Genomic DNA, 72,089 nt, shown 5'->3' with positions numbered 1-72,089 from the left:
AAAACGTGGACAGGTGCCAGTTCAGCTCTGTAACCAACTTAAATCAATTGTTTTCTTATACCAGAAGCCTCTCCAATGGTTTTTCATGCAGTAGGGGCACTTGTCTTGATCTGGTAACAATTGTAGACCCTTTTGGCATGATCTTAGAAGATTAAAACTCATATATAAGGAGCTCTAGTTGTGACCAAGTTGCTCATTCATTTTGCAAAGTTCACAAGGGTGTTTCTGGAGCTCTCTAGACAGCAAGCAACCTTCCTAGTAATCCCTAATCCTAATTAGGACTCTTGTAAGTGTCCTTAACCTTTCTAAATTCGTTTTAGCTTAGTTAATTAGCTAAAAGTCAAACCGTCGTAATTAAGGTTTGACTTCGTGATTAGTCAGTAATTACTCGGTAATATCTCGAATTAAAAATACCTATAAGTAGGTAATTATGTGGGTAACAAACCCTTAAAAGGGTATTTTCAGATTCCCACTCTAACTATGTTAATTGTCGAGTCAAAGCTTACTTTAAAAAGTCAACAGAATGCTTATTTTCAAATTAATGCATAATTAACAATGTAGGATACATGCAACCTGTTTGATCATTAAAATAACTTGGTAATTGATGTAAGAACATGTCCCAACATGTTCAACTCGACAATTTTCAGTTTAGGCTCGGTTTGGAACCGAAAGTCGCATAGTTTGACTTCTGCTTTGACTTTCAGTTCTGACCCGTTTAAGCCAAGTTTAGGATTGCCTTAGAGCTTCTTTTGGACCTCTTTACATGTTAGTATAACTCTCTGAGATTATACAACTTGGTTCATTAGAGATCCTATTCACATGCATGTTTCCGTTAAATGCTTATATGTTGACCATTATGCCCAAACGACCTTAAAATATGATTCTTGAAAATGTAAAAGGGTAGACACCTTAGCTACTGATTTATAAGCTTGCACCTAAAATTTGAGATCAGTTTGAGGTGTAGATTAAGAGTTATGCTCATTAGCGTAATTAGAAGCTTCTTTAGTAATTAAATGGCGTAAATTGCATATAGCCTATCTAAACCCAAATTTTTGTACAAAACTTTGCACCCACTATTATAAAATAATATTTTGGGATTTTTAAATATTTTTATTCAATTTTAGGCTGGGCATAACTTAGTATTCTAGGCTTAATTCGGCTAATGCCGGTTTTGCCCTTTTGGGCTATAAAATGAGTTTTATAAATCCTATTAACCCCAAACCTTTTTCTACTGATCTAATATGTTAAATAAAGTATTTTGAGCCTTCTGGAATTTTAAAAATATCAGCTTTCTATTCCAAACCCGGAAATGGCTCCAAATCGCCTTTTTAAGCGTTTTTAACGCATAAGTATGTACTAGAACCTTTTTAAGCATATGGGGTTGAAACCTACTGATGTATTCAGTAAAATTTTTATATTCTAACAGTAGGCAAATATTTTAAACTCAGAATTCCAGTTTTGGCCCTTTAGGCCTATGTGAAATTACCAAAATGCCCCTACGGAGCATAGTATGGTTATAAGTAATAAATTTCACATATATATGATACCCTCCTGTTATAACTTAGTAAATTAAGTATATTTACTGATTTAATCAGACCTGTAACTCAGGTTATTATTTAAACTCTTTACACCTTTTAAAATGACCAAAACGCCCTTATGAGGCATAGTTTGGGTTTAAAACCGTTTGGGGCATAATGGAAGGTATCTTACTGATATCGCAACATGTTTAAGGCATATTAACTTAGAAAACTTGTATATAACTCTTATGGTTACTCGTTACGCACTTTACGCGTTCGGGTCGGCTTATGTAACTAGTTTACTCATTTTAGCCGAAACGGGTCAAACCATATCATTTTTGTCTCAAAATCCAGAATGTGATTAAGTTACCCATAATAAACAAGTATGCAAGCTTGTTGGGTCAAAACCACATTCTAGAACGGCCTTCGCCTTATCGTGCGTTTAAACCGTGATCGTCATTTAAAACTAACCGGTCTAAGCTTAGGCTAAATTAAAAGACCCGTTAGGATTCTAATAGGTTAATAAAACCTTCATTCCAGATATAGGAGCCCAGTAAAAGCTATCTGTACTTGCTTATTTGATACGGCTGGGATTAAATTTTATATTTAGCTTAGGTAAATACTTTTAACTTATTTTCCCTATACGGGCTTAGGGTACGGTATATAAAATACCGCTTGGTCGGGTAATTGACCTTAACCGGTCGGTGGTTAAGTGTTGTCAAAGTAACCCGTTTGAAAATGTTGTTTTGTTTGTTTAACGCCTTTGGGGGTTTAATGACCATGTCCCGGATTTCCTTGGCATCATTCAAAGAATGGCCACGACCTTAGCACACGGGTGTAGGCGTACACCCGTAGTGCATCAAATCAATAAAGTATAACAGTCGGTACGAGAAAAAAATCTCGCGGCGGAACTATACTATGTGGTGTGTCTATTAATCTTTAAACCGGTACGACCCGGAAAACTGAACGCATAACAAACATGTAATTCTTTTACAAGATTATAAGCAAATAATGATCCCAAGTTATAAAAAGTTTTGTGCCACGGGCATTCAAATCAAGTTTTAAACCTTTTCAAAATGAGTCAGTTAAATTGTATTTACCAGTGTAAACTGACGTATTTTCCAAAAAGGCTAAGTGCAGGTACTACACGTAATAGGCTGGCCACTCCTTAGCATCAGTATAAGTCTCGCAAGCTTAGGATGCATGAAGTCTGTTGAATAAAAAGTTTCCTTTTTGTCTTGATCCGCCTGTGATCTATTTCAACTGCTGTGATACTGAATATTACAATTTTATTTGGTTGGAATAAATCTTTCTTTTGCTTCCGCTGTGCATTTATATTTTTGTATTGTTTGACTATGACGATATCAACTACGTCACGGAACCCCCACCGGGCCCACCGGTGACAAGTGGAAAATAGGGGTGTGATAAAAACACATTTTCAGTTTGTCACTTTTAGCCCCTCAACTTTCCTCAAGTTCTATGAAGTGTGTTTTAACCAAGTTTTCCTTATTACTACAAGACTTATAATTAAATAGGTTATTTATTCCTAGTTACTTTATCTTGTTCATAACCGACATTTAATTTATAATATAAAATTTATATTTTCGGGGTGTTACAAGTCCACCCCCCTTAAAAGGGTTTCGTCCGCGAAACCGGAATACGTACCAAATAATGTAGGGTAGAGACATCTCATCTCCTCTTCGGACTCCCATGTAGTATCCGAACCTTTTCTATGCTTCCATTTGACCTTCACTTGGTCAATTTCCTTGTTGCGCAAGCTCTTAACAATTCGATCCAGAATTTCAATCGGCTTCACCGCATAATTAAGAATGTTATCCACTTCGATGTCGTCGTAGTGGATATAAGTCGTTTCTTCGGCTAGACATTTTCGGAGATGTGATACATGGAACGTGCCATAGATTCTGCTCAATTCCTCTGGTAGTTCAAGGCGGTATGCTACCTTACCAACCCGTTCGATGATTTTAAACGGCCCAATAAACCTCGGGCTTAACTTTCCTCTTTTTCTGAACCGGATAATCCCCTTCCACAGAGATACTTTAAGCATAACCTTGTCACCAACCTGAAACTCGATTGGTCTTCGTCTTTTGTCAGCATACGACTTCTGTCTATCTTGAGCCGCTTTCAAATGAGCCCGAACCATATCAATTTTCTCGTTAGTGGCTCGAACTATATCTTTATGGGCGAGTTCACGTGGACCCACCTCACCCCAACACACCGGGGTTCGACACTTTCTAACGTAGAGCATATCGTACGAAGCCATACCAATACTAGTGTGGTAACTGTTGTTATATGAGAATTCTACCAAGGGTCGATAAACATCCCAACTACCTCCGAAATCAATGATACATGCCCGTAGTATGTCTTCCGATGTCTGTATTGTTCTTTCGCTCTGTCCATCCGTTTGAGGACGGTATGCGGTGCTAATGAACAATTTCGTTCCCATTTGCTCTTGGAAATCACGCCAAAAGTTTGAAGTAAACCGGGTATCCCTATCGGACACGACGGATACCGGTACTCCGTGGCGTGCCACTATCTCATTAGTATACACCTCCGACATTTTTTCTGACGTATAAGTCTCACGTATCGGAATGAAGTAAGCACTTTTCGTCAGTCTATCCACAACTACCCATATGGCATCGAATCCGCGGTTTGTCTTTGGTAGTTTGGTCAATAGGTCCATTGTGATTTGTTCCCATTTCCAAACCGGGATATCCAACGGTTGAAGTTTACCGTAGGGCTTTTGGTGCTCCGCTTTGACTTACAAACATGTCAAGAATTTCTCCATGTATTTCACTACATCCCTATTCATTCCGGGCCACCAATAGTTCTGTTTCAAGTCATTATACATCTTGGTTGCCCTCGGATGAATAGAATAACGGGATTTGTGAGCTTCATCAAGCAGAAGCTTTTTAACCCCACATGAATTAGGAACCCATGTCCTTTCGAAGCGAGTTTTCAAGCCGTTGTTATCATTTACTAAATATTTAAGTTGGCCAAGTATTCGTTCCTTCTTCCAGTTCTCCGCTTTAACTGCTTCCACTTGTGCTTCTCGGATTCATTCAAGTAAACTCGATGTCACAATGAGTTGCATCGATCGCACCCGTATAGAAGCCTAATCTTCCTTTCGGCTCAACGCATCCGCTACTACATTGGCTTTCCCAGGATGGTAATGTATTTCACAGTCATAATATTTCACTGTTTCCAACCATCGCCTCTGCCTCATGTTCAATTCCTTCTGATCGAAGAAATATTTCAGACTCGTGTGGTCGGTAAATATAGTGCACTTCACCCCATACAAATAGTGCCTCCATATCTTTAAAGCAAATACCACTTCTGCCAATTCAAGATCGTGCGTGCGGTATTTCTTTTCGTGAATCTTCAGCTGCCTTGAGGCATAGACTATAACCTTGCCTCGTTGCATTAAACGCACCCGAGTCTCGAATGTGACGCATCCGAGTAAACTACCATATCATCAACTCCGTCCGGCAACGTTAATACCGGAGTGCGGGTTAACTTTTCCTTGAGCGTTTGGAACACTTTCTCTTGTTCAAAACCCCGTACAAATCTTTCCTCTTTGTGAGTTAACTTGGTTAACGGCGGAGCAATCTTGGAGAAGTCTTGTATGAATCTCCTAAAATATCCCGCAAGCCCTAAGAAGCTTCTGATTTCCGAAGGGTTCTTCGGAGGGTTCCATTTTGACACGACTTCTATTTTCGACGGATCCACCAATACTCTGTCGGCACTAATGATGTGCCCGAGGAATTGCACCTCTCGTAACTAGAAAGCGCATTTCGAGAACTTTGCATAAAGCTTTTCTCGTCTATGTGTTTCTAATACTTCGCGTAGATGATGCGCGTGATCAACTTCATTCTTCGAATACACAAAGATGTCATCGATGAACACTATCACCGACTTATCTAGCATAGGTTTGCAAACCCGGTTCATGAGGTCCATGAAAGCCGCGGGCGCATTTTTCTGCCCGAAGGACATCACGAGGAACTCGTAATGTCCGTACTGCGTACGAAAGGCCGTCTTCGGTATATCCTCTTCCTTGACCTTTAACTGATGATATCCCGATCTAAGGTCAATTTTGGAAAACCAACTCGCACCTTGTAGTTGGTCAAATAAATCATCAATTCTCGGGAGCGGGTATCGATTTTTCACCGTGAGTTTGTTTAACTCCCGTTAATCGATACACATTTGCATACTCCCGTCCTTTTTCTTCATGAATAATACCGATGCGCCCTACGGAGACACACTCGGCCTTATGAACCCCTTGTCGAGCAAGTCTTGAATCTGAGACATCAACTCTTGTAGCTCCGATGGTGCGAGCCGATACGGCACCTTAGCTACGGGTTTTGCACCCGGAACCAATTCGATTCCGAACTCTACTTCTCGTTCTGGCGGTATTCCTGGTAATTCTTTCGAAAACACGTCTTCATAATCACGTACCACCGGTACATCTCCAATCTTTGGCGACTCTTTTTCCGGTTCGCATGCATATATCATAAACGCTTTGCATCCATGCCTTATGAGCTTATGAGCTTCTATCATTGAACACACCATGGGATTTCCCCCTTTTTCACCAAAAATAGTAGCGTGCTTTCCGCTCGGAGACGTTAGTTTTATCTACTTACGGAAGCATACGACCTTCGCGTGATGTCGAGATAACTAATCCATCCCGACAACCACTTGAAATTCTCCCATAGACATCGGGATCAAGTCTATTAAGTATTCTTCGTCATCGATACTCAACTTGCAGTTTTGGCACACATCATAGACAATAAAACTCTTGTTATCACCTATCTCGACTTCTAAGGGCATAGGTAATTTCGTCAATAAGAATGAAGAATATCGAATAAATCCATGTGAAATAAAGGATTTATTCGCACCCGTATCAAACAATACACGCGCCGGAATTGAGTTTACAGCAAATATACCTAAGACCACATCGGGTTCCATCTTTGCTTCGGCTGCGGTAATTAGGTGGAAAGATCTGGCCCTTGCTTTCTGTGCCTCTGCCTGTGTATCTTTCACATCTTTCTTCCCGACCAACTCCAGGCATTCAGATTTCTTGTGGCCCGGTTGGTAGCATTTATAACAGACTAAGACTTTTCATGGGCACAATGAAGCCGTATGCCCAGTCTTCCCACATATAGGGCATGGTTTATCTTTGAAGCGACACTCGCCCTTATGCCCCTTCCCGCATATCTTACAACTCGGCGACCCGCCCGTGGCGGAGCAAGACGAACTTTCCCTTCTCTGTCGCGGGGCGCGACGGTCACTTTTCGACAAAAAGTTTGTTTTGTTGAGCTGCAAATGCCCAGCTATGTTTTTCTAACCAAAACCAAACTTCTAACTTTAAAACCTCATAACTTTAGTTCTACAAGTCCGTTTTACGTAATTCTTTTTCCTACGTGTCCGTAATTTAAATGCGGACCCGTTTACCATCATCGTTCGCCTTAAAACCGGGTTTGTAAGCAAATAGCCTATAAATCCCTTTTTCTATTATTCGACCCATTTAGTTTCTAAGTTAACTACATATTCGTTATAAATGATTGTTTCTAAACATTTTTACCCATTCCCGGGCTTACAATTCATTAGCGTTTCGCTCCCATACCACGGTTTACGCACGCGATAATGTCATACTTGATTTCAATAAATCAAGCATGCACTTTTAGACAAATTCGACAAAATCATTTTGCTAAACATTTGTCCCATATTCAAGGGCTCTTTTACATCAGATTTTGCGTGTCCGTTTCTCGGCCCATGCATTCATAATACTTATTCGTTGCGTGACATTCAAGTCACTTCTAACATTACCATTCTAAAACTTAGATTTTGACCCGTTTGGTTGTCGAGTGAAGACCATCACTTCCATGACAAACCAAATTTATTCTAACCATTATTTTGACCCATTATTTGGTATGTCACTTCAACGACATACCAAATTCACATTTAACACTAATTCAAAATCAACAAAACTATAATCAATGTTTAAACATAATGTAACGAAACCATAGTTACGTACCTTTAGAGCTTTCCCTTCAAGCGCGTATCCGCTCTGGCTTGTTCGCTTGAGGATTCAATTCCTTTGCCTATAGAGTTCAACCAACGACTTGTTTTGAACTCTAATCATATCATATATCGCATACTTCGCCATAACATTACAAATATGCGTTTTTGTTCGAATTTTTACATTTTAGCTTTCTTTTAGGCATTTTAACAAACACCTAATGGGCATCCTTTACAAAATCCACCATCAAGTTCATCACTAACTATTTGGCCAAAATTAAACATATTTTTCAAGCTCATTACACCTAGATTCACTTCATGGAAATCAATAACACTCATTTTATAATCGAAATTCTATTGTTCATCTTCACCCAACAAAACCCATTTAACACCTAGATGGGTGATTATGATTTTCATCATTATGAACCCCAATTCATCGATGTATCGACTAGGGTTCGTTCCTAACCATGGATTCACCCTAGTTTTACCCAAACATCAAACATTCAAGTTCCAATCCCGATTTCGTATGTTCTTCAAGAATTCAAGATGTAACTAGAAGATGAAATTCGGCATACCTTGTGATCTCTTCACTCGGGTGATCACTAATTTGAGCTCGGTTTTTGATTTAAACTTGAATTGCCTTCTTGATTTGATCAATTTAGCAAACTAGGGTTAGAGCTTTGAGAGCTCTTTTTGGTTCCTGTGGATTACACGACCAGAACACACACTTTATGTGTGTGTTTTGGTGTTATGTTTTATTTAATTAAAACACATATTCAGTTTGTCACTTTTAGCCCCTCAAATTTCCTCAAGTTCTATAAAGTGTGTTTTAACCAAGTTTTCCTTATTACTACAACACTTATAATTAACTAGGTTATTTTTTCCTAGTTACTTTATCTTGTTCATAACCCACATTTAACTTATAATATAAAATATATATTTTTGGGGTGTTACATGAAACAGAACCAATCAATTGCAGGGTTCACGATCTAAAATTTATTTTTCTTAAACAGCCACTATTTATGCAATAAAATAGGATAAAGGGGCCAGCAGGAAACTAGTATCCCGAAAAACAAAAACAAAAACAAATTACAAAATGATATGATATCTCGAACGTTGAAGTCTCGCCAACTCTCTCAAACAATACATTTAAACTTTGATCTAAATTTCACCCACATGAACGAGTCCTCTTTAGTGTCCACCACTCTAGAAACTCTGAAAGGGATTTTGTCGAAGATCAACACGTTACGGGCTTTCCAAATCCGCCATAATTGGAATGAAAATTTACGGTAATGACCTTCCAGTCCCATGACCCCTTGAGCTTACATTCCATGAAGTCTTTGAACGGGAAAGGCTGGATAAAAACCGGGATCTTGATGTACTATATACATAAGTTAATCTGAGCCTTGATCTGATTGAATTTGTTCGTGTTTGTATATATGATTGGATTTGTTCCACTTTGATTGGAACCTTACCAACACTCTCTATTTGTCCATAACTCCAATTGAGTCGCCCTAACGTTACCAATCTTTGCGTATTATTATTTGTTTAATTTTCCATCTTAAGGTTGCTGTTTAAACTGAATAATTATATTTCTGTGGTTGTGAAGAAGGTCCTATGTTAGGCCGAACAACCTTTCTCTTTAGATCAAGCCCTTTTGCTTCCTTAGCCCAAGAACATAAATAAATGAGTAAAATGCATGGATCGTCCCAGTGGTTTTGTAAAATAACACCTATAGTCCCCAACTTTTGGAAATTACATCCGTGCTCCTGTGGTTTGACAGTTTATTACTTTGATAGTCCCTGGAGTGGATGTCCGTTAGTTTTCTCTGTTAAATCTATGTAAAATGACAAAATTACCCCTTGTTTTTATTAAAATATAAGAAAAACTAATTAATCATTTAAAATATCAATTGGGCCCCACAATTAATTATTATTTATTAAATACGATATATAACACTTCACCCCCACCCCACTAGGGCTGTTCACGAGCTGAACCAAACCGATCAGACCTTTGCTCGTGCTCGGTTCGTTTACAAACCGATCCGAATCGAACCATGCCTTTTTTCTAACCGAGCCAAAGTCGAGCGAGCGTCTTTCGATCCGAGCATTTTTCGAATGAACATTGAGCGAGTATCGAGCGCCGCATAACAAACAAGGAAAGTGACAATTAGGGTGCTAGTTATTAGAATAAAGTGCAGTTTTCGATGTTTCGTCCAATAGAACACAAGTAAAAATTTAACAAATAACAAGGAATACAAAAACACTCAACTAGTTTTATCGAGATTAACTTAGCGGGAAGATAACTTGTCGACCGATTGAAACATACCCTTGTTCTATCGGAAGTTTGAAATTGAATGAACCAATGGAAGCAAAACTCTGGCGAGTTGGCATCTTGGTGAGTGGCATTGGAGAAATCGAATAATGATGGTCAATGAGGGGTTTTGATTAGGGTCTTGTACTTCTGAATCGAATGGCTGGTTGAGACTTGAGTATTTGGAACTTGAACCAAACATTGTTAATGTGGCTCTCTAGTCATTTCATTAAAAATCACACACACACACACACACACACACATATATATGTATTAAAAAATAAATCGAGCCAACCAAGTAGACCTTTGCTCGTGCTCGGTTCGTTTACAAACCGAACCGAACCGATCTAAACTGAGCGTTTTTTCAATCGAGCTGAATCGAACGAGCAAATTCTTTGAGAGAGCATCAAACGAGCGCCGAGCAATTTGAACAGCCCTACACCCCACCTCCCTCTCTAAACTGTGAATCCCTCTTCAAAACCACCACTACCACCACCATGCCACCACAAAACCACCGGTCACCACCACTATACCACACCATATCTATCAAACACCACCAATGTCAACTTCACCCCCACATATGGTCATAAGTGGTTGTAATAGATATACATCTCTATCGCCACTTACGCAACTACCGTCACTTAAGGATTTGTTTATTCAAGGCTTATCTGAGGTGGAAGTTGTGGGTTTTGAGTTATTTGGTATAGTTCGCGCATTTCCTTCACTTGAAATTCTGAAAGTTTGCCCAAATGCATGGGTGGAAGAAATGGTTGGGGGTGGGGTGGTGTTGTCACACCCCAACCGATGGTGGAATCATCGGGGTGCGGCACTAGGCGAATCAGATTGCTCAAGAGAATCCATAACAACTAAATTGCGACAGTATTTAATGCGTTCATTATACCATACTAACAAACAATACATTCACATAAGTTATCACAGATTTCTCGTCCTCTCGAACAATACAAATCCGACAAAATCGATTTTAGGTGAGTTTCTAGACTTCCTAGCTTGATTTGATGTAGACCGCGACTAAACCTGCAACATACGTTAAAACGACGTCAATACAAAAGTATTGGCGAGTATACAAGTTTTGATAGAGTAGCGTAAAAAGGTTAAAAGTGCTGCGAATTACCAAATACATAGACGAGATACCTCAACATACATGCATACAAGACTGATACTACCAGCTAAGTCACTCGAGCTGCGATTGCGATTGCTATTCATCCTAACTAGACCCCGTCGGGTGCTATAGTACTATACTAGTTAAGGCGGGACCTTGCGAGTATAAGTCCTAACACATATGTAACTAGCATCACGTGTAAATATGCATAACAGTTATTCGCAAGTGATAAACAGTTTGATTGAATAATTCATTTTGATAAATTCGATTTAATAGGAACGTATGTTACACCCAAAATGTGATAAAAAGGGGTTCGAGTATACTCACATTCGGTGTTCGGCAAGCAACCACAACTTGGTTGGATTGAAGTTAGCGCGTCTGAGATTACCCTGATTACAGATCAATAGCGTGAGCGTTGAATTGTGCGTTAAATGGAGCAAGGTGTCAATGGATCGGACAGTGCTCCGATCGGATGGCAATCCGATCGAGTAGTCGGTCGATTGAATGAAAGATGTGTTTGTGTATGATGGTTTGCCTTTTGAAGTTTTCGTTGTAGCATTTGGAAGACAGAGAAGTATCTCAACCTTTCAGGTTGGGCGATCGAACGGCTGTTCGATCGGGCGATAACCGGATTGGTGGACACTTTAGTGAGAACAAGTTCACAGCAGTTTGTTACTCGATCGGAGCGTAGTCCGATCGGGTGACAATTCGTTGTATTGAATACGTTGAAAATTGTTTAAGTGTTGAAGTCTAAACACCACATTGTCGGGTGGTAGTCCGTTCAATGTTCAAACTCCAAATTTTCGAAACTAAAGTCAAGTGTGTGACCCAAGGTGCAATCCGATCGGATGACTGCCCTGTCTGTTCGGATGGCTGCCCTGTCCGTCCTGATGGCTGCCATGTCCGTCCGGATGACTGCCCTGTCCGTCCGGATGACTGCCTGTCCGATCGGATGATTGTCTGATCGGACGGCAATCCGTCCAAACGATCTAGTCGTCCTTGGCACTTGACTAGTTTTGAAGGTTTTTGGCGGTTTTGATCGAGACGGTGTTGTGACGTGCTAAACAAGAGAAATCGAATCTCGAACCAAGGGACCCGATCGGACAGGAATCACCCAAATCTGACCGGTTTACTGATTGGTGATGATCATTCTTGGTTAACCCGAAATCGGTTGTCTCTTTGTTAGAAACCAGATCTTGAACCAACACGACACTAAGAATGGGTAGAAGGTTGGTACAAGCTCTGATTCTATCGTCTTGAGTGCATTGAGGGTAAACGAGTTGAAAGAAAGTTGGAAAACCACCTTTCAATCCTTTTAACCGTGAATAGGTGTAGATTTATGCGAAAACATTGTTTAATCATGTGGAAATTCTTCAGATCTGAGTTGTTCTTGGTGGAATGAGGCCAAAGCTTGAAGTTCATAAGAACTCCATGATGACATCATCCTAGAACACTTCAAATCCATTGATTTCACGGTTAAAAGTTGAGATTCAAAAGATAGAAAGGTGAAGGAGTGCGTGTGGATCATAAAAGTACTAGATTTGAGGTAGAAACTTACAAGAATCGCGAGAAATCGAGGGGAGAGAGCCCCAAAGCGTGTTGGTCGAGTGAGAGCTCCACATCAAGGCATTTAATGTGAGAGTGGGGGTATTTATAGGCAAGAGAGGAGAGGAGGTGGTGCAGTGAGTCGGATCGAATGGTTGTCCGATCGGATGGCTGTCCGATCGGATGGCTGTCCGATCGGATGGCTGTCCAATCGGATGGCCATTCGATCGAATTGTCATTCGATCAAATGCCTCCGGCGGGTTGAGTTTTGGCGTTTCATTTCGATCGTTAAGCGCTGCGATAGCTTGGGTACACATTTTCATCCACATTTTCATATATTTATTATAATTAGTCACAAAAGGGTCGTATAAATATCCTTATTTCAGAGTCTGCGTTGCGATAATCGAGTTACGAATTTCGAATATGCGTTGCGTTACGACACATCACGGCTATCGAGGAGGGTAGAATAGGTCCTCACTCAACGTCATCGTGAGTGTTAGTATGTGAGATGTGATGTGTTATTGCGATAAAGTATGCGTAATATGCGAAAATACTGCGAAATAGCGATGTATGCGATATAGCTACATTATGATCCGAATCTCTGGTGCTAGGCGTAACGAGTATAACGAGAAGTAACAACGCACGAACGTGAGGGTTGTTCCAGTCTCCCCTGCTTTAGGAAATTTCGTCCCGAAATTAGTCCACAAGAAGGGTCGCGTGAGTTGATGCGAGTGAGGGTAGCGATTTAAAGCGTCAAATAAGCGAGCGATCGATTGAAATTCGACGAGCGAGAGTGTTGCGATGACCGGAGATAGCAGCGAGTAGGGTGATTTGTATAACAAAAGACGGTAACATACACAAAAGCGATTACACAACGTTTTAGTTTTTGAAAAGTTGATTAATTCGAAAAGGGTTGAAGATACTTGTTTATGCAAAATTCTTCCCATAGTGCGGTATTAAACTGTTTCGATGTTCACACCAACGCTATGAGTGGGATTTTATCAGGTTACTAAAAGAATTTTTTTTTTATTTAGGGTGTTTAAAACTTGTTTTGCGAAATTTTCTCTTCACGCGGCAATAACTTGAGTCGATTGTCACACCATCGTTACAAGATAATCTCGTTTTGTACAAAGGTTTTGATCAAATTCTAGAAAAAGTTTTGTAAGAAAACCTTGTTTTCACAAAGGTTTTGATAATATCAAAATTTTAATTTAAAGTCGGCCCCGCATGGTACTTTCCCACGAAAGTTCGACAATATGGCTAAAACACTTATATATAGGAAGTACCAGCGGCATATTCACCATGTTTTAGCCATATGGATTCCGTCCCGTGAGGCGGTGTCATGTATGTCGACATAGTACTGATAGATTTCGATTCCCTTGGTCCAAGCGAAAGAAGGTCGGACCAAGTGTAAGAGAAGGATTGAGCAAACTGAGCGATGAAGTCGTTTTCGAACTCAGTTTAGTGACACGAGTGAGTGCGATAAATGTTAAGCGGTACTCGATTATTGATAGCACAAAATAGACATAATAAGCGTAGACGGCGGCGACAAGCGAAAAGCGATAAGCGGTAGCGACAACCGTCGAGCGATAAGCGACGATCGATGCGTAGCAAGTGATGGGAATATGCGATTTGATTAGATTAGACAACACCACAAATTTTACTAACTTTAAGCCCCATATGGCCTTTTTCCACTAAAGTCTGCTGATATGGCTAAAACACTTATATATAGGAAGTACCAGCGGCGTATCCACCATGTTTTATCCCTATCAATTTCGTCCCGTGAAGCAAGGTCATTTGTGCTAACACAACACAGATAACATAAATGACGGTAAGCGATAGCAATGACGATAAGCGCTAAGTGATACACCATGAGCGATGGAGCAATACACAAGCGTTAGAGCGATACACACGATAAGCGATAGCGCGATACACATAATAAGCGATTGAGCGAACCCACAATAAGCGATTGAGATTGTGAAATAGATTCCAGCGATAATGCGATTGCGAGCGTGCTGACTTACGAAAAGTCTTGCGATTACACGCTTTGAGTTGCGATTGAGATTGTTACGCCTTGCGATGTAGTGTAATGTGTCGAAAATAACCATAATAGTATAATAGGTCTACGTTCCAACTCCACATGGCACTTTCTTCACAAAACGTCGGTTAGCATGGCGAAACACCGTCATGTTTCAACCATACGCCTTCGTTCCGTGAATAGGTGTCGCACTTCGTCAGACATGGTCAAGACGCTTATATATAGGAAGTACCAGCGGCGTATCCACCACGCTTAACCATGCCCTGGACGTTAAGGCATCATTGAAACTCACTACGATCTCCGTGCACTAACCAAAATAATCTCGTGTGCACCTGTGATTAATTTGATTCTTGCACGTTTATCGTATTTTATCTCAAGAACGCATAGTAGGGTAAAATACATTATATAGTACATAGTGCTAGCATATAGATTGTGTGCGGGTATAAGAGAGAAATAGAATCCACATGCGTCGAGAGATAGAATAAGCTTCCACACGTAAAAGAGATTGACGGCGATAAGTCGTATTATTACAACAACAACATTAATAAGCAAAATAATGTTGCTTTGGAGTACTTCTGCAAAGACTGCGGTTGTTGCTGAAAATCCTCAAGGTTGCGGTCCTGTGCGACAGTGTTGCGTAAGATGACCATACCAGTTGCAATTCGCGCAATAGCGACAGTTAGCTTCTAGCGGGTGATGATAAGTACATGTGTAACGCAGGGGATGAGTTCCGTTATAGGCACGTTTCAAGTGAACTGGAGCTGCTCGGAGAGGTTCAGGTTGCGACAGTCCAGTTGTTGAAGAGTCTGGGCTCATGGTCTTTCGTTTACGGCTGGGCTGAGCTTCCTGAGATGATGCAATGTCATCGGCGGATTCATCCGATGATTCGCTGGAGGCAACGTCGGAGGAATCTTCAGAAGAATCATCAGTAGAATCATTGGAAGAATCGCCGGATTAACCGATGACGATTGCTTGATGAGCTTGTTTGATAGGATTCTTGGAGAAGAATCCGTCCAAGACTCGTTTATCGTTGATTTCTGCGGCCAAGCGGTAGGTTTCTTTGATGGTAGCAGGTCTTGCAGCTTCGACAAAATCGCCCACACATTCAGGTAAGCCGCAAATGTACTTCGTGATGTCTTTTTCTGAAGTGTTGACTTGACTTGGGCAGATTATACTAAGCTGTTTAAACCTTGCAGTGTAGCCAGCATTGTCACCTTCGATTTGCTTGATTTTCCAAAATTCGTCTTCTAGCTTTTGGACTTCGTGGGGAGGGCAGTACTCTTTCTTCATGAGCTCTTTCAGCTCATCCCAAGAGAGAGCGTAAGTTGCGGAGATCCCACGTTTGTTACGTTCGGCTGTCCACCAGTCGAGTGCTCGCGATTGAAATACTCCGGTAGCGCAAGTAATACCAAAACCATCGGGACACCCACTCTGACGAAGGTTAACTTCGATAGAATTGAACCACTGGAGTAGTTAGGACACACCTCCTTCACCGGTGAACTCCATTGGGTCACAGGCTTTGAAGTGTTTGTAGAGGAATGCAGATTGCGGCGCTTCCGTCTTAGAGTCTTCCGAGGTTCGAGAGTTGCTGAGAGAGTGCAATCCTCTTCTCGGCGCTTCGTTTGGCTCTTCTCCTAGCTGTTCGTCTCGAGGTAGAATCGTTTGAAGACATCTAGACAGAGAGAGAGTTAGAGTGAGATTCGATCATAATGATTTTTGAGTTTGCGATGCGATTGAGCGCGATCAAAACTTGTTGTAGGTAATATAATAGATTTCACATAGGAGCCACATAGGAGACACGAGATTCCTAAATTCTCACACAATTGATTTGTTTTGTACATATAGTTAGTTGTAGTTTATACTTACACACATACATGTCGGTGTAGAATGCGCGAGGACGCGTTGAAGGGAGAAAGCGAAAGCGAGAAATTAGACATTAGTTTTGTTGTGAGCATTCATCTTTTGTTTTAGATTGCGATGGCTGTGCGAGTTGTGCGGTTGCAAAAGCAGGGAGCGAAACTCGATAAATCAAAAAATCAATAAAGCGTAAAGTTTTAAATCGTAAACACATAAGCGTATATAGGTTCCATAAAGCGTAAAATCGACGAGTCGTATGCTAGAAAAATAGATAGAGTTAGCCTCGGGTGTTTAGGCGTTGACTACCAATGGTAACCCAACTATATCCAACAAGTTCGTTCACGCGCGTTGCCCTTGAAGGCTTATGCTTCCACTGGGATGCAGCTCATGGCAGTCGTCTTCCTGGTCATCGCGTGGCTCGAGTTATTGTTATAGCCCTTGGTGAGAGCTTTTTGAAAACCATTTTATAGAGAGCGGAATGGTTTATTAAGATACGGGTTTCACCCCTGACTTAATAACTTCGCTCCTAGCTGTGGTTGTGCTCTTCGAATAATTCGGGAGTTCCACTAGATTTTGAAATGGAGACTGCCGTTGAGATATGGATGTCACTCCTAACTCAACGGAAAGTTCTCGTGCTAGAAAAATGCGTTGAGTGAGCGATCTTGTCAAGAGTTGTTGGTTTTCACACCTGATCTCGACTGGACCTCTCTGTCGTGTTACGCGAATATTTTTGAAAACGTGTGTATTGTGTTGGCCTTAGGAAAGGCTAAGTAATATTCCGGCCTTAGGAAAGGCTTTTCGCATGAAGTTGTAGTATGCGGTGTTCACGCAAAGTTGTAGCTTTAGCGGATGCGAACAAGAGTATCAAGTAGGCCCGTGCAAATCCTATTGGGTTCGCACGAGACGGCCCATTGGTACCTAGACTATAGACTAGGTCATTTCTAAGACATTGACCCGGACTAGGTCAAGTCTTGCCTAATTCCCTATAGTTATGGCTCTGATACCAATCTGTCACACCCCAACCGATGGCGGAATCATCGGGGCGCGGCACTAGGCGAATCAGATTGCTCAAGAGAATCCATAACAACTAAATTGCGACAGTATTTAATGCGTACATTTTCCCATACTAACAAACAATACATTCACATAAGTTATCAAAGATTTCTCATCCTCTCGAACAATACAAATCAGACAACATAGATTTTAGGTGAGTTTCTAGACTTCCTAGCTTGATTTGATGTAGACCGTGACTAAACCTGCAACATACATTAAAACGACGTCAATACAATAGTATTGGCGAGTATACAAGTTTTGATAGAGTAGCGTAAAAAGGTTAAAAGTGTTGCGAATTACCAAATACATAGACGAGATACCTCAACATACATGCATACAAGACTGATACTACCAGCTAAGTCACTCGAGCTGCGATTGCGATTGCTATTCATCCTAACTAGACCCCGTCGGGTGCTATAGTACTATACTAGTTAAGGCGGGACCTTGCGAGTATAAGTCCTAACACATATGTAACTAGCATCACGTGTAAATATGCATAACAGTTATTCGCAAGTGATAAACAGTTTGATTGAATAATTCCTTTTGATAAATTCGATTTAATAGGAACGTATGTTACACCCAAAATGCGATAAAAAGGGGTTCGAGTATACTCACAGTCGGTGTTCGGCAAGCAACCACAACTTGGTTGGATTGAAGGGAGCGCGTCTTAGATTACCCTGATTACAGATCGATAGCGTGAGCGTTGAATTGTGCGTTAAACGGAGCAAGGTGTCAATGGATCGAACAGTACTCCTGTCGGATGGCAATCCGATCGAGTAGTCGGTCGATTGGATGAAAGATGTGTTTGTGTACGATGGTTTGCCTTTTGAAGTTTTCGTTGTAGCATTTGGAAGACAGAGAAGTATCTCTACCTTTCAGGTCGGGCGATCGAACGGCTGTTCGATCGGGCGATAACCTGATTGGTGGACACTTTAGTGAGAACAGGTTCACAGCAGTTTGTCACTCGGAGCGTAGTCCGATCGGGTGACAATTCGTTGTATAGAATACGTTGAAAATTGTTTAAGTGTTGAAGTCTAAACACCACATGGTCGGGTGGTAGTCCGTTCAATGTTCAAACTCCAAATTGTTGAAATTAAAGTCAAGTGTGGGACCCAAGGTGCAATCCGATCGGATGACTGCCCTGTCTGTTCAGATGGCTGCCCTGTCCGTCCGGATGACTGCCATGTCCGTCCGGATGACTGCCTGTCCGATCGGATGATCGAGACGGTGTTGTGACGTGCTAAACAAGAGAAATCCCATCTCGAACCAAGGGACCCGATCGGACAGGAATCACCCAAATCTGACCGGTTTACTGATTGGTGATGGTCGTTCTTGGTTAACCCGAAATCGGCCGTCTCTTTGTTAGAAACCTGATCTTGAACTAACACGACACTAAGAATGGGTAGAAGGTCGGTACAAGCTCCGATTCTATCGGTCTTGAGTGCATTGAGTGTAAAAGAGTTGAAAGAAAGTTGGAAAGCCACCTTTCAATCCTTTTAACCGTGAATAGGTGTAGATTTATGCGAAAACATTGTTTAATCATGTGGAAATTCTTCAGATCTGAGTTGTTCTTGGTGGAATGAGGCCAAAGCTTGAAGTTCATAAGAACTCCATGATGACATCATCCTAGAACACCTCAAATCCATTGATTTCACGGTTAAAAGTTGAGATTCAAAAGATAGAAAGGTGAAGGAGTGCGTGTGGATCATAAAAGTACAAGATTTGAAGTAGAAACTTACAATAATCGCGAGAAATCGAGGGGAGAGAGCCCCAAAGCGTGTTGGTCGAGTGAGAGCTCCACATCAAGGCATTTGATGTGAGAGTGGGGGTATTTATAGGCAAGAGAGGAGAGGAGGTGGTGCAGTGAGTCGGATCGGATGGCAGTCCGATCGGATGGCAGTCCGATCGGATGGCAGTCCGATCGGATGGCAGTCCGATCGGATGGCCATTCGATCGAATTGTCATTCGATCATATGCCTCCGGCGGGTTGAGTTTTGGCGTTTCATTTCGATCGTTAAGCGCTGCGATAGCTTGGGTACACATTTTCGTCCACATTTTCATATATTTATTATAATTAGTCACAAAAGGGTCGTATAAATATCCTTATTTCAGAGTCTGCGTTGCGATAATCAAGTTACGCGTTTCGAATATGCGTTGCGTTACGACACATCACGGCTATCGAGAAGGGTAGAATAGGTCCTCACTTAACGTCATCGTGAGTGTATGCGAAATAGCGATGTATGCCATATAGCTACATTATGATCCGAATCTCTGGTGTTAGGCGTAACGAGTATAACGAGTAGTAACAACGCACGAACGTGCTGGTTGTTACAGGTGTTTCTATGCTTGCAGCAATTTATATAAACAATTGTCCTAATTTGGTTGAAGTCACACTTGAAGCTCTACCTTCGTTGAATGCTCTCGAAATATACAATTGTCCTAATTTGGTCGCAGTCACACTTGAAGCATTACCTTCATTGAATGCTCTCGAAATAAACAATTGTCCTAATTTGGTTGCAGTCACACTTGAAGCATTACCTCCACTGAATGCTCTGAATATGAGTAACTGTGATAATGGTGCGTTGAGAAGCTTGGTTGAAGTAGCTCCAGTAGTCACCAAGTTGTTTATCAAAATATCTCAGGTCTTAATGATGTGGTGTGGAGAAGTGTTATAGCGTATCTTGGTGCAGTTGAAAAATTAGAAATATCACACTGCAATGAAATAAGTTACCTGGTGAAAACAGATGCAGTTACAAGTAAATTTCTTGTGAAGCTAAGGAAATTGAAAATGTGGGCTTGTGATAATTTGGTGAGTTTATGAGAGAAAGAGGAGGAGGACGATTGTAATACCAACCTCCTAACATCTCTTAAGATTTTGAGAGTATGGAATTGTAACAATATGGAGCGTTGCAGTTGTCCAAATGGCATTGAGGAGTTGAGTGTCAGTTATTGTAGTTCGGTTTTAGTTGTCTTGTTTCCAAAAGGAGGACAGGAGAAACTCAGCTCACTTGAAATCTATAATTGCAGGAAAATATTGGAAAGTGGGAGGGGAGGACGAAAGATGAACAACAACAACAGAAGCAACATGCCAATGCTTGAACGTGTACATATAAGTGGTTGGCCAAATCTTAAATCAATCAATGAACTGATATGCTCGGTTCACCTCACTGAATTGACCATAGAAGGTTGTGAAAGTCTTGAGTCATTTCCTGATAATCTGACATCGTTAAAGAAGCTAGTAACAAGGAATTGTCCCAAATTGGATGTTTCCTTTCTTCGTGACAATTTGACATTGTTGGAGGAAGTAGAAATAAGAAATTGTCCAAGAATAAATCCTTCTTTTCCTGGTGGGATCTGGCCTCCCAATTTGCGTTCCTTAAAAATAGGGATGTTGAAGAAGCCTTTTTCAGAGTGGGGTTCACAGAATTTCCCAACCTCACTTGTGGATCTCCAGTTATGGGGGACTAGTTGTAGTCAAATTTCTCATCTTCTTCCTTCATCTCTTCTCTTCAAATACATAAGTTTAAGAATTTGGAATCGGTTTCAATGGGAATCCAACACCTCGCCTCCCTCCAACATCTATTTTTTTTTCAAATGCCCTGCTCTTAAGAAAGTATCGCATCCCCAACACCTCACCTCCCTCCAGTTTCTCTCTTTTGAAGATTGTACTAGCATGATGGATCTACCAGAAATGTCGTTTCCTTCACTCTTGATATTAATCATCTGGAATTGCCCAAATATGAAAGAAAGATGTAGTAAAGGAGGTAGATACTGGCTCCTTATCTCCCATATCCCCTATATTCTCATTGCATGAAGTTAATGCCAAGGTATATCTCTCTACCTTCATTTATTTAAAGTTATATAATTGATTTATTTTGCTTTTCTTTTTTATACCAAGACTCTTATATATGTAATCTCAAATATATGGTTCTCTGTTTCCCTTATGTGACAATTGTCTATTGAATTGTTCAACTACAATACGAAACTAATGTCTGTATTCACAGAGTATATTGGGGCCGTTAAAGAATCAAGCATAGAGTATTGTAATGAAACAAGATACCCGGTGAAATCTGATGCAGCTGTAAGTAAGATTCTGGTGAAGCTGATGAAACTGCAAGTGTCTGAATGTGAAAATTTGGTGAGTTTAGGAGAGAAAGAGGAGAATGATAATTGCAAGTTAGTAGTAATTGATTTAAGTTAAAAAAAAATATAAGATTATCTACCTGTATAATTCCAATTTGTAGTTTAGTAGTAATTGATTTAAGGTTGAAATTATCAGTTCAATTTGTATGATACAAGCTCAGTAGTAATTGATTTTTGAAATGACATATGAACAGAAAGAAGGCCCAAAGGAAGAGGTGGAGAGAGTGATACTGGAATCAGGAGGTGTGAAATCCTTGATAGGATGTTTTATGTTTACACGGGATCTCGGAAATTCACAAGGCAAAAAAGCAGTCACAAAACGGATCAAACGTGAATAAGATGAACTCGGAGAACACACCCGCGTTGAAGGCGGAAGAGCGTGTCTGGTGCCGGACGGACTGCCGAAGAGTCGAGAAGAGATGGAGGAAGAAGAGAAGGGGAAAATGCCGGACTCTCCGTTCACCGGATTGCTTCAGACAAAAGGAAGGTCCCTTGCTTGGTACTCCCCTGCTCCTGATCATGAAGCATAATAATTTCAAAACCGTTTAATTAGGTTTTAGGACAATATATATAGTTTTGTTTATGATTATTATGTGAGTCTTGCTTGGTGTGTATGTATATATTTTGTTGCAAGGTTTTTATGTTCATTAGTTTATGCATATAGACGGTCTTTGAAATTTAAATGAGCCTCTAAACAGTGTTGACCTCGATCTACAACATCGAAACTTCATCACATCCAACCGCGGCCTCCTTCCAAAGTTGTGAAACAGAACCAATCAATTGTAGGGTTCACGATCTAAAATTTATTTTTCTTAAGCAGCCACTATTTTATACAATAAAATAGGACAAAGGGGCCAATAGGAAACTAGGGATCCCAAAAAACAAAAAACAAATTACAAAATGATATGATATCTCCAACGTTGAAATCTCGCCAACTCTCTCAAACAATACATTTAAACTTTGATCTAAATTTCACCCACATGAACGAGTCCTCTTTAATGTCCACCACTCTAGAAACTCTGAAGGGGATTTTGTCGAAGATCAACACATTAGGGCTTTCCAAATCTGCCATAACGTGGCATGAAAATTTACGGTATGACCTTCGAGTCCCACGACCCCTTGAGCTTACCATCAAGTCTTTGAACGAGAGAGGCTGGATAAAAACCGGGATCTTGATGTACTATATACATAAGTTAATCCAAGCCTTGATCTGATTAAATTTGTTCGTGTTTGTATATATGATTGGATTTGTTCCACTTCGGTTAGAACCTTACCAACACTCTCTATTTCGCCATAACTCCAATTGAGTCGCCCTAACCTAACGTTACCAACGTTCGCATATTATTATTTGTTTAATTTTCCATCTTAACGCTGCTGTTTAAACTGAATAATTATATTTATGCGGCTGTGAAGAAGGTCCTATGTTGGGCCGAACAACCTTGCTCTTTAGATCAAGCCCCTTTGCTTCCTTAGCCCAAGAACATAAATAAACCCACAACTTCCCTGCTTTTGGGCCAAAATTGAATAAACCAAGTATAGAGATGGGCATAATAACCGGTTCCAAACCCGACCCCATAGATCCGGCCGGAAACCGGTTCCAGTTCCTACCCGCTTTATTGAAGAACCGGTTCCGGGTTCAGAAAACCCGTAGATTCTTACCCGGTTCCACATTTTATAAAAAAATCGGTTCGCACCCGGTTCCTACCCGGAACCAGTTCCTCCGTAACCAAATCCAACCCGGTGCATTAAATTCTACCATTTAATGGTTTTGTTACCGTTGGAATCGATTCCTAGCCGTTGGAATAGATTCCTATCCGTTGCAACCAACCATTTAATGCATTTGTTACCGTTGGAATCTATTCCTGATAGTATATATAGTGTACATAATTCGTTTGATTATCACACCATCTTCATCTTCTTCTTGATTCTTTTTCTACTCAATAAGCTCTTGATTCATTCGATACTATGACATCCAAGAATTCGAAAACAATTAATTCTCCATCCGTCAACAACGGTCCTCAATCCGCTCCATATGTTGTTGGGACACTAACACATAATCGCAATATGGAGGTATGGTGCAATTGGGATTTGGTGGAAATGAGTGACGGTTCTCAAAAGGCTCAATGCAAACATTGTGGAGCTTTGTTAAGCAAGGACTCGAATTCAACATTGACGAAGCATATTAATTACAAGTATTGTAAAGCTTTGAAAAAAGTGACACCCGGTCAAGTGCAATTAGAGAACAAGATTGTTGACGAAGAGGAGGAAGACGAAGTAGAGACTAATGATTCCGAAGACGATTGTACCGAATTGGCCCCTCCAAAGCGAGTCGCAAGTCAAAGGGCCGCACCCATGACAAGTAAACGATCAAAGAAATAAACCGGTTACAATGCAATATGTTTGTCTTTTTTTAATATGTAATTTTTTTATTCAAAGTATTAGTGATTGTCTTTTTTTATTATATTAAATTTTTATCAATTTAAGGTTTTTTTAAGAACCGATTCCTACAGTAACTATTTAACTATTTGTAGCGTTTTTATTGAATTACCCGATGGAATCGGTTCTTCCGAGAAACCGCTTACAACCCTACCCGGAATCGGTTGTTAGTGTCGGTTCCAGTATTAATGGTCTAAAACCGGGTAGGAACCGGAACCGGTTCCTACTTGGTTCCTATATAAGAACCGGTTCCACCACACTCATACAAGAACCGGGTCCGGTTAGGAACCAGTTCCGGAATAAAAAAAACCCGATACGCCCATCTCTAACCAAGTATAAAAACAGATTTTTAGGTTTTTTTATCTATTTTTTCATCGGTGGCTCTAAAAGTTGTGCTAATCACTTTCATGTTTAAATATAAAAAAAGGAGTTAATTACAAGTTTTGTCCTTTATGTTTACACCAAATTACAGGCATTGTCCTTTTGGCCAAAAGTTTACAGACGGTGTCCTAACGGCAGGTGGAAGTGTTGGTCCTTATTTTTGGGCGGCATTGCTAGACACCGACAGTAGTGGTTGGTTAAGCGATGATGTAAGAAATATAAATATATATTTAGTATATATTTATATATAAATATCTATCAAAACAAATATATATTATTAACTAACTTAAATATGTTTGAAAACATATTTTTGGGTGGATGATCCACATGTATCATTCGAGAGTTGCAACTGACTGTTGGTCCATTTTACCCCATATTTCCAGATGAATTTTCAACTGTATATGGACCAGACGTACAAGGGTTATTTTACTGGGGAAGTGGAACCTTTTCCACCAATAACTTCCGTTGACGAGGTACTACGAATCATTGTCTTTGATTATTAGTTACATATTTTAGTATTAAATGGGTTAAATAACTAACGAAGTACTTTTTATATATAGGTGTACGTACCATTATATATATCATCACTACACTGGTTTTTAGGCGTCTTCAACCTCGTTAACCAAACACTCACTATTTTACTATTTACGACAGGTACTACACCTATTTTATGTATTTATTCTCGAAAATATACGTTTGTAAATTTTAAAATGATTGTAAACTTTAAATTATTTTGTTTTGTAGCCTTTTAAGAATGCAACAAATGGATAAAGGAAGAATGGAAGTGCTTTGTTATATAAATTTTGTTTTTGACCACTGGTTACATATTCATGGTTACTATTCTAATAGGCCGTTACAGTTAAATTTTCCGTTCTGCACAATTTATGCAGACGATGTGACTCAGCAGTTGGGACCGTTAGGCGACTATGGGATTTGGGTTTGCATATATCTAGACAGGTTGATCAACAAAAAACCACTTTATGATGGCGAAGACACTAAGATAACGGCTTCACGAATGAGACGCCATCTTGCGATACTTTTCTACGACTCCCTTTTACCAAAAGATACAGTTGACGAAATGGAAGATGGTGAACTTGAATTTTTAAGGTGTTTTAATTTACTTTCTTTTAATATTATATTTTTTGGGTAAACAAATAAAATACTAGTTTTTTGTATATATATATATATATATATATATATATATATATATATATATATATATATATATATATATATATATATATATATATATATATATATATATATATATATATATATATATATGGCCCTATTGTGCTAATATATTGAGACACTAACAATGCCAAAGAAGAGGTGTTGCACACGCACTCCTCATTCCGTACAAAACACCATTTAGATCAATCTTGATGATCGATTTGATCATTGGTCTCCAAATGTTCTTGAGTTTTACTACGAAGGCGATACTACAACTTGCTATACGACCTACATGGGGATAACACCTCTCGGAAAAGACGGGTGGGGCGGATTACTTGGATTTTGAGGAAATGGTTTTGTTCAAGAAACGGTACCTTAAAAAAATTCCGATTTATATCTGTTTTTTAGATTGTTTTTTTTAAAGTAATCTTTTTTTCAATAACTTTACAGCATGTCAAGCATGGTGGAACAAGCTAATGTATGAACGAAAAAATGAAAGACATGCAAGGACAATGTCTTCAAACGATTATCGTTGGACAGTTCTCCAGTCTAATTTTTTTCAACATGATAATTGAACAAGATAATGAGTGTTGATACATTTTATGTGGACGCGACTCGGTTCGGTTCAACTTGGCTCGGTTCGACTCGGTTAGGTTCGGCTCAAGACCGACGTCACGACATTTCTCCGTCGTGCGCCCCAGAGATCGACACACGAAGCACGGAGCGCCGCAAACTAACATTACCATGACATCATCATGATGATGTCATGAACTTTGACCAAATACAAGTTCATGAAGAAACTGTCATATATCTCAACGTGTATATATATGTGCATGTATATTGGGCCTCCATCACCTTAATGGATCAAGTTTTCTTTTACATTTGGGCTTATAATCCAACGAAGACTGCTAGTCCAAACGAGCCCTCATACATGACGAAACCCCTCCTGCACTTGAATGGCGAAACTCCCAGACATGCTGTCGACGAAAGTCCTGCAATCCCATGTTGACGAAACTCCTGTTATGACGAAACTCCTGGAAGTTTCGTCATCTAGTGTCTTTCATCATGAGTGTTTCGTCGACCTGAGATGTTTCGTCGACCAGCTGAAGGTTTCGTCTGCTGTTGTGCTTATATAAACGGCACAACTGAAGATAGAGCAGATAGAGAACAGAAAACACAGAGAACACACAGAGCACAAGTGAGTACCAGAGAGAGTTGTGAGAGCATAATATTCTTTAAATCTTGTAAACAACTTTCTGGTGTTAATATATTTGAGCTTGAAACAGTGAATCTTTGTGTCGTGTGTTCATCTCTCGCTCGGTTTGTGTCGTAACAGGGATTCCGCACCTGTTCCGGCTTCTGAAACAAGATCTCGTAATTGTCCGGCGATCCGCAAACGGACCTACAATTGGTATCAGAGCGTAAGGCTCGATTTCTTGTTGAAAACCGAGTTTCCGATGTGATTTTTGAGTGTGTTTTGAGTAAAATTTTCGAAAAAAAAAACCAGTTCTAATTCATAAAATCTGGATTTAAACTCGAAAATCGCTTGTTTTTGACGTTGTTTTGCTTAAAACTTGTTAGAAAAAGGTTGGAGATCATTAAAGTTCAAGATGTTTTGAGTTTAGACGTTAAAAAAATGTGTTTCGGAAATTTTTCCGGTGAAAAACTTGACCGGAAACTTCATATCTTCATCAAACCTTCAAAAAGTTCTTATGTGTTCTTCATGATTTCTACTTTTTGATCTTTTATGAAGTAACTGTTTAAGTTGTTGCTCAATTAAAAAATATATTTGTTTTGAAAATTGTGTTTTCAAGGCATGGTGGGTTGTTGAGTTGGTAACCAGGATGTCTGTGTCAGACAAAAGGATAAGGACAAGATTTATTTTTGAAAAATCTCACCAACTATCCGTGACCATTCTCAATGAAAGTCATAATCGACGAAACCCCCTTGAGTTGCGTCACAAGGAATTCTGACGAAACCCCCTTGAATTTCGTCAAAGAGAGTTTCGCCAAAGATCACCTAGAGTTTCGTCAAACAGTATCTTGAGTATAGTGTTTCATCATAACAGTGTTTCTTCATAGAGTTTCTTCGAGCAGTGTTTCTTCGAAGTGTGTGTCGTCAAACAGTATCTTGTCAAAGAGTGTTTCGCCAAGACCTGGGGTTTCGTCGAAACTTGTTAATTTTTCACAGAGGCCTTGTAAAAGTGACTTAACTGTTTCATTTCAAGTGTGTGACCAAGTATTATCTTTCATACATCAATCATGAGTACTAGTCCATGGGATTGGAGCACGGACCCAAGACCAGGTGAAGATCAGACTTCTGCAGCCATTTGCATGAGGAACGTTATGCCACAACAATCTATTAGTACATGTCAATGGGCATTGGTGACGAACCAAAATCAAAGCATTCAGAATCTGTTGTTTAGCGAGAGTAAGCTGGAAGCAACAATCGTCCGCCAAAGCTGAATCATATGAACGACTATCCGTCTTGGAAAGGTTGTTTTCACACTTATGTTCTAGGGCAAAACACCGAGTTATGGACGTGTTTTACTACGCCATTCAATGAAGCTCTCGAAGTAGCAGTTACCAATCCAGTTACCATGGCGGGAATGGCCGAAGGTGATAAGAAGGCTCATGATCTCGAGAAGAAAGCATTTACTATCCTTAAGCAAGCACTTCATAAGGATATCTATCATCAATTCACTTATTGTACAAACACGAAAGCGTTATGGGACATCTTGGTAACTAGAGGAGAAGGAAATGCAGCAACAAGAAAGGTCCAACACGATCTGTTAAAGAAAGAGCTTGAATGTTTTATGTTCAAGGAAAATGAAACACTTAGCGAGATGACTACTCGGTACTACCATTTGATTAGTAAGATGTACTCATACAAGGTCAACGCATCACAACAAGAGATGGTTATGCGTTTTGCTGAGGCTTTACCTCCTAAGTGGAATCGATTCATTGAGTTGCTGAAGCACACTGGTGTTTTGAATGAGAGTAGCATTTATGAATTCGTTCAGAAGCTAGAGAACAAAGATAAAGAAGAAATCCGAAAAGCCAAACGAATTCCAGTGTTCAATACAAGCCCCTTTCCTCAATCAGCTCCTCCACCGGTTTTCAATCCAAGAGCATATCTTCCTCCACCGCATGTTATTGCTCAAGCTCACGCCCTTTCAAAACCTCAACTCGATCCAAGTGCCTGGCTCCCTAAACCCCAACCTCAACCTCAAGTTTCCACAACACAACCTCAACTTGATCCAAGTGCCTCTTTTCCTAAACCTACTGTCGATTGTGGTCCGGCCATACAGTTGGGAAACGGTGATCAAACAAGAACTGCGTTTTATGCTGAAATTGTCAAGAATGTCATGATGGTGAATCTTTGGGAAATGATGACAGCTCAGGAAATAGTGGCAGTACTGATGAAGATGGCTCAGGTCTGAGTGATTATAGTTCAGAATCGACATGAAGGAGGGAATGGATTCTGAAGCTGATAGTTTGTCGAATGATACCAAGGAGATGAAATGTCAAAAATCTGACTTGATCAAGAAAGTTGCTGCTGCATCGAATGACATGGAGAAGTTTTTATCTGAAGATGGATCTTTCTCTAGCCAGAACGACAGTATGGATAATGTCGCAACTTCTACAAGTCAGGTAAAATCTGAAACTCCTAGCATATGTAGTGATTGTGCTGATATGAAACATGAATGTGCTAAATTAAAACATGAATCTGAAACGATTCATAGTCACAATCAGAGTTTAGTTATTGAACTGTCAAAATGCAAAGAGGCAAACATGGCTTTAGCTCAAAATGAAAAAGATCTCAAATCAGTAATCAAAACTTTAAAGAAGAGCGTTTCCGAATTAACAAAAACAGTTTTCAACAAACAAATTGGTATTAATAACTACATTAATATCATTGAGGAAACAAAGAAGGAGCTAGCCATGGCAAAGTGTGAGCATGATGCGATCAAGCTCAAATTGGAGAGTTACTCCAACTCCCGATATGTGCTTGATCACCTCATAGACGCTCAAAAGCTGAAAGGGAATATGAAAGGCGTTGGGTATAAGTTGTGTCCGTCCCCTTTGAGACACACCTATACCAGAATGCCCGATGAAGAGGAAATGCCTTGTTTTGAACCAAGTGTGCCTCTCGATTATGAGGAAGTTACTACAGGATTAGGGTTCAAATCGGACAGTTCCTCGAGTACCTCATCTAAAGAAACAGAAACTTCAACGTCTATGAATCAAAGTGCTCCAATTATTGAGGACTATGATCCGTCTGATGATGAATCAGATGTGAGTGACCAGGATGAATCACTTGATAAGATGAAAGGAGTAGAAATTCCAATTGACAATCATATTCTTTGTGATCCTTCTACTCCTGTTGTGCAATCTGTTGCCAAACAATTGATAGATCCTGTCAAGGAAGTGAAGGAATCTGTGTCTGCCGTTAAGAGTAATAATGTGTTGTATACTTTGGTCGGTGATGCTACAATTTATTCGGAGAAAGATTTTCCAATTAAAAATGTCAATCCATCCTTGATTGATAAAGTTTTTGAAGATACTACCAGTAAGTTTTTGGGAAAAGCGATCCCAAGAGTTTCTGTAACTCAGTGTGATCCTATTCCAAAAGCTGAAGTTAGAAGACAATTTGGAAATCAAAGATTACCGACAAAGCAACAACCTGTCACTTTTAATGGTAAACAAAAGGAACAACGAGCTCAAAAGCCCAAAGCTTCACAACCGAGGGTGGAAACAAAGGGAGCTCGTTACAAGAAAAAGGTTCAGAAGATCAACTTCGTGAAATCAAGAGAGACTGATAAAATTGAAACTTTCGAAAAGAAATCCAACACGGATTTTGTTAAACAAGTTAAAATTTTGAAAAGAAACAGTCAAAACAATTACACACAACAAACAAACGGTTGTGATGTAGGACCAAGTACCTCAAGATCACGAAGTTCATCATCAAGCTCTTACAGTCATGATACTCCGAGGTTTGTTGAGCGGAGATCATGCTTTGAATGCGGTGAGAATGGACACATTGTTAGAAGCTGTCCATATCTCACAAAAGGAAAGGCAAAAGTTGATGCCCCCCCCCCCGTGGTAACAGTTACTATAAAAGATTTGTTTCACCAAAACAGGACCCTCGTCTTGTTAAACTATGAGAAGTGAAACAGAAAAAGAAACAACGAAAAGAAGTTGAAAAGGTGTTAAAACCGGAGGTTGTCCAAACAAAATCTGTTAAATCGGATGTAAAACATGAAAAACAGAAACAAATTTGGAAACCAAAAACGGTAAATGTTTCAGGGGGAGCTCAATCTATTCCGAATCATCAGGAAATCGAAGTCACAATCCTCGATGATGACGGACGACCCAAGTCTATGAAGGCTTGGGTCCCCGTCTCCAACTAATCTCTGAACGAGTGTGCAGGATGTTCGAGGAGGAACTATTGATAGTCTTAGGATTGTTGATAGTGGAGTGTTGATGCACAAGATCGGCGACAAAAGGCTTCGAAACATCGTTACATCTAGGAGTTGTTGCCTTTGATGGAGAGAAGAAAAAGAAAAGAAGAATGTCTGATGAAAGAGATTGAAAGCTTCAACAAAATGAAAAATCATTCCAAAGTTTGATTGTTAAAGGTTTTAATCGGGTTCCCGAGATAGATTCAATCAAAATGTACGCACATGTAGCACGTCTGAAGCTCAAAATCAACAAGTTGAACGTGCAGTGTACATTTCTTCGCGGTGTGATTGAAGAAAATGTGTTTGTTGAACAAACCAACCGGGTGTGCGGATGCCTTGGCATGGATTTAACAACCGCACACTACTTCTTAAAGAGAAAGACAAAGACCTTCGCTGGTGCAATGTGGAAGACCAGCCGGACCCAGAGGTTATTGATCTTGTTGCTATGAAGAGATTTCTCGGTTAATTGAAGTAGCAACAAAAATCGACCTTGAAATCCACACCGGGTGGATATCCAGTTTAGGAGAGCGCTCAGATTCCTGGCAATGGACGAAGCAGTTGCAGGATACGGTTTTGAATTTCTAATCTCTCATATCCTTGTCGATATTTAAGCTGCTTTATGAATTATTATCATCTCATACAGCTCTCTTCGGCCAGACACGTTGATCTCGAATATCACCTCACACGTGATCGTTTCACTATGAAACTCGTCAATGTTGTCATGGTCGGCACCAATTACCAGAGTGCCAACTCATTTTTCCAAAATTTGATAAATCATTTCTGATTAAAATTAATTTTGGTAAACGACATCGAGGTAAAACATGAGTTAACCGACATCGGGAAATCGTTTTTGTAAATACCTTTGTGTTTTTAAAATTTATCATAGTTTGTTGATTTTAGGGGAAGTAAATCCAAAAATTTGAAAATTCAAAAACATAGAAAATTTTCAAAAACACAAAAATAATAGAAAAACAAAAATGAGTTTCCTGGCGAGAAAAAGAGAAAATGGTAGTAAATCAGTGGTCTGTCGAAACCTCTTCAAACTGAACTTAAAATGAAAAACGATAAGCAGCTCTATATAAGATGTATCGGTAGGCTCACAATCATTTTAAAGTGTGCAGGGTGATATAAATCTTAAATCGACTGAAGACCAGGTGGGAACCATTCATTGGCATATGGTCTTGGTACCGAAATTTCGTTTGAGAGATTGCCGAGGTTCTGAGATATTCGGTCTTTATGTTGTCTTATCATCTGGGTATCATGGTTGTATCTTTTACCGAAAAATAACGGAGACGAAGTCTAGATCTTCCATGATACTATACATACGTGTACATATTGCATTCGACCTCAATAAGTGATCAACAATCACATGTCCAAACAAAATAAGTGACAAAATATCACATTTTTCCGGGAGTCAAGTTCGTCTCTTTGCTGTACGTTAGTACTGACCTGTTCACGGACTTGCTCCTATGCCCTCATGCATATGAAAATCAAGTTCCTCATCAATAAGTGATTCTATCAAATATAGCTTGTTTTCAATAAAAAATAAGTGAGTATCTCACATTCTTTTATACGTTCAAACAGATGATAAATGGTATACTCACCGGTAAGATGAACTCTCATGCATACCTTGATAGGGGAATGTGTCGTGTGTGGATGAACACCGGTCGGTAAGGATAAATCATACCTTAATGTATCCCCTCACCATGATTACATCTGATAAGTTGAGCTTATGTGGACAACAATACCGATAATCGTTATAGGATGCTTATTTAAATGTTAACTAATTGAACAACAAGAGCGTTTTGGCGTGACCATATACACTAATATGATTCTCTTGCCCTCGAAACTCGCAAAAAGATTGTTTGTAAATATTAATTTACAATTCTTCGTTTCTCTATCGCTATATATATTTATTTATTGCTTTCCGTCTTTACATTTGAAAAATGAAAAATTCCAAAAAGATTTTAGGTGTGTTTGAATATAAACTTTATAAAATCCAAAAAGATTTTATTTCTATTTTATTTTAGATTGACCGATGTTGGAACTCGAGTCTATCCTACCCAAAATCCTAATTATAAGCCGGAAAACAATTGCATCTTCATAAACGATCGAAGTTGAAAGATTTTGAAAGTTAAAGGATTAAAATTGATCAATTTTTAAACCTTCAAACTGTTGTCGGTCGGTGTTTGATTGAGATTTGATCTCATATGTGTCATTTGTTTAATTCGTCTATATTCCAAGCGGTTGTTCTCATTACGTGTTTAGCTCTGTTACGTGTGCAGATGTTGCATTCGAACCAGCTAAAAGTGAAGAGAACGTGTCAGATGACAAGCCGTAAAGTGAAGACACGACGTTGATGCAATCAGAAGATCAAGATGATCGGGTTGCAGTTGATCACTCATCAACACCAAAAGGATCAAAAGTATTGAAGTTCAAAAGATTCACGAGCATCATTCAAGGGGGAGTTTGTTGATACACTCCCTGATTGTAACACGTGAAGATCTCTGAAAATCCGACAATGTGAAGAACGAACCATCACGAGTAGTGTCCAAGGGGGAGTTTGTTGATACATTTTATGTGGACACGAATCGGTTCGGTTCAACTTGGCTCGGTTCGACTCAGTTAGGTTCGGCTCAAGACCGACGTCACGACATTCCTACGTCGTGCGCCCCAGAGATCGACACGAGAAGCACGGAGCGCCGCAAGCTAACATCACCATGACATCATCATGATGATGTCATGAACTTTGACCAAATACAAGTTCATGAAGAAACTGCCATACATCTCAACGTGTATATATATATATATATGTGCATGCATATTGGGCCTCCATCACCTTAATGGATCAAGTTGTCTTTTATATTTGGGCTTATAATCCAATGAAGACTGCTAGTCCAAACGAGCCCTCATACATGACGAAACCCCTCCTGCACTTGAATGGCGAAACTCCCAGACATGCTGTCGACGAAAGTCCTGCAATCCCATGTTGACGAAACTCCTGTTATGATGAAACTCCTGAAAGTTTCGTCATCTAGTGTCTTTCATCATGAATGTCTCGTCGACCTGAGATGTTTCATCGACCTGCTGAAGGTTTCGTCTGCTGCTGTGCTTATATAAACAGCACAACTGAAGATAGAACAGATAAAGAACAGAAAAAACAGAGAACAAACAGAGCACAAGTGAGTACCAGAGAGAGTTGTGAGAGCATAATATTCTGTAAATCTTGTAAACAACTTTCTGGTGTTAATATATTTGAGCTTGAAACAGTGAATCTTTGTGTCATGTGTTCATCTCTCGCTCGGTTTGTGTCGTAACAGGGATTCCGCACCTGTTCCGGCCTGAAATAAGATCTCATAGTTGTCCGGCGATCCGCAAACAGACCTACAATGAGGCGTACGGATACGCAGATGGGTCTAAAAAAAATTGTTATCAATAAAATTTGTAATTTTATTTTTTTAATTCCAATCTTTCTTTTTTCCGTTACGTATTTTGCAGGTTTACATACCAGTAGTGCACAAAGAAAACCACTGGTTGATTCTAAAGATAAATATGTAGTCACTAAAAATAATTGTTTATTTTCCCAGTAATTGTAACTTAACTAATTGCGGAGATTCATTTTGCATACACAAAAAAATACATCAAATTCTTATAGAATTTGACTCTGCATTCATATGGTTTCTGGGCTGTGTATCATACTGGTAGTACTCGGGAATAAACGATACTACGGGCTTGGAGTTTTTCAGGGATGTTGTGTGGCCTGATAACGGAGGTCATATTGGCCGTAAGCCCGTAATTCAGGTGTTATCGTATATGTGCTGATGGAAAATCTGTCACACCCCAACCGATGATGGAAACATCGGAGTGAGACGAAATAGATTGCAAGAGACTTCATAACACTATTTGTGACAAGTATTTAAATGATAAATTTTTATTTCATTTCTAAAGAGTCAATTACAAGGATTTGAAACAAATACAACCTGAATAATGAAATACGATACAAATAAAATACAAAATTTAAAGTGTGTATCTAAGCATCCTACTAGATTCCATGCATCATCAACATCATCTCTAAACCTGCAACATGTTTTAAAAGTGTAGTTCAATACAAAAGTATTGGCGAGCATACAAGTTTGGTGCATAGTATATAAGTATAAAAACGATAAGGAACAATCCACATGGCAAACCTAGTTACCAAGATTAACGTATAAACTGGCATGCAATTAACAAGTCAACCCTCTGTTTACGCAAGTATGAAAGAATAAACCTAACATAACCTCTCGTTCATGGGTGGTGCGTTACTCCTATAGCACTATACATGTTAAGTGGAGGCTTGTACGAAGCTAATGACAAGTTCATCACATAAGAATCACCCATAAAACACGAATCAAGCATAACAAATAGTAAGCATGTATTGGATTGTCTGTTTACGTATTTGCATAAGCGTATGTATACTAAGTGTGTTTTGTATATAAAAACATGTCACACCCAAAAGTGTGAAAACGGTAAAATGGATCAAGTATACTCACAAAGTTGCATATGCTTTCCGATTATCCCATGTGCGAAATTGTTGAGACTAGGAAGTTGAATGTGTTCGATTTGGAGTTTAAGAGGTGTTTACATATGGTTCTAGGGATTTGGAGTTTAAATAACATGAAAAATAAACATATGGAAATAATCATCTAGCACCTATGACACTTTTTCTTGACACTATGAAACTCTAAAAGAGTTCAAATGTTTTCATGGAACAAAGTTCCATTAGAATCGTGACAAGTTGTCAAGACCTAAGAGGATACAATCTATTAGCTTGACGAATGTCCATTAGTTCATCACCAGGAGTTCGATTATTTGATTGTTACATAAGTATTACATAGTGTATGTTACATCATATAAGTCAAGCATGAGGTAGAAGATTAAAGTCTTCATTTAGGCACATCTAAGTATCATGGAATTCATACATGAGGTAGGAAGAACAAAGCTTCCATTTAGGTACTTCTATTGTTCACCACTACATTTGTTATGAACAACAAGGAGGATCATGAACTTACAAAAAACAATAGAATATGAACAACTAATCTATGAGAAAACATCAAGCAATGTGAGGATTTCAAGTAGGTTAGCCCAAGCTAATCCTAAATCACACAATAATCAAGTCTTGAACTTGAGCATCACTTGTGGGTTAAAACCCTTGAACAAAACAGAAAGTTTGTGAGGTTTATACCTCTGATTTTGAATCTCTCAATCTTGTTTTTAAGCCTAACTAACCATAGAAGTGGTTATAAGCATAAGGACATAGGTTTGATATGAGTTTCCTCAAGTTTAAACAAGTTTATCAAAGTTTGAAACAAGAACAGAAAAATCAGTCCACTTTGGAGCCCTTTTAGCAACATTCCAGGATCTGGTTTTCCAGGGAAAACCCATGGAAACGTAGCTAAGGTCAATACAAAGTAGTAGGAAAAAAAATCAAGTGAATCGGATAAGAATTAAGTGAGTTATGCTCACTTTAGTGAAGTGGTATAAATCTGCTCGAACTTCTGCAATCAGCTACGGTTTGGAGTGTTTGAGAGTGAATGGAGAGTGTTTAGAAAGTGAAAAATGCTTGGAGGAGGCTTGGGTTATATAGGGGATGGATTAGGGTTTCATTGGGTTGGGCTTTGGAAGTGTTTAGTGGGCTAAATAACTCAAAACAAGGAAATTAAGTGGGCTGATGCAAGGATGTTAACAGCCCTATAATTTTTATTTTATTTTATTTTTTTGACATTAGAAGGTATATATTTGATGTTTAATAAAGTGTTACATGGTGTCTAGTATGTATGTAACTTGTAACAAGGTCCAAAATGCATAAATGATATGTTTTAATTTAGCAAAAAGTGTGATAACATAGGTGTGTATAACACATGAAATGTAACAAGTATGTATGGTTTATAGTTTGGTATGATCAAGTGAAAAAAAAAACATACAACTTAGTCTTATAATCGAATAACTAAGTGTTTAAATGTATGAAGATTTAAGGATTAAGAATACACGATCATTGTTTACGAGTTAAGCTTACGTTTATACGAATTACGAACCATGTATCAAACGAGTGCACGTATCAATGTATAAACATGTATAAACGATGTATAAAAGATTTGTTTCATTACGATCAAAGTCTTGGATTTTACAACGATACAACGAAATACGATTACAAGGAATACAAGATTTCCAAAAAAATAGTATTTCAAGCAATGGTTTCTAAATATGGAAAGTATGAAAACGCAGGGCGTTACAATCTGGTTCAAGGCCGTTCATTGACATGGGAAGAAGGAAACATACAGGGTGCTTGTGTCAGATACAGACGCTACATGGCAGATGAACTCTACGTCGGACGCTACACACCTACTAATATTTGATGGCTGTGTGTATGCATGTAAAATAATTAAATCAATTATAAGTACTAGTTGGTATTGCGATTAAATGGAGTTGTTTTGTTACATGATTTTCCATATTATAATATACAAAAAAAAACAAGACTATTACTAAAATATTAAAATACACAAAAACAAAACTATTACTAAAATATTAAAATAGACAAAAAAACAACAATATTATTAAAATTCTGCTAAGATGTACGACGGGAAGTCATAATTAGATGGACACTTAGTACATTGTTCAAGATCAAATCTTTCTTTCCCTTTCCCATTCCCTGATGCTTTACGACGATGAATTTGTGATGGCGTAGGGTCTGGACAAACGTCCCGACGATGGCCGTATGATTTACACCGGGAACAATATACATGAGTGGGTTCTTCCCCGTGGGAAAGGATTCGGTTTTTTTCTCGAGGACAACCAGCTTGACATTTTGTAATATGCGGCGGGTGAACAGCTACAAGGCCTTCTGGTATCTCCCATTCAGACTTATGACGAAGAGGATTAATCACTTCTTCATAGGTTTTTTTGTATACTTCGTTGGAATAACATGGGAAAGCATAATGGCTGCAATCAGTTTCACCTAAAAATCTTGAAACAGCAATCACATGCCCACAGGGTAGACCAGAAACTTGCAAGACACAGTAGTTGCATGATCGATTCAAAAAATCAACGAAACCCCTCTTATTCCCGTCTTCAACATCGAAAGTGTTTACCCCGATGCCAGGAACAGTCTAGGTTCTAGACCCTTCAATTTTCTTTACATTTTTCTTCCGTGCCCACTGAATAAGTAAGTGTTTCTCCTGAATACCCTGCAATCGACGATCACAAAACCATTTTTGTACAGATTGACAGAAGAATTCTATAAGTTGTGTTATCGGCATTTTACGTGGGTGTCTAGATAAAGAGTTAATAGACTCCGCACTGTTAGATGTCATATAATGATATCTATTGCCAGGACAATGCGCTCTTGCCCATCTACCAAACCTAATACTTGTTAGAGTGTGACATATTCTAGGAATGGCAAGACATAGCGCGTTGAACGACTCATTAAAATCAGACATCCGATAAGATTTACATGTCTTCCACCACAGCACCTCGTATTCTTTTTTTTATTCGAAACATAACCCGTGATAAACACATGGAAACACGTTTCTAACAGCTATGTTTATAGAATTCTCCCTATCGGATATGATCGCCATATCTGGTATTTCACCAACACACTCTCTAAGCTTTGAGAGAAACCATGTCCAAGATTCACCATCCTCTGATTTTCCTATTCCATAAGCGATCGGTAAAATCTGGTTATTTCCATCCATGGCAACTGCTAAAAACAACGTTCCTTTAAATTCACCTTTTAAGTGGGCGGCATCGATGATAATGACTGGTCTTAGATTAAACATAAAACTACGAATCTGAAAATAAATAATTACGAAAAAAGGACAACATCGATTTAGTTTAACAAAGACAAATAAAAAGTAAACCGTATACCCGCAACACCTATCACCACAAAAAAAAACATTTCAAACCGACTATCTTCGTTAGTCAAGATGTGAGTAACGGTTCCCGGATTTGAACGCACCAGATTGTAACAGTAAAGTAAACTGGTAGTTCCGCAAACGAATCTCGGCTTGTTCCTTGTAGAAGCACTAGTGCATGGCTTTTTCCACGCCAAGCTTAAAGGTTACTTATCTCAACCTGGAATCTTTGTCTAAAATCTTTGACTATCTCTTTGCAACGATAGATTCTACTGTTGTCGTTTAATGGTTCCTTTAAATAGTGACCCAAAACCTTTGGGTTTGCCTGACAAAGATGTGGATATGTTAGTGTCTTCGTATAGGTTTGTTTATCATTCATATGTCTAATAAAAAATAAACTACAACTAGGGACAGACTATGCCATAAATCGCCACTCATAACCATCACCCAGACATGATACTTCGTATCGTGTGATGATCTATCTACTTTAAACTCAAAATGTTCTAACAAACCTTTTTTTCCCAACTCAATCTTCATCTCTCTTTGTTATTGAATATATGGGCTGGCTCAAACAAAATTGATGAAGAACCTAATTGTATCTTACTTGGTAAGTTAGAAGGGATTGATTTTTCAAAATTTGGACCATACTCATTTAACAAATCAGCATCTTCATTAAAAGAGATATTTAAATCAGGAACTTTGAAATGGTTTAAAGATGCAAAACTAGATGAACCAACACCAGACTCTTCAATAACGTATAATTTATATAATTCAAAAGGATTTTGTATCGCTAAATTAAATAAAAATGTAAGATCACGATCATTGATTATATCGATCTGATCACTAAACGTAGACATCCAGTAGGACAACAATGTAATGTTTGGAATATCACACATCTTAGAAACATAACTTAAAAAACTGATGTATGAATGAATGGTTTCAATCTCTAAACCATGTCTAATAGCACCGGCATCAGCAACATACTCGATGTTCCCGTTAACAACCTGCCACTTTCTGCCCCTATACACAACAAACTTAACTTTCATATTTTTAAATTAACTACCACAAAACATGATTTTACTGATTGTGACAAACAAACTTTTAAACTTAGACTTTATCACATTGTGACAAACAAACTTTTAAACTTAGACTTTATCACATATGCACTATGAGGTAATTCAAAGAAATATTAAAAACATGACCCACTACGAAAACGACTCGTAAATGTACGGAAACGGCTCAAAAATGTACGGAAACGGATTCCAATTTTCTTGTACGGAAACGGCTTACGCTTTGTGGAAATTGCTCGGCTTAGAACTTTCAACAGGCTTGAGATGCTAAAACGGCCTCAGCTGTGTGGAAAGATCTCGGCTGAGAACTTTCAACAGGCTCGCCACCCAGTGAACCGGCTCAACGCACAAGCCAATTGAAACGGCTCGGCTGAGAACTTTCAAATGAATGACGGCGTCTGAACGGCTTAGAGCCGTTTCATGAGTTTGTCGGACACGTGGAAAGCAGAGATTGGGGGAACCCTAAGCCGTTTTAGAGGCATGAAACGGCTCCTGGGGCCGTTTCAGATGGCTATTTTTGAAAAAAAAATTGATCAAAGGTTATTTTCGAGATTTCCCCCATTATAAATGGTACACCGTACCGGAATAGCGTACCGGATCGTAGCAAAATGCACCTACCCCATCCGTACCGAATTCATGCCATCTAGCGAATCACGAACCCTAACCGCGTACCCGAACCGGAGCAAACCACGAATTAGATAACTATGGTTTCAATATGTTCCAGAGTATGGTCTTCGTGATGCTCAATGATGGAATTCTGTTGTGGTGGACTTTGGGCCTAGGGGGTTCATTGAACAATTGGTCATTTGGTGTGCTTTATACTTCCTATAAGTTTTTCACAAATAAACCTCACAAATACTAGTCTTTTAATGGATTGTTCATCTCCAGTTAACAAGTGTAAAGTAATCTATGCAAACATTAATGCGAAAGTTTTGGTTGATACACATCAGCAACAACAAATGAATTTCAATTTCCTTCAGAGATTCTAATCACCAACATATTTCTTTTTATTTTTATTTTTTATTTTAAGACAGGTTCAAATTAAAGGGAATGCCCAGACACACAAACATGCATGTGCCATAAAGGTGTTGGAATCCATTAGTTTGTACTGTAGGACCATCATAAACCTACAGACAGGTTCAAATTAGTAAATAGGACCATTATATAACTCAAAAAAATATTAATAAAAACAAACCGATAACTTATAAATAAAATAACAAATATCAACCTTATAAACCTACTAGTCTGTAGGACCATTACCCTCTATAATCAAGCATTCAAGCTACAACTACCCTGCTTTGGGGCCAAAAAATGAATAAACCAAGTATAAAAATAAGTTTTTTTTTTTTTTTTTTTTTTTTGTGAGTGCCTCTGAAAGTTATGCTAATTATTTATTAATATATAATAAAGGTTGAGATGTATATAGGAATGAAAATAAAACAGTTATTGAGTCGTGATTTATTTAGTTAATAATAACAAATGGACATCTAATTTGAAAGAAAAGACATATAAAACTATATTCGATAAACCAAGTATAAACAAATTGTTAGGTTTTTTTTTTTTTTTTTTTTTTTTTTTTTTTTTTTTTTTTTTTTTGAGTGGCTCCAAAAGTTATGCTAATCAATTTCTTTTTTAAATATAAAAAAGGTATTGATTGAGTGGTGATTTATTTGTATATAGGAAAGAAAAGAGAACAATAATTGATTGAGTCGTGATTTATTGATTTAATAATAACAAATGGGCATCTAATATGAAAGAAAAGACAGATAAAACTATATTTTATTTATAGTGGTTTTCCTTTCGGCACAAGAATTCAAAGTGGTGGCTAGTGCTGCTTTTAGAATAACTGGAACGTTGACAATGACTATAACTATTGCATCTACTAGCCCCCTTGTTACTTATTGAAATCTCCTTTAGCCGATATAAACAACGCCTCATAACATCAACCATTTCTTCAACACCTCAACAATATTATCAAAACCAAAATCAATGGCTGAACTGGTACTTTCTGCCCTCCTCACTGTGCTCTTTGAGAAGCTGGCCTCTACAGCTTTGAAAAGAATCGCTCGCAACAACGGAATTGATGCTGAGATCAAGAAATGGCAGAGATCTTTAATCCAGATCCATGGTGTGCTTGCTGACGCTTCTCGGAAGGAGGTAACCAGTACACCTGTGAAACGATGGCTCAATGATCTCCAGCATCTGGCTTACGACATAGATGATGTCCTCGATGGTTGGCTGACCGAAGCCATGCAGCATGAGTCCACCCACGAGTCAGAAGGCATCAGCAACAAGGTAAGAAAGTTGATTCCAACTTGTTGCACAAACTTCTCACGGAATACTAGCATGCATGACAAGTTATATAGTATTACCGCCAAATTGAAAGATCTAGTTGAGGAGAAAGCCGCTCTTGGTTTGAGCCTCACAGAGGATTCAAGGCCAAGAAACAATAATAACATTAATAATAGAAGATTTCAATCCTCTGTTGTTGATCCATCTAGTATTGTTGGACGCCAAGCTCAGAAAGAGGCATTGCTCCAACAGTTGTTGTTATTGGGGGATGAACCATGTGATCAAAAGTTTAGTATTGTTCCCATAGTTGGCATGGGCGGGGTCGGTAAAACTACTTTGGCTAGACTTTTGTACGATGACCAACACGTCAAAGATCACTTTGAACTCAAGGCATGGGTTTGTGTCTCGGATGAGTTTGATAGCTTTCGTATAAGCAAAGAGATCTTTCAATCTATGGCAAACAAGGAAGTTTCAGATTTTAATCGGCTTCAAGAAGCTCTTAGAGATCACGTAAAGGGATAAAAAAATTCTATTGGTACTAGATGATATTTGGAGTGAAAGTTATGTGGATTGGGAAAACCTGGTCAGACCATTTTATACATGTGCTCCCGGAAGTAGAATCATCTTAACCACACGGAAGGATCAATTGCTCAAACAGCTGGTTTACAATCCTCAAAACAAGCAGTTGCACAGCTTATCAGATGATGATGCTCTGTCGTTATTTGCTCGACATGCATTAGGTGTAAATAACTTTGATTCACATTTGTCACTCAAACCATATGCTGAAGGTATTGTGAAAAAATGTGGTGGGTTACCTTTGGCTTTGATAGCACTTGGTAGATTGTTGAGAGCCAAAAAGGATGATGTAGATCACTGGAAGGAAGTATCAAACAGTGAGATATGGAAATTAAAAGAAGGTGGAATTCTCCCAGCCCTTCGACTAAGCTATCATGATCTTTCTGCAACTTTGAAGCAGTTGTTTGCATACTGCTCCTTGTTTCCGAAGGATTTCCTATTTGACAAGGAGGAACTAGTTTTATTATGGAAGGCAGAAGGGTTCTTGCACCAGCCAACTCCAAGCGGTTCAACAGAAGAACACTTGGGTCATAGATTCTTTGACGAGTTGTTGTCAAGGTCATTTTTTCAACATGCACCTGATAATGAATCATTGTTTCTGATGCATGATCTCATGAATGACTTGGCGACATCTGTTGCTAACGAGTTTTTTTTAAGGTTAGATAATGAGTCGGAGAAGAATATTAGGAAGGAGATGTTGGAAAAGTACCGCCATATGTCATTTGTTCGTGAAGAATTTGTAGCTTACAAGAAGTTCGAGGCATTTGAAAGAGCCAAAAGTTTGAGAACATTCTTGGCAAAGTCTGTTGGGACAGAAGAAAGTCAGAGAGGTTTCTTCTTATCCAATAAGATTCTCACTGACTTGTTTCCTCGGTTACCATTATTAAGGGTTCTCAGTTTGAGTGGCTTTTATATAAATGATGTTCCAGAGTCTATTGGTACTTTGAGACACTTGAGGTACCTTAATCTATCTCGAACCGCAATTAAACATTTACCGGAAACTGTTTGTAAACTTTATAATTTACAAACATTAATCCTATGTGGTTGTAATGAATTAACTGAGTTGCCCAACAACTTCCAAACTCTTGAAAACCTGCAGCATCTTGATGTTAGGGATTCCCCGCTTTTGTTTCAGATGCTTTTAGGGATAGGCGAGTTGAAAGGCCTACATATTACTCTCTCGAAAATCATTATCGGAAGCGAAAGCGGATCTGAAGTAGCCAAAATTAAAGACTTAAAGAATCTATGTGGGAAAGTTTCCATTGTAGGCTTGGAAAAAGTGCAAAATGCAATTCATGCACATAAAGCGAACTTTTCAGAAAAGAGACTTAGCAAGTTAGCGCTGGAATGGAGTGATGAGCTATATGACTCACGTAATGAAATGCTTGAAAAAGAGGTCCTTAATGAGCTGAAGCCTTGTGATGGTACGTTAATAGAACTCAAAATCAAGTCATATGGGGGATTAGAGTTTCCAAACTGGGTTGGGGATCCCTTGTTTCTTCATTTGAAGCATGTTGTAATAAGTGATTGTAAGAGATGTACATCTCTACCGCCACTTGCGCAGCTACCGTCACTTAAGGAGTTGTTTATTCAAGGCTTATCTGAGGTGGAAGTTGTGGGTTTTGAGTTATTTGGTGCAGTTCGCACATTTCCTTCACTTGAAATTCTGAGTTTCGCCGAAATGCGTGGGTGGAAGAAATGGTTAGGGGGGGTGTTTCCATGCTTGCAGCATCTTATAATAAACAATTGTCCTAATTTGGTTGCAGTCACACTTGAAGCATTACCTTCATTGAATGCTCTGAATATGTTTAATTGTGATAGTGGTGTGTTGAGAAGCTTGGTTGAAGTAGCTCCAGCAGTCACCAAGTTGGATATAAATGGTATTTCAGGTCTTAATAATGTGGTGTGGAGAGGTGTTATGGCGTATCTTGGTGCAGTTGAAGAATTAGAGATATCACACTGTAAAGAAATAAGTTACCTGGTGAAATCAGATGCAGATGCAAGTAAGTTTCTTGTGAAGCTAAGGAAATTGGAAGTGAGTAATTGTGATAATTTGGTGAGTTTAGGAGAGAAAGAGGAGGAGGACAATTGTAATACCAACCTCCTAACATCTCTTAAGATTTTGAGAGTATGGAATTGTAACAATATGGAGCGTTGCAGTTGTCCAAATGGCATTGAGGAGTTGAGTGTCGCTACTTGTAGTTCAGTTTTAGCTGTCTTGTTTCCAAAAGGAGGACAGGAGAAACTCAGGTCACTTGAAATCTATAGTTGCGGGAAACTATTGGAAAGTGAGTGGGGAGGACGAATGATGAACAACAACAACAACAGAAGCAACATGCCAATGCTTGAACATGTACATATAAGTGATTGGCCAAATCTGAAATTAGTCAATGAACTGATATGCTCGGTTCACCTCACTGAATTGATAATAGAAGATTGTGAAAGTCTTGAGTCATTCCCTGATAATTTGACATCGTTAAAGAAGCTGGTACTGAGGAATTGTCCCAAATTGGCTGTTTTTCTTCGTGACAATTTGACATCGTTGGAGGAAGTAGAAATAAGAAATTGTCCAAGAATAGATCCTTCTTTTCCTGGTGGGATCTGGCCTCCCAATTTGCGTTCCTTAACTATAGGGATGTTGAAGAAGCCGTTCTCAGAGTGGGGTTCACAGAATTTCCCAACCTCACTTGTGGATCTATGGTTATGGGGTGAGGATGGAGTGACTAGTTGTAGTCAAATTTCTCATCTTCTTCCTTCATCTCTTACTTCTCTTTACATAATTGAATTTAAGAATTTGGAATCAGTTTCAATGGGAATCCAACACCTCGCCTCCCTCCAGTTTCTCTATTTTCAGGATTGTACTAGCATGATGGATCTACCAGAAATGTCGTTGCCTTCACTCTTGACCTTAATCATCGGGAATTGCCCGAATCTGAAAGAAAGATATAGTAAAGGAGGTAGATACTGGTCCCTCATCTCCCATATCCCCTATATTGACATAGCATGAAGATAATGCCAAGGTATATCTCTTTACCTTCATTTATTTAAAGTTATATCTCTCTACCTTCATTTATTCAAATATATGGTTCTCTGTTTCCCTTTTGTGACAATTGTCTATTGAATTGTTCAACAACAATACAAAACTAATGTCTATATTCACAGAGTATACTGGGGCAGTTGAAGAATCAAGCATAGAGTATTGTAATGAAACAAGATACCCGGTGAAATCTGATGCAGCAGTAAGTAAGATTCTGGTGAAGCTGATAAAATTGCAAGTGTCTGAATGTGCAAATTTGGTCAGTTTAGGAGAGAAAAATATAAAATTGCAAGTGTCTGAAAGTGAAAATTTGATAAAATTGCAATTTCAGCTTGTATGATTCAAATCTAGTTGTAATTGATGTTAGTAGACCTGGCAAACGGGTTGGGTCGGGTCGGGTCATGGGTCAAAACGGGTTCGGGTCAAAATGGGTTCGGGTCAAAACGGGTCAATTAAAAAAAGGGTTGTTTTGGTTCGGGTCAAAACGGGTTCGGGTCGAACCGGGTTCGGGTCGAACCGGGTTCGGGTCGGAACGGGTTAGGGTCGGAACGGGTTTCGGGTCAGAACGGGTTTCGGGTCGGGTCGGGTCGGGTCGAAAAAATGTTTTTTAAAGAGATTGTACATCAAGGGGCAATTTTGTCGGGTTAAAACGGGTCCAGGTTGGTTCGGGTTGAGAATGGATTCGGGTCGGGACAGGTTCGCGTCAAAAAAGTGCATGAGCTGTTAAAATGGGTCCGGGTTGATTCGGGTTGAGAATGGAAATCGCAGCATCATAGAGTGCCAAAGCCTAAGCAAATCTCCCATTTTTATAATCTTCGTTAGCATTTACCAGAGTAACACACTTGTGGTAAGTGGTAACCTTAACAGTAAGCAACTTATATCACTTTATATTTCACAATTTACATTTGCCACTAGCTGTAACAGAACGATGGTAGCATATTGTCTAACTGCAGGGGGGTAGTGGATGCAAGAATGTTATAGAAACGCACCCTGGCTTTCGCAAGAATATTATACAAATGCACCCACAAATTAGAGATAAGGAATCGTAATTTAATTCGAGTGAATTTTGCAAACCAAACGCACTCTAAATTCTGCAAGCTACCACGACCTGTCAGATTGTCATACCGATAAACCATAACGCTAAACGTGATACAAGAATATTAATTTAACTTACTCATGTATACGAAAAACATGCGCCAAACGTTAACACGCGATAAATCAAATACACTCGCAACCTTCTCTAAATAAAATTCAAGACTTGCTAATATCATTTCAATCATTTGATCAAACGTCTAACAACGATAACAAAAGCAAATAAAACACCGAATAAACTGTTCAAAGAGTTTACTGCACTAACGAACTTAACACGCCTCATTGTTTGATCGAAGGCTCTTTACTGCACTAACGAACTTAACACACCTTTCCCCATGTTCGCAGTGACAATATCTCGCGTGTTTTCACCGAAAGCAAAGTAACCCAACACTCTAGAAACCTGTCCACACGACCGTTTCTCCCCAAACAAAAGAACTTTAACCACAACTTTAACCGCCTGTATCCACTTCTTCATCTTCTCATCCAGTATTTTCCACTCAATGTTCTGCACTTCCTCAATACTCAACTTCTCAACCCCGAGAATCGACAAACACTCATCCAACACATCGCGCCGCACATTACTATACACCTGACAACACTCTTTCCCATATCCCGACCGAATCATCCGATCCGCAATTGCTTTCAACTTCTTAATCGCATCACTATAAACCAACTCGACATAAACATCACCTTCTAAACTCACACCTCTATCACGATAATATGCACTTCCTCCATCATCATCTTCCCTGCAACTCTCAAAATCCTCCCCATATTCAACCTCGCTAACCGCAAACGATCCCGAACCTTTACGGATCGAACCGTACAGCCTCTCAACATCAAAAAAAAAAAAACCAAAAACTACAAACCCTAAAACACAAGATCCCCTACTCCGATTGATCATGATAACAACACAATTAACCTAAAATAACCGATAAATTCTTCACCGATCGGCACCTAAAACTCCAAACGAGTGATCAACAATTGAACAAACTTACCGGAAAACTGAAATTCGGTTGTAATTTGGATATTCAGCAACTGGATGAGCAGAATTATACGGAATTAAGAGGTATTGGGGTCTCGAATTTAATCTGGCAGCGGTTGTTATTGTTGTTGTTGTAGAGAGAGAGAGAGAGAGGCGGTGTCGGTTTGATTCAATGAAGAAGATAACCCATTCTTCAACCCGTGCTTTCTTTTCTATTCAACCCTAAATGACCCGTTCTAATTTCTCAACCCTGTTCGACCCGTAATTAAAAGTTTTTATTTTCTAAATAACCCAATTTGACCCCCTTAACTAAACTTCCTCACCCAAATTCACCCAATATAATTTAAAAAAGACCCAGATTGACCCATTGTGTGCTGTTTGGGTCAGAATCCCCCCCCCCTAGATGTTAGGTTAATATTATTAGATTATCTACCTTTATAGTTCCAATTTGCATGATTCAAGTTTTGATGTAGTGAGTAGTATGATAATGAAGATCAAACACGTTGATTCTACGAATACCCGTGTAGTTCTTCCCCAACCCCCAAATTGCAACCCAAAGGCCACGGAATTTGAAGTGAAAATTCAGTTTTCTCAAAATTCAAGTCTGATCGTTTCAATTACTAAAGGGACATATAAATAAGAACAGAAATTCGAAATGGGCCTAAAAAAGATAACGGGCCAAACACACAGCCTAAAACAAAATGCCCAAAATAGTCAAAAAAACATAAAAATGCAAATAACTAATAGAAATAAGCATTTTTCGGCCCGGACGATGTCATCGGAATTGATTCTTCAAGAAACAGGGGAATCCAAGAAGAAAGACGAAGAAGATGAAAAAGATAATGCAAAGAAAACAGAGGACGATGATAAAGAAGAAGAAGAGAGCGGAGGATACAACCGGAACCGATCACCGGAATCGGTGACAGAAATAGTCGACAAAAATCATGACATATTATTCTTCAAGAATGATATGAGAAGACAGAAACACATGATTAACAATGAATCATCGGATGTTAAAATGAAGGAAAAAAGGACACAGGAATGGCGGGAACAAAAAGGAAAGAATGGATTTCCAGTTTTAGCGACGACAGTTAGTGACAAAAGAAGAAGGATAGCGACAGAAGACAGATTAGCGATAGAATGATTATTAGCAACAAAAAACAGATTAGCGACAGAACGATTTAGCGGCACTGAATTGGCATTAACGACGGTTCAAAGACTTTCAGCGACAAAATGGGAAATGAGCAACAATATTACTATACTCGGCAACACAAAACAATTCATGGCAGATCTATGGACGCATTATGATAAATTCAAAGAGAAGGCATTTTATCCTAGACAAAGACGAGACGAGTCATTACGGATGCTAAGTTTAGGGGATGGTGTTAGAATTAAACTTAGCATTAGAAATTTATTAATATTATTGTTATTATTATTATTAAGTTAGCATAGTTAGAGGCGGTTATCAAACTAACCGGCCGAGTATAAATGTAATCTCTGTATGAACATTTCAATTTACCAAGATATTCACAATATCCATATGCATGTTTTCTCTGTTCTCTGTACAAACACACACAAACACGAGTACGATGATGATTATGAGATGGCTTCCGCCAACAGAGAGAGTGATAATAGAATCCTTGATAGGATGTTTACACGGGATCTCAAAATTCCCAAGGAAAAAAAGCCGTCACAAAACGGATCAAACGTGAATAAGATGAACTCGGAGAACACACCCGCGGTTGAAGGCGGAAGAGCATGTCCGGTGCCTGACGGACTGACTACTGGTGAGTCGTGAAGAGATGGAGGAAGAAGAGAAGGAGAAAATGCCGGACTCTCCGTTCACCAGATTTCTTCAGTCAAAAGGAAGGTCCCCTGCTTGGTACTCCCCTGCTACTGATCATGAAGCATAATAATTTCAAAACCATTTAATTAGGTTTAAGGACAATATATATATAGTTTTGTTTATGATTATTATGTGAGTTTTGCTTGGTGTGTATGTATATATTTTGTTGCAAGGTTTTTATGTTCATTAGTTTATGCATATAGACGGTCTTTGAAATTTAAATGAGCCTCGAAACAGTGTTGACCTCAATCTACAACATCGAAACTTCATCACATCCGCCGCAGACTCCTTCCAAAGTTGTGAAACAGAACCAATCAATTGTAGGGTTCACGATCTAAAATTGATTTTTCTTAAACAGCCACTATTTTATACAATAAAATAGGACAAAGGGGCCAACAGGAGGAAACTGGGGATTTCGAAAAGCAAAAAACAAATTACAAAATGATATGATATCTGGAACGTTGAAGTTTCGCCAACTCTCTCAAACAATACATTTAAACTTTGATCAAAATTTCACCCCATGAACGAGTCCTCTTTAATATCCACCACTCTAGAAACTCTGAAAGGGATTTTGTCGAAGATCAACATGTTACGGTCCAAGTCCGCCATAATGTGGCATGAAAATTTACGGTAATGACCTTCCAGTCCCACGGCCCCTTGAGCTTACATTCCATCAAGTCTTTGAACGAGAGAGGCTGGATAAAAACCGTGATCTTGATGTACTATATACTACATAAGTTAATCTGAGCCTTGATCTGATTGAATTTGTTCGTGTTTGTATATATGACTGGATTTGTTCGACTTTGATTAGAACCTTACCAACACTCTCTATTTTGCCATAACTCTAATTGAGTCGCCCTAACATTACCAACCTTCGCATATTATTATTTGTTTAATTTTCCATCTTAACGCTGTTGTTTAAACTGAATAATTATATTTATGCGGCTGTGAAGAAGGTCCTATGTTGGGCCGAACAACCTTGCTCTTTAGATCAAGCCCCTTGGCTTCCTTAGCCCAAGAACATAAATAAACCCACAACTTCCCTGCTTATAGGCCAAAATTGAATAAACCAAGTATAAAAACAGATTTTTAGGTTTTTTTTTTCTATTTTTCATCAGTGGCTCTAAAAGTTGTGCTAATCATTTTCATTTTTAAATATAAAAAAGGTTAAGATGTATATAGGGAAAGAAAAGAGAACAATTATTGAGTCAATAATGGAGGTGGGCCGAATTTGGGAGTGTCCGAGTTTAGGTTAAGGTTTGGGTTGGGTTGGGTTGGGTCATCGGGATTTGGGTTACGGGGTTTAGGAGTTTATGTTTCCGAATTTATTAAAGGGTGGGTGGATGTCCAGGTTTGTAAGGGGGGTGGGTGTGTTGTCCGAATTTGAGAGTGAGGAGGGGTTCCGAATTTGTTGAGTGGAGGGAGTAGAGAATCCGAATTTGTTGTGTTGTTTTACAGAAATTCATAAAAAGTCCCTCAAGTTACTATATTGCAACTCACGTAGAAAACTATCCTTGATAACTTTGCGTTATGACGAAACAAGTCTTTCGTGTGTCCAAACTTTACTGTTTGTATAGAAGTTAACACGTTAACTTTGAATGTGTGTATATAACTATGTGTTGTGTTATAACTTGCATGTTAAGTAAGATAGCACGTATTATTTAATTATTTATAAATAATAATGATAATAATAATAATAATAATAATAATAATAATAAGATACTTTAGAATATGTACCATTTTCTGATAATTAGGGTCAAAAGTACGAGGTGTTACATTTTCCCCATGTTACAGAAATTTCGTTCTCGAAATTTAGGTTAAGGTATACTCTATCCCCCAGTTATGGATTTATCAATAACACATTACGCGTAAATATTCGTGGTTTCACGTAAGTTTACAAAATAACATATAAATCACATAACATGTATATTAACATAATTTGTATTTATTTAATTGTACGAGAATAGTATTCAGGTTGTTTGCCAAGGTTCGAGTACATACTCGTGTGATTCCGTAATTCCCAAATTATCGTTATGCGAGTGTTTGTATAATAACCGACACACTTAATTAACCCTAATCAAGTGTAATGCATAAATGAATGCCTGAGATAACGAGGTTTGTGTTAACCTGAAAATGTCGGGTGTAACATCATTCCCTTGTTGGAAGAATTTTCGTCCCGAAAATTTAGATTCCGATATTGTTAGGACCACGGTTAAGAGTTCATTGCTAAGGAGGGCGACAAGAATTTGACGGTACAACGAGGTGAGATAAAATCAGACTACATGATTAAGATGACCGTTGATGACATAAGAGGTTCAATTATTCACCTGAACAAGTTGTAAGGGATTATATATAGGTACAGTATAGTCAATTGTCAAAGCAACGAATCAATTTCAAGAAGAGTAGGTGCACATAAGTGCGACTATCAAGAGTCACAGGGAGTTGCTTACAATGTAAGTATACATGAAAGTAAAGAAGTGACGCAATTTCAAGATGGTATCATGGTATTGAAGTTTGGTGGTCCAGTTCCCTTTTCACGAATAATATGGAATAGCATACGCCTAGTAACCAGGTATAGCTATTGTCATGGAGGTGACAACAATGTTAAGAATTTTACTAGGTGAATCCACTATGGCTTGAAGAGGTCGTGAAGTATCGAAGTGAATTCTTGTATAGAGTTGGAACACCAATGTGTTATACATTGGTATGTCAATGACGGATGAGTTTAACATGTATGGGGGTTGTTGCACAAAATATAGTTTAGGTGAGCTCAATACGTTTGAATTTGAGTGACTTGTAGAAGGCAGAAATTTGTTATCATGGAGTGATCTGAACATTAAGTAGCCAACACTTCACAAAGCAAGTGTATCTATTGTATACTTTGAGGTTGCTCGAATGGACACAACTGTCATACGTCATAAACGAAGGGTGGACGAAATAAACCAAACTAGAAATGTGTTAAGGTAGTTTGTTAAAGGCCAAATTGCTCAAATCCTAAGATCACATGTGTTGGGTGCACCACCGAGATTTACTCATAGTAACAGACGTGAAAGTGATTAAAGTGAGTGTAAGAGATATTCGTTTATATATGGTATCGCTACCGGCGATCAGAAATGGTGCAGTCACCACTACTGAAGATCAGTTATGATGCCATCGTACGTAAGAATTCGAGAAAGAAAAGATAATTGCTTGAAACAGGTGATTCAGGCAAATCAATCAACAGATTGGATGAAAACTCAAGTCAGGCATTATGCCCTTTATTCTGGAATAATAGTGTCTTGACTCGTTCTTATGGAGGGAAGGGAAATTTTCAGTTTATATTGATCATGATACTTTGGTTGTAGTTGGTTGTAGTGGATGACCAGCTTCCGATCACAGAGGAATGAGTACGGAACAAAGAGGTCGGTGAAGCTATATATAGGTATGGTGCTTTCACACGGAAAGGGTGTTGACCTCGGCATACCTCACGGAAGTAGAACTTCTATTTTTTATACTCATGCACTTAATGAATTTAAGTATGGCTCATGGCTCATCGAGTAACATCCGTAGAGAGTGATTTAGACAAGCATGAATTAGCGTATAACAGGGTTAGACAAGAACTATGGTATTCATTCTAGAATAACGAAATGAGATGTGAAGAACATACCAAAACGTGGTTGACGTCAATGTGTTCCACCTAATTGTTTTAGAATCATGAGCACAATAATAAATCTGATGATGAGGATGTAGTTGATCGTACGCAAGTGATATAAAAAGAAATAAAGTGATGCGATTAATAGGAGCACTATGTTGTAGGTATTGGCATAATAAGAATTATGTAGGAAAGTAATGGTTGGTCGAATCCCTAGGGCTCCGGTTTGATCAGAGCATTCTCCACAGTCGTCGAGCTTGCCCGCATGTGGATAAGAATAGATTCACTAAAATCCATGTATGTAATAGTTGAACATGTATGCAAGCAAATTCGAAAGATTGATCTAAAACGTGTGCATGAATTAGGAGCATCACATACGTCGCCAATAGGTTCCATTACAAGGACGGAAAAATAGGTTCAAAATGGTATGGTCATGATAACAATACATCACTATCTTCAAAGTTTAAAAAGTAATAACTAAGGATCAAGAAGGCAAGTTTACCGAATTCTTTTAAATTGGAGTACAATTTAGTGGGAGTTTATACATAGAGAATCAAAGATGTAGTGTCAGTGATAATCGAATGATAGATTTATCTAAGTCGAGAACAATAACTAGCTGTCACATTAAACAGTAAGCATCAACCGGTCCAAAGGCTTGATTCACTTATGAAATAACGACTCCAGCAAAATAAGAGGTAAGATTATTGTGTAGTCATCGCGTTCATCTGGGTGTTGATTAACTTGCATCTCCGTCTTCCAGTGTTTTTGAGATGATAGAACCGTTTTGGGATGTAACTCCAATTAGAATGAGAATTAGCCACATGACAGGGTAACGGGGTCAAAAGAAAAACTTATAGGTGAGCATAAAGGATAAAATCTAAGCGTACAACGGATTCTTCATGTTTCATTTATGCTGACGTTGAAAGGCTTACCCTCCAATTCTAGTAAGCTTTCGATCAAAGCGACAGGTTCTGGTGAGAATCATAGTTTCATTAGGACGCTTACGATGGTTAAAATAAATAATGAGGGATCCCATTGATAAAAGCTCAATGTCTTCGAGAACATCTTCAGTCTGATAGTTGCGCGTGTCAACTACCGAATGGGTTTAACGATACCAGTTAGTCGTTGAGTGGTTTACGAGAACTTCAACTGGCAGTGGAAGTTTTAAGCATGAAAATCGTTGGTTAGGAAAATTTATCCACACACAAGGTTTCATAAGGATTCACATGCATCGCAAATTACTATTACGTGTGCACCCGTAATGATAATTTGGTTTGCATGTTCATCCTAGTTCCTCATGTCTTGTGTTATAATGTCTCTCAATTTGATTATCGAGTACGAGGTGTTGCCAAAAATGAAAAGGTCATCAAAAACGTAGTCATCAACCATATGTTGATCTATTAGGAGTTATATGGGAAAGGGTAGTCGGGAATTGTTCAATCCGAGGATTTAATCAAGTTGAAAACACACCATGAGAATCCATTCCAGCGGATTATACATGTAAGAATGCGCATGGAACAAACATGCACATGAAATGTGACTTCGAGAGATGAAACTGGTTCATTAACATATGTTACTAGAGGAAGCAAATTAGTTGTTAAGTCGTCCGAGTTAGAAGAGAGTTCGAGGTTGCAATGAGCAAAGCGCTCCGACTTCATGGTCAATCCATCTTCCAAAGAATATCAACCAAAGATGTGAATCGGGGTTCGGAAAATAAAATGATGACATCTCAGTGTCAATGGATTTATGCAATAATGTGTACAAGGTTTTGCCTCAACGGGTTGCGCCTCACACGAGGCCCACGAGCTTGGGCTTAATGTAGAGTAAAGCTAGTGAGGTCGGGGTATTGTCGCTGGTAGGTGGGGAAGGGACTCGTTTTTGATGAACCCAACTCCCAAGAGATATGTGTCAATGTTGACTTTCATCCCAAACATGGACCTGAGAAAGCTCACCATACCTGATAGTATCATCGGTAGGCTCAAGCCGGTGTTTTGTTCAGCTCCGAGGTGTATAAAAAGGTATAAACGGTTATGATGCAAAAAGCTCCTCCAGCGGTTCCGTATCACTGCCCTCGGACAAGAATGGACGATACAAAAGGATTGATGTGTTCCTTGTCAATTGAGGGTGATGTGGACGATGTCGTCATACCTGCAATTGTAACGTAGGTTTGGATTGTCATGCAGGCAAGCATGGCATGTATGAGTGTCTATGTATGTCATATATGTCACACCCCCAAAATCCACACGCGGAGTACCACCGCTTGGGAGCGTGACTGACCAGGATCAAGCCATCAATCATATTGAACATAGCATAATGTAAATAAAATAGTTCGTAAAACCTCAGTCAATACAATTGATGTTCCAAACCAAACATAGTATCAGTAGCGGAAGCATAAGTAAATAACCCAAAGTAAATCATAAGTTTAAATGTCATAATAGTTCAACGTAACAATCACGATCCTTGTCCACAACGACCCGCTTCTCCAGTGCAAGCTCCATAAGTACCTAGGGTCCTGCAAGGCATGCAGCAGAGAGTCAACAACTAGTTGAGCGAGTTCACAGTTAACAGTTCAGTAATAATATGGTATGAGTAATAGTAAGTTCGTTCGTTTATATCATGTTTCATATTTCCATCGCGGCCTCCCAGGCAGGTGTGCGAAGATCAGTTCAATGAGTGTTACTAGTCTAGTAGGTTCGTATTCGTTAAGTTCTACCATCTGAGTGTGCATAACAATCTATCAAATCCCATTCCCCACCCGGGAACCCATGCCTTGGCTGTGTGAACTCACCTTGGGTTTGCTCGGTATGCTAAGTATGTGCTCAAGGTAAATCAATCACGTCCTAAAGTATGCACGTATTCAAATCAGTTTGAATTCATACAGTCCACGTATAAGCATAATCAATGATCATCAAGTAGTACACATCACTATTCAACATTACACAAATCATGCATAGCGTTTAACATCAGTTAGTTAACTCAGTTAACACTTAACAGAATTACATCAGATTACTGTGCAGGTTATCCAGGTTGGCGAAACACATCAATTGGCGAAACACAGGTTTGGCGAAACATATTCTGTTTCGTCAAACCTCCTTTGGCGAAACACATTTTCAAATTCGTCAATCGTCCTTGGCGGAACTAATTCTGTTTCGCCAAGACTTCCAATTCGTCAAACAATCACATTCGTCAATATGCCAGTTACGTCAACATCCTAATTCGCCAACATTTAGATTCGTTAAACAGCAGTTACGTTAACACATCAGTTACAGAAAATCATGCAGTCAAATACGGAAACCCTAATCATTCTAGCAGCCGCCTAGAACACCATCAAGAACAATCATCATACTATCATCAGATCAATGTACAATTATCGTAACCCAAAAGTCATAACCAACAAGGTTTAATAACATTAAATCGACATGAACATCGTTAGTTCTAGATCTACTCATCACGTAATCATATCAATCCGATCAATTACTAGCATTCCTAAATCAACATCATAATTCGCATAAGAATGCGTAACCGATTTATCATGCATACGAATCAAGATTATTTAACACATGTAGTCACATCCGATCGTAAATCAAACATACACAATATATATACAGAGAAATCTAGGAAAGCCAGAAACCGATTAACGAGCATACACTAACCGAGATATCGAAGATGATGGTTTAAATCGCTTAGAACTAGAGCTTGAGTATCACAGGGCTGCCGTCAAAGTGGGGAGGGTCCTAGGGTTCCTTGTTTTGCTAAACGTATGAAATATAGGTCTGATCATGTTAATATACGCGTTAACTCGTAATGGGCCCGAACTGGGCTTTGGCGAGACAGGTTGGGCCGGCGAAACAGGATTGGCGAAACAGGTTTCCTGTTTCGTCGAGATATATCTTGACGAATCACTCTCTGATTCGTCGAGCTGCTGTATAGCGAGTCACATATGGGTCTAAGTCTAAGGTTTCACATAAGTTACAAGTTACTCAACCAAACACAAAACCAGGCAAACACAATTCGTTTCATTATAACATAACGTGTGTAGTTACAAGTCAAACAAGTCAAACAGTCAAAGTCAACGGTCAAAGTCAACGTGCATTTAAAGTCGAAAGGTCGAGTTGTCACATTATCCCCAACTTAAAAGAAATTTCGTCCCGAAATTTGGTACGTACTTACTGAGGAAGCTAGATAGGTTGCATCGTTCACTGGTTTTCCTGGGGTGTCACATCCTCCCCCCGTTGATCTGGAATTTCGCCCCGAAATTCCGTAGTAGTAGCTTCAGCCCCAGCAGTGGTTGAATTGGTTTCGAATAACTGAGGATACTTTTCTTTCATTTGGTCTTCGCGTTCCCAGGTGTACTCTGGGCCACGTCGGGAGTTCCAACGAACTCGAACAAGAGGGATTCTCTTGTGTTTGAGGACCTTCACATCCCGGTCCGTAATTTCAACAGGTTCCTCGACGAACTGCAACCGCTCGTCGATAGTGAGTTCCTTAAAAGGAATGATAAGGGTCTCATCTGACAGACACTTCTTCAGATTCGACACGTGAAAGACATTGTGAACTGCCCCGAGTTCTGCTGGTAAGTTCAATCTGTAGGCTACCTTGTCGATTTTCTCAATGATCTCGAATGGTCCAACATATCGCGGATTTAACTTACCCCGTTTGCCAAAACGTACCACACCCTTCCAGGGTGAAACTTTTAACAATACCCGGTCCCCGACCTGAAATTCCAAAGGCCTTTTACGCTTATCCGCGTAGGCTTTCTGACGGTCGCGCGCTGCCGCCATACGTTGTCGTATCTGTGCAATCTTTTCTGTGGCGTCCACTACAATCTCTGGACCCGTAATCTGACTATCCCCCACCTCTGCCCAACAGAGAGGTGACCGGCACTTACGCCCGTACAATGCCTCGAATGGAGCGGCTTGAATGCTGGTGTGATAACTGTTATTGTATGAGAACTCCACCAAAGGGAGGTGCTTTTCCCAGCCGTTGCCGAAATCGATAACACATGCCCGGAGCATGTCTTCAAGAGTTTGGATCGTTCGCTCAGACTGCCCATCCGTCTGAGGGTGATATGCCGTGCTCATGTCTAACTTTGAGCCGAAAGATTTGTGCATTGCTTGCCATAGCTCTGACGTGAATCGTGCGTCGCGATCTGAAATGATGGAGATGGGCACCCCGTGCCTCGAAACAACTTCTTTGAGATAAACGTCTGCGAGAGTGGAGAACTTATCTGTTTCCTTTATAGCCAGAAAGTGTGCAGACTTGGTGAGTCGATCCACGATCACCCATATGGTATCATTCCCGCGCTGGGATCTAGGTAAGCCTGTAACGAAATCCATGGAAATTTCTTCCCATTTCCATTGCGGTATCTTGGGTTGCTGAAGTAGACCCGCTGGTTTCTGATATTCCACTTTGACCCTTGCACATGTCAAACACTTGCCGACGTAGGTGGCGATGTGGGCCTTCATGCTTGGCCACCAATAAGTAGTTCTGATGTCGTGGTACATTTTGTCCGACCCTGGATGTACCGAATAACGGGACTTGTGAGCTTCATCCATTACAAGCTCTCGTAGACCGCCATAAAGTGGAACCCAAATACGCCCCGTTACATAGTAGGCGCCGTCTTCCTTTTGTTCCATTTGTTGCCTCGAACCACGTAAAGCTTCAGCCTTTACGTTTTCTGGTTTCAATGCTTCCACTTGAGCATCTCGTATCTGCGCAGGAAGACTAGACTGAATAGTGAGCTGCAAAGCTCGTACGCGTCTAGGTAGAGTGTCTTTCCGACTAAGGGCGTCAGCCACAACATTGGCTTTGCCTGGATGGTACTTGATAGCGCATTCATAATCATTCAGTAGTTCAACCCATCTTCGTTGTCGCATGTTCAAATCCTTTTGCTTAAGAATATGCTCGAGACTCCTGTGATCGGTGTAAATCGTGCACCTGGTACCGTACAGGTAGTGTCGCCATATCTTAAGCGCGAAAACAACAGCTCCCAGCTCTAAATCGTGCGTCGTGTAGTTCCGTTCGTGAACCTTGAGTTGACGAGAAGCGTAGGCAATCACTTTATCCCGCTGCATCAATACGCAACCAAGACCCTGTATTGATGCGTCACAATAAACCACGAAATCTTCCGTGCCCTCTGGCAACGAGAGAATAGGCGCACTGCAAAGCCTATCCTTTAAGTACTGAAAAGCGGTTTCCTGGGACTCTCCCCAGCGATAGGTGACACCCTTCTGTGTCAGCAGTGTAAGCGGTTGAGCGATCTTTGAAAAGTCTTTGATGAATCGCCGATAGTAACCCGCCAAACCCAAGAATTGGCGTATTTCCGTTGGTGTACGCGGTGTAGGCCAGTTCCTGATCGAATCTACCTTGGATGGATCGACATGGATCCCATCCCTGTTCACCACATGGCCTAAGAAGTGGACTTCACGAAGCCAGAAGTCACATTTAGAAAACTTGGCGTACAATTGCTCCTTTCGAAGGAGTTCCAAAATAAGACGTAAGTGCTGCTCGTGCTCCTCCTGACTCTTGGAGTAAATCAAAATGTCGTCGATGAAAACAATGACGAACTTGTCGAGATAGGGTTTACACACCCTGTTCATAAGATCCATGAATACGGCAGGCGCGTTCGTTAACCCGAATGGCATGACAAGAAACTCGTAGTGACCGTAGCGAGTTCTGAATGCGGTTTTGGAGACGTCCTCATCCCGGACTCTCAGCTGATGGTAACCCGACCTCAAGTCTATCTTGGAGTAGTAACTCGACCCTTGCAACTGGTCGAATAAGTCGTCTATACGCGGAAGAGGATAACGGTTCTTCACCGTCACCTTGTTCAGTTCACGGTAGTCGATGCACATTCTGAAAGTGCCATCTTTCTTTTTCACGAAAAGTACTGGAGCTCCCCAAGGCGATGAGCTTGGACGAATAAAACCCTTTTCCAAGAGTTCTTGTAGCTGCTTCGACAGTTCTAGTTCGGTTGGAGCTAAACGATACGGTGCGCGGGCTATGGGTGCTGCTCCAGGAGCTAACTCAATCTGAAACTCGACTTGGCGGTGAGGCGGTAAACCGGGCAAATCTTCAGGAAACACCTGAGGAAAGTCACGTACAACTGGAATATCCTCCAGTTTCTTTTCCTTTGCTGATGCGTCGGTGACAAGTGCCAGAATGGCAGTGTGCCCCTTTCGTAAACATTTCTGAGCTTTCAAGAAAGAAATGATGCCAACCACAGCACCACTCTTGTCGCCGTGGACTTCGAGAGGTTCCTGACTAGAGCGAGGAATACGGATGATCTTTTCCTTGCATAAAATTTCTGCGCGATGTTGGGATAACCAATCCATACCGATGACGACGTCGAAACTACCCAAGACTATGGGTATAAGATCAATCGAGAAAGTCTGACCAGCTAGAACGATGTTACAGCCCTTGATTACATGTGCCGCTTCTACACTTTTACCATTTGCCAGTTCTACGACGTGTTTAGTGTTTAGGGGTGTTGGTGTACGTTTTAACAATTTACTCATTTTCAATGACATATAACTTGTATCAGCACCCGAATCAAATAAGACAGTAACATAAATATCGTCGAGAAGAAACTTACCCATAACCACATTGGGGTCATTCACTGCGTCACCCCGACCTAGCACGAACATACGACCACGAGCTTCGTTGCCATTGTTGTTGTTTCCCCCGTTGTTGTTGTTATTGTTGTTATTCACGTTGCCCTGGTTGTTGTTGTTGTTGCGATTCTGGTTCAACTGTGGGCAATCGCGTTTGTAGTGGCCTTCAGCCCCACACTGGAAACATCCCCGGTTTCCACGCTGTGGCTGCTGCTGCTGGTTCTGTGGAGCTGGCGGTGGGAGTTGCTGGTTTTGGTTTGCTGGTCGCCAGCTTCTACAATCTTTAGCCTCATGGCCCGGCTTGTGGCATCTTTGACAACGTTCCCTGCGACATCTTCCACTGTGGTGTTTGTTGCACCTGTTACACCACGGGTGAGTTCCCCTATAACCACTCTGCCCCTGGTTGCCCGATGATTGCTGGTTCGGACTCTGATAATCGTTGGTGCGACGCTGCTGAGTTTGGGACTGAACCGAAACTGATCCCTTGCTGGAATCCCCATCCCACTTTCTTTTGTTCTCGCTGGTTGTGGCAGAAGTAGTAGCAGCTGGAGTGGCTGAAGTAGTAACTGTAGCAGTAGCGTTGACACGCTTAGGCAGTTTATTCTGGTCCACTGCCTGGTCGGTGATGCGATGAGCGAGGCGTTGAATAGCCTGGATGTTGTCGAGATTAGCCGATGTTACGTGGCTCTGGATCTCCGGTGCCAACCCCTTGAGATACATCTCGATGCGCTTGTATGGAGGGTCTACCATAGTTGGGCACAGCACGGCCAGCTCATTTGACCGTTTAGTATACGCTTCAATCTCTGATCCAACCATTTTCAGGTTATACAGCTCGTCTTCCAGTTTGTGAATATCTTCACGCGTGCAATACTCTCTCTTGATAAGTTCCTTAAAATCGTTCCAGGGTGTGGCGTTAGCAGCTGCCAACCCCAGAATTTGCACCTGCGCGTTCCACCAGGTTAGCGCTATTCCCTCCAAGGTGCCAGTTGCATACTTGACCTTGCGAGCCTCAGGGCACTCGCACATTTCGAATACTGACTCTAGCTTTTCAAACCAATGGAGGAGTCCCACTGCCCCCTCGGTACCACTGAAAGAATTTGGACGACAGTCCATGAAGTTCTTGAATGTGCAGACAGGCTGCTGCGCGTGTTGACCTATTATACGAATAGGACGAAGTTAAATACGGGAGTTAATGTAGGATCTAAAGACCCTAGTATGAGTCTATACTGCAGGGTATACTACCTGCTTGAGCGGCTGCAACTGCCGCAGCAACGAGAGCCTCTAGCTGGGCTTGAGTCATGTTAATTCGTGCGGCCATTGATCTTCACATCAAAGGCAACATATGTGAGAAAGGTTCGCGAATAGTGCGATGACAGAAGAGTGTAAGCACATAGGTGTTCTCAAGCAGTAACAGATAGCGAGCAATAGTAGGGTAAGCATACTACGAGCAAAGTTCTAAGCAGTTCTAGCAAGCAGGTAATAAACATAAACCTTATTACCTAGGATGTCGAGTCTTGCACGTGGAGCGAAGCGTCGTTGTGGATCGTTGAGAGCACTGTTCTGGTTATAGTCTGGTTTTAATAAAAACGTTTTCCCATATTAAAACCAAGTTCTCTATAACCAATGGCTCTGATACCAATCTGTCACACCCCCAAAATCCACACGCGGAGTACCACCGCTTGGGAGCGTGACTGACCAGGATCAAGCCATCAATCATATTGAACATAGCATAATGTAAATAAAATAGTTCGTAAAACCTCAGTCAATACAATTGATGTTCCAAACCAAACATAGTATCAGTAGCGGAAGCATAAGTAAATAACCCAAAGTAAATCATAAGTTTAAATGTCATAATAGTTCAACGTAACAATCACGATCCTTGTCCACAACGACCCGCTTCTCCAGTGCAAGCTCCATAAGTACCTAGGGTCCTGCAAGGCATGCAGCAGAGAGTCAACAACTAGTTGAGCGAGTTCACAGTTAACAGTTCAGTAATAATATGGTATGAGTAATAGTAAGTTCGTTCGTTTATATCATGTTTCATATTTCCATCGCGGCCTCCCAGGCAGGTGTGCGAAGATCAGTTCAATGAGTGTTACTAGTCTAGTAGGTTCGTATTCGTTAAGTTCTACCATCTGAGTGTGCATAACAATCTATCAAATCCCATTCCCCACCCGGGAACCCATGCCTTGACTGTGTGAACTCACCTTGGGTTTGCTCGGTATGCTAAGTATGTGCTCAAGGTAAATCAATCACGTCCTAAAGTATGCACGTATTCAAATCAGTTTGAATTCATACAGTCCACGTATAAGCATAATCAATGATCATCAAGTAGTACACATCACTATTCAACATTACACAAATCATGCATAGCGTTTAACATCAGTTAGTTAACTCAGTTAACACTTAACAGAATTACATCAGATTACTGTGCAGGTTATCCAGGTTGGCGAAACACATCAATTGGCGAAACACAGGTTTGGCGAAACATATTCTGTTTCGTCAAACCTCCTTTGGCGAAACACATTTTCAAATTCGTCAATCGTCCTTGGCGGAACTAATTCTGTTTCGCCAAGACTTCCAATTCGTCAAACAATCACATTCGTCAATATGCCAGTTACGTCAACATCCTAATTCGCCAACATTTAGATTCGTTAAACAGCAGTTACGTTAACACATCAGTTACAGAAAATCATGCAGTCAAATACGGAAACCCTAATCATTCTAGCAGCCGCCTAGAACACCATCAAGAACAATCATCATACTATCATCAGATCAATGTACAATTATCGTAACCCAAAAGTCATAACCAACAAGGTTTAATAACATTAAATCGACATGAACATCGTTAGTTCTAGATCTACTCATCACGTAATCATATCAATCCGATCAATTACTAGCATTCCTAAATCAACATCATAATTCGCATAAGAATGCGTAACCGATTTATCATGCATACGAATCAAGATTATTTAACACATGTAGTCACATCCGATCGTAAATCAAACATACACAATATATATACAGAGAAATCTAGGAAAGCCAGAAACCGATTAACGAGCATACACTAACCGAGATATCGAAGATGATGGTTTAAATCGCTTAGAACTAGAGCCTGAGTATCACAGGGCTGCCGTCAAAGTGGGGAGGGTCCTAGGGTTCCTTGTTTTGCTAAACGTATGAAATATAGGTCTGATCATGTTAATATACGCGTTAACTCGTAATGGGCCCGAACTGGGCTTTGGCGAGACAGGTTGGGCCGGCGAAACAGGATTGGCGAAACAGGTTTCCTGTTTCGTCGAGATATATCTTGACGAATCACTCTCTGATTCGTCGAGCTGCTGTATGGCGAGTCACATATGGGTCTAAGTCTAAGGTTTCACATAAGTTACAAGTTATACATACTCAACCAAACACAAAACCAGGCAAACACAATTCGTTTCATTATAACATAACGTGTGTAGTTACAAGTCAAACAAGTCAAACAGTCAAAGTCAACGGTCAAAGTCAACGTGCATTTAAAGTCGAAAGGTCGAGTTGTCACAATATATGAGTGTCTGTGTTGGTGTATGACTAATGCAGTGTCTAAGGCTATAGACTAAGTCTACTCTCTAATGCAAAACTAGTTCACTATAACCATTGGCTCTGATACCAATCTGTCACACCCTCAAATTCCCCATGTAGAGTTCTACCGCGAGGCGCATGACAAACTAGGATCACAGTCATTAGTCATATTGAACGACCACTATATGAGTTAAAAAATTTTCCTATTTGCTCATTCATGAGAAAATATTGTTTAAACAATTGAGTCGCGGAGAGGGGTAGAGTGGGTCGCAGGTTTTTAGTTTGGGGGTTAGGGTTTTTAGAATGATAAAACTTGATAACAAGTTCATGCAATTTGCGTAACAAGGGTGTGTGTGTGGCGATTTGAGAGATGAGCCGATAATGGAGGTGGGCCGAATTTGGAAGTGTTTGGGTTTGTGATTGTCCGAGTTTTGGTTAAGGTTTGGGTTGGGTCATCAGGATTTGGGTTACGGGTTTAGGAGTTTATGTTTCCGAATTTATTAAAGGGTCGGTGGATGTCCGGGTTTGTAAGGGGGTGGGTGTGTTGTTCGAATTTAAGAGCGAGGGGTTCCAAATTTGTTGAGAGACGGGGAGTAGGGAGTCCGAATTTGTTGTGTTGTTTTACAAAAATCATAACAAGTCTCTCAAGTTACTATCTTGCTACTCACGTAGAAAACTATCCTAGATAACTTTGCGTTATGACAAGACAAGTCTCTCGTGTGTCCAAACTTTACTGTTTGTATAGAAGTTAACACGTTAACTTTGAATGTGTGTACGTAACTATATGTTGTGTTATAACTTGCACGTTAAGTAAGATAGCACGTATTATATAGTTATTTATAAATAATAATAATAATAATAACTACTATTAAGCCCCTGCGTTGCAGCGGTTGTCATAAAACTGTGTTAAGTAGTAGCAATACTATACCATTGTCAGCGGCCACCAACACTGGAAAAGCTCGTAAAAACAAAATAAATAAAAACGCGAAAAAAATAACGCCGAGCGAAAAGCAGAGGTAAAATCTTTGAATCACGCACGCTCGTTGCTGAGAAATTAAACCAAAACGTAAAACATCGAAAAAAATAACTAAGTCCATCCAGGACCCGCATGTTGGTCGAACTTGTCAAACGCAGAAAAATAGATGTCACGCGACGGGCCAGTCAAACGGGAAAAAAATATACGAAAAAATGTCGAACCCCACACGCACGTTGCGGTGCGTTAACTCACAAAATTTAGAAGGAAACGAAAAACTTGGGAAAGATAAAAAGTATGGTGGACCAAAAATTGAAAATAAAAAAGAGTTGGGATTAAATTGCAAAAGATGAAAAACTTTGGGTTAAAAGTAAAAGAACAAAGGGTCTAAATTGCAATATTGAAGTTATTTATTAATTTTAGATAAATATAAGGATAAAAATAAGTGATATCTATATATTGGTTATTAATTAATATTAATATTAATATTAATATTAAAAGAAATATTAAACAAATAAAAATAAAACTAGGTTAGAATCTCGTGTATTACACGGGTTGAATAAATATAATTTTATATACTAAGTAATAAAATAGTTACATCTTTTAAAAACTCGTGTATTGCATGATTTGAATAAACACATGTCTTACACGAATAATGTAATCCGTTAAAACATTTAGTCATCAAGATGTTTTTTCTAAGGGTTATTGGATTTTATCACCCCTAACTATTGGTTATTAGCCGCTGCCACCCCCAACTATCACTTTGACGCCCGCCACCCCCAACTTAACACTTAGTTTGTTCTGTCACCATGTCGTTAACTTGATCACTAACTTTTGAGCTTGTTACTCTACTTTTCGGGGTGTCCAAAGATCCCTAAAACCTTCCTAAGATCCCTATGACACCCCCAAAAGTATAAAAACAGGATCAAAAGTTAGTGATCAGTTAACAACGTGGTGACAGAACACACTAAGTGTTAAGTTGGGGGTGACGAGCGTCAAAGTGATAGTTGAGGGTGGCAGCGGCCAATAGCCAATAGTTGGGGGTGATAAAATCCAATAACCCTTTTTCTAACTAAAGGAACTTTGAGGTATTATTTTCTTATTGTAACATCTCACTTTATTTTTTTATTAGGTTAGAGAGTTGTGTATTACATGGTTTATAACATTTTACTTTGTTTATTTATTTATTATTAGGTTAGAAACTTACGTATTACCTATTACCTGGTGTTGAATAATCAACAGAAAAAAAAGAAACATTTTTGTAAAAAATATTAAATATACAAGAGATAAGGTGGATATTATGATTTAATATTATTATTTCATTGGAGTGTAAAACGGAATAATGGGATAATTTATTAGAAATAGGATTCTAAATATACCATGTATTAAAAATATATATGTTCTACATGTATTGAATAAATCCTTTTAACGAAACAGTTGATTAAAATAAATATTTTTATTTTAATATGTGATTATCAGTTATCGTTGTCCTTATCATCAAAATATAAAAACAATTAAAACTACCAATTAAATAAAATCTTTATCTTTATAAATATTTAAAACGCTAATATATTTTTTTAGATTTTAATAATTAATATATGATTATAATAATTAATATATTATTGTCAGTTATCTTTGTCTTTATCATTAAAATCTCTTCTATAAATTTTAAATTTAATATTATCAGTAATTGACTTTCCATAATAAACATTTAGAAAAATAATTAAGACTGCCTCATAGAACGTCATGTGTCCCTAACATGGTTTCTTTTATTATATGCATAGATTGTTAGAAAAAGTAACCGCTGAACAGAACCACTGTCCGTTTAAGTCTGATCAAGCAGTGGCAAGTTTGTTAGAAAAAATAACCACCGATCAAAATCGCAGATTAATCAGAAGTAGAAAAAATAAATTGCAGAAACAGTAAACGATTGAACCGGGCTTGTGTTTATCATAATTCCCTTAAACAGATTCGTCGTCTGTTCCCAGGGTACGCCGGTTCGATGCAGCACCGCGCACTGCCGGGCTTGAGCACTTGCCTGAAAAAAGAACAAGAAGCTGCGTTGTAGAAACTGAGATAGAGAGAAGAGAAGTTGTTTTGTGTGTCTCAACTGATCAGCCTAGTCTTTGATATATAGTGCCAGAACCCATAACCAAAATCAGCAAATAAAAGACCATATAATGGTCATTAGTGTATATCGGTTACGAAACTGACTGATAATTCATGACTACAGCTGTTAGGATTTTAAAATGAAATAATGATCTCATTCATTCGTTTCAGTAGGCAGTGCAAAAACCGCTCCACGCGGACCCGGGTTTTTGGAACTGCATTCGTGTCCGCAGGACGTGCGGGCATACGCGAGTTCAACTAATTCAGGTTCCATTTTTTGCACCCCCCTGCGCGCGCGCGGGTAGGACTTGTGGTAAAACATGTCATAAGACTTCAAAGGTTTGGTTAAGGATTCACCTTATAAATAGCCTATCATTTTTTTCCCACTCCGATGTGGGACAAAGTGGTTTTACCACTTGTGACTTTCCATTCACACTATAACTTCCAACATAGATTTATGAGGTTGAAGGAGAGAATGCCATGTGGTATTATTTGGAGTCTTTTATTATAAATTAGATATTAATATGATACTTTAGAATATGTACCTTTTCTGCTAACCCTTTTTTGCCATCAACAAGCTTTCTCAATTCATGCATAATCCGTGTCAAACTCACTGGCAAGCCCTTAAACGGGTCCTTAGATACTTAAAAGGAACAATTCATCATGGTCTCTTTCTAAACTGCAATATAGCCCGCCTAATGAGATGTTTCTATGTTATTTCGGGGCTAAAATTAAGTCACAAAAAATTCAAGTCTTTTCGGTATTGGGGTAAGCGAAAATGTGGTGGAATATGTAACCAATATCATTAATTGCAAGGTTGGTAAGTTTCCATGTAAATGTTTGGGTTTTCTAGTAGGGGCAAATATGAATCAAACAAGAAAATGGAAAAGCGTGGTGGATTGTTTTAAAGTAAGATTATCAAAGTGGAAAGCAAAGTCTTTATCCATAGGGGTAGAGTTACTATGTTAAAATCGGTTCTCGGTAGTCTACCCTTATATTTCTTCTCTTTATATAAGGCTCTTAAAGGCGTCCTAGATTCCTCAGAAGCCCTTAGACGACGGTTTTTTGCTGGCAATTGTTGGAACCTTGAGGTTTATACATAGAGAGATACTAAAGTTTAGGGTTGATCTTGTCATGTTTAACTAGTTATTTTGGGTCAATTGTATGTATTGGGTCTTAGGTGATCTCGAGTGGGCTTAGGGTGGTCTCGGCCCATCTTAGGTAGTATATAAGCAAACCCTCATTGTGTTTAGAGGGTTGATCGTTTTGTTGAAGGTTGAAGACCACTCGAGGTCCTGTGCTTGTCTTGTATCAGTCATCGGTTCAAGGTGAATGCAAAAAAGTGTTTTGATTTGATTATTTTGTTTATATTGCTTTATAGTTTTCTTGAATCCGCTTGTGTTTGGTTTTCGCACTTACACAAGTGATTGTTTGATATCATTGAAAGATCCTCACGGGATTTACAATTGGTATCAGAGCCAAGAAACCAAGTCTTGGTTCGGTTTTGGTATCATTCGGATTCAAGAGGACATTACTTGTTACTGATCGTGTTTGCAAGTGTGTTTTTACAGAATTTCAGTATTATTCATTCGGATTCAAACTGTTCTTCGCAAATCTTGATTAAAGTTGCTGATTTTGGTTTGTGATTCGTTGACAAAGGTGTTTGCTGAATTATCGGAAGTTTGTTGAGGATAAAGATTCAAAGATCTCATATCTTTGAATTTTTGGAAGCTGCTGAAAATCAGGAATCACAGTTATTTTTATCTCACAAGTCTGTTTTGCAGGGTCTCGATTCACATTCAGCCTAGTCTCGACTCAAGATCATCAGTCTCGAGAGCTTAATTCTTCCGTCTCGAGTGAAAATCTGGTTCTTGTCTTGACTCGCAATTGCAGTGGTCTCGAGTTGCCATCCTTGACTCGAAACCGCTTGTCTCGACTGGCTTCAAGTTTTGGTTGTTCTAGATTTCGACTCGCAACAACTGTCTCGACTCAGGATTTAATACACTTACTGATTCAGTCTCGACTCTTGTCTCGACTCGCAACGATATTTGCAACGTCATTCAGATTTTAAACTTTGGACTCTTGGACTTAAACAATTAATTAATCAGTAAATTAATTAAGAAATCGAGTAACCATGACTTCAAGTAATCAAAGTGTTGACCTGGCAGCTATGACTAAGCATCAAGAACTGGATTCCATCATTGGAACCACCACTCGTGTTCCCAGGTTGTTAGATGGAAATGACTTCCCTGAGTGGAAGTGGCGTTTCGAGAAACATATTAAGGTCAAAGATGCAAAAATTTGGCGAAGTATTCTGAGAGGCCCAAGAGAAATTATGATGGAGAGTTCTACTGATGCTGGTGTGAAAGTGAAAAAGCCTGCTGATCAGTATACCGAGGAAGAATTCAAAATTGTTGAGGAAGATGATATGGCATTTTCTTACTTGACCATGGCTTTGGGACCAGACATTGCTATTGGTTTTCGAACTTGCAAATCTGCTAAGGAATTGTGGGAATCATTAATAGATGTCCATGAAAGTAATGAAGATATGAAAGAGAGTCGTAGAAATCTGCTGAGCCAAAATTTCAACAATTTTAACCATATATATGGAGAGACTGTCGATAATTAAATTCAGAGATTCATTAAGTTGGTTACTCAAATGCAGATGGAGGAAATGCCCACGTCAAATGCTTCAACTAATAGACAGCTTCTAAATGCTTTGCCTAAAAGTTGGGATCATCATGTCGCAATGATCAAGAAAACTGTAGGACCGGTTTTGACTCCGAAACGATTGCGTAATCGAACGTGTGACGTGCGGAATCCGTACACGAACGTGACCGAACACACGAGACGTAATCTAAACTGTGATTCTATTAGATGAATCTGAAAACGTACAGCACCTGAATCACAAACACGAACTTTCTCTCTCTAGCTTCTCTCTCTAGCCTCTAGCTCTCCAAGATGTAAAAATGTCAAAAGTTCCTAAACTAAACATAACCTCCCTATTTATAGTCCAAGGCATTTAATGAGATTTCTCATTAATTACAATTATGCCACCTTGCCTTTTTGACTAAGTATCACTAATATAGCAATATAAATCTTGTTTTCTTCGTTTTCTGCTACGGACTAGATTGACGGAGGCGATAGACAGATAATGCACTAACAGACTCCCCCTTGGATATTGCCGCAGTCAATCCGTAGTCAAGCTCATAGCGACTTTTCTTTCTCTCTCTCTTGAGTCTTCTTGAAACTTTAACACATCTTCATCAACGTAGACTCTCTTTTGTTTGAACAGAATCTCCGTGGATCTGTTTTCAGCTTCAGCTCCCCCTTTCGGTAAACTCTTCTCTTCATCAGGCTCCCCCTTTCGTCAAGCTTCCGTGCTTTTGGGATCGACACCTGGCTTTCCGGTTACAAGCTCTTCCAGGAACGATACCTGGCTCTTTGCACACTTCCGTTTGCGTTGAGCTCGTCTTCAGACTCCCCCTTAGACTCGGCTTTCGGGATCGTAGTCTGGAATAACATCTGCAACACTCAAACATTTATAAGTAACAACGTTTTAAATCATCAAACAAATTCTCTAATCCACTCCCCCTATCAACATACATTATAGATATGGCAGCATTAAAGAATCCAACTCCCTCACAGTTTATCGTCCAAGTTCAAGTCAATGATCTTGGAGATATCACAAACTGTTTTTGAACTTTTATAGAAATTTCAAGTTTCAAATTAATGAACTTGTTTTATTTTCAGAAACACAATCAGCTTACTTAGATTTTGAAACTCAGCAACTCAGACATCGGTTGTCGAAAATAACGCAGAAATCAAAATCTTTTTGTATTTTCTGAAAATATAAAGCAGTAAAGAAATATGTACAAACATATTTACAAATAATATTTTTGTTTTGAGTATGAGACAGAGGATCATATCAGTTTTTGACAAGTTACAAGTACCGTTGAGCTTAGTTACACGTTAAGAATTAAACAATTCACTTAGATTGTCGATATACTGATCCACTTAAATTTTCATACAAATTTCAACTTATTCAGGATACGAATTAGATGTTTTAAGAACTTAAACTCATTCATGTGTCCCACCTCTTGAATATACTCCCGTATCCAAATCCCAATATTCAGTCTTACAGGTGAATATACCACAGATGATATCTGTAAGGGGTTAAATGCGAAACCGTGAGAGCTCAGGTCAGAACTTCCGTTCAGCAGAGAGATGACGGCTCGACTTTTGGGTGTCCCCTTTAGAGGATCTTTTAATTACAACAGCAGCGACTATCAATTTTATTGTTTCATCAGCTTGCTGAGGGCGATGCTATGTTTCAAGCATT

The 72,089-nt window shown here is 39.4% G+C and overlaps 3 protein-coding genes across 3 annotated transcripts; 2 read left to right on the top strand and 1 right to left on the bottom strand.

Annotated features, from left to right (window-relative positions):
• Window positions 1-41,949: 41,949 nt before the first annotated feature.
• LOC110916258 (putative disease resistance RPP13-like protein 1) lies at window positions 41,950-42,870 on the top strand. Its single transcript, XM_022160991.2, has one exon. It carries the CDS (start codon window positions 42,022-42,024, stop codon window positions 42,844-42,846), a length of 825 nt encoding a protein of 274 aa, XP_022016683.1. The 5' UTR covers window positions 41,950-42,021; the 3' UTR covers window positions 42,847-42,870.
• Window positions 42,842-46,287, top strand: LOC110916257 (putative disease resistance protein At3g14460). The gene is made up of 2 exons (XM_022160990.2): window positions 42,842-45,920; window positions 46,063-46,287. The coding sequence occupies exon 1, from the start codon at window positions 43,502-43,504 to the stop codon at window positions 45,905-45,907; it is 2,406 nt and encodes an 801-aa protein (XP_022016682.1). The 5' UTR covers window positions 42,842-43,501; the 3' UTR covers window positions 45,908-45,920; window positions 46,063-46,287.
• Window positions 46,288-47,178: 891 nt separating this feature from the next.
• On the bottom strand, window positions 47,179-48,150 carry LOC110918110 (exocyst complex component EXO70H1-like). The gene is made up of 2 exons (XM_022162483.2): window positions 48,025-48,150; window positions 47,179-47,948 (listed from the first exon to the last, which is right to left on the bottom strand). Exon 2 carries the CDS (start codon window positions 47,928-47,930, stop codon window positions 47,331-47,333), a length of 600 nt encoding a protein of 199 aa, XP_022018175.1. The 5' UTR covers window positions 47,931-47,948; window positions 48,025-48,150; the 3' UTR covers window positions 47,179-47,330.
• Window positions 48,151-72,089: the final 23,939 nt, after the last annotated feature.

Source organism: Helianthus annuus, chromosome 16 (genome assembly GCF_002127325.2).
Source record: "Helianthus annuus cultivar XRQ/B chromosome 16, HanXRQr2.0-SUNRISE, whole genome shotgun sequence".
Lineage (NCBI taxonomy): Eukaryota > Viridiplantae > Streptophyta > Magnoliopsida > Asterales > Asteraceae > Helianthus > Helianthus annuus.
This window is presented reverse-complemented; position numbering and strand designations above follow the sequence as displayed.

Bases quoted from the DNA above. Each gene is read 5' to 3' on its own strand.
- LOC110916257 (XM_022160990.2), top strand. From the start codon at position 43,502: ATGCATGATCTCATGAATGACTTGGCGACATCTGTTGCTAACGAGTTT.
- LOC110918110 (XM_022162483.2), bottom strand. From the start codon at position 47,930: ATGATCAATCGGAGTAGGGGATCTTGTGTTTTAGGGTTTGTAGTTTTT.
- LOC110916258 (XM_022160991.2), top strand. From the start codon at position 42,022: ATGGCTGAACTGGTACTTTCTGCCCTCCTCACTGTGCTCTTTGAGAAG.